The 71,360-nt window shown below is 42.0% G+C and overlaps 3 protein-coding genes and 1 long non-coding RNA gene across 6 annotated transcripts in view; 2 read left to right on the forward strand and 2 right to left on the reverse strand.

Moving 5' to 3' along the window:
* Nucleotides 1-1,006, forward strand: part of NT5DC4 (5'-nucleotidase domain containing 4) — an 11,799-nt gene extending 10,793 nt beyond the window's left edge. Inside the window, 1 exon segment of the mRNA XM_045162419.1 lies at nt 935-1,006. Within this exon segment, the coding sequence (XP_045018354.1) occupies nt 935-1,006 (72 nt within the window).
* Nucleotides 1,007-6,018: 5,012 nt separating this feature from the next.
* Nucleotides 6,019-29,086, reverse strand: CKAP2L (cytoskeleton associated protein 2 like). 2 transcript variants are annotated; one of them, XM_006055990.4, is made up of 9 exons: nt 28,915-29,053; nt 26,685-26,751; nt 24,625-24,676; nt 22,329-23,569; nt 18,916-19,123; nt 14,108-14,263; nt 10,191-10,254; nt 8,599-8,788; nt 6,019-7,164 (listed from the first exon to the last, which is right to left on the reverse strand). In XM_006055990.4, the coding sequence occupies exons 1-9, from the start codon at nt 28,943-28,945 to the stop codon at nt 6,939-6,941; spliced, it is 2,235 nt and encodes a 744-aa protein (XP_006056052.1). In that variant the 5' UTR covers nt 28,946-29,053; the 3' UTR covers nt 6,019-6,938. The 2 variants fall into 2 exon arrangements, with proteins under 2 accessions (XP_006056052.1, XP_025116913.1); XM_025261128.3 differs by lacking the exon at nt 24,625-24,676 and having other exon boundaries at nt 28,915-29,086.
* A 9,161-nt stretch (nt 29,087-38,247) lies between these two features.
* IL1A (interleukin 1 alpha) lies at nt 38,248-48,750 on the reverse strand. 2 transcript variants are annotated; one of them, XM_006055989.3, is made up of 7 exons: nt 48,645-48,750; nt 47,976-48,030; nt 46,621-46,669; nt 44,738-44,960; nt 43,027-43,200; nt 41,190-41,311; nt 38,248-39,000 (listed from the first exon to the last, which is right to left on the reverse strand). In XM_006055989.3, the coding sequence occupies exons 2-7, from the start codon at nt 48,020-48,022 to the stop codon at nt 38,809-38,811; spliced, it is 807 nt and encodes a 268-aa protein (XP_006056051.1). In that variant the 5' UTR covers nt 48,023-48,030; nt 48,645-48,750; the 3' UTR covers nt 38,248-38,808.
* A 16,663-nt stretch (nt 48,751-65,413) lies between these two features.
* LOC123328521 overlaps nt 65,414-71,360 on the forward strand; it is a 9,404-nt gene continuing 3,457 nt past the window's right edge. Inside the window, exon 1 of the long non-coding RNA XR_006543402.1 lies at nt 65,414-65,709. This is a non-coding gene — a long non-coding RNA (uncharacterized LOC123328521). The remainder of the gene's footprint in view (nt 65,710-71,360) is intronic.

Genomic DNA, 71,360 nt, shown 5'->3' on the forward strand with positions numbered 1-71,360 from the left:
TTCAGTCTTTTAAAATATTTATTTGGCTGCACCCGGTCTTAGTTGCAGCATGCAAACTCTTAGTTACGGCGTGTGGGATGGACCCTGGGCCTCCTGCACTGAGAGTGCAGTCTTAGCCACTGGGATCCCAGGGAAGTCCCTGGCCTTGTGTCTTTAAACACTAGACTCTTATTAAAGGCCTGCTGCTGCTGCTGCTAAGTCGCTTCAGTCGTGTCCGACTCTGTGCGACCCAAGAGACAGCAGCGCAGCAGGCTCCCCCATCCCTGGGATTCTCCAGGCAAGAACACTGGAGTGGGTTGTCATTTCCTTCTCCAATGCATGAAAGTGAAAAGGTCGAGAGGATAGTATTTTACCAGCAAAACTGCTCAGACCCTAGAGTGCATGCTTTTCTTTGAAATCCAGTAGCATTATAAACGGAGAAGGCAATGGCACCCCACTCCAGTACTCTTGCCTGGACAACCCCATGGATGGAGGAGCCTGGTAGGCTGCAGTCCATGGGGTCGCTAGGAGTTGGACACGACTGAGCGACTTCACCTTCACTTTTCACTTTCATGCATTGGAGAAGGAAATGGCAACCCACTCCAGTGTTCTTGCCTGGAGAATCCCAGGGACGGGGGAGCCTGCTGCGCTGCTGTCTCTGGGGTCGCACAGAGTCGGACACGACTGAAGCGACTTAGCAGCAGCAGCATTAAAAAAGGATTTTGTTAATACTACAAAAATGAACACTTAGAATTCCCTCCTAGGGCAGAGAGAATGCAGAAATGGCCTGGGGGATAAGCAGCCTGGCAGAAGATCCTTAAGGGGTCTGAGGAAGAGATGAGGCAGAGGGAGGGGAAAAGGCGTGGGGAGGGGGAGGGCAGACCCGCAGAAAGAAGAGGTGGTCAAGGCCCCTTCCTGTGCTTCTCCTTCTATCTTATCTCTGCTCCTCCCTCAGGTCTCAGGGGCCTCCCACCTCCCTGATCCTCTTTCTCAGGATCATCACACTCTGACATTTGTGATGCTCTAACATGTGTCCCCACTAGACTTGTGGCTCCATGGGGACAGGTCGTTTGGGTCACCATGGTATCTCTGGTGTCCAGTGTCCTGTTTTATTGCATGAGCCACGTAACCTGATTTATCATTACTCTGGGTCGGCATGTAGACTTGCAGGGAAAAGAATGGGGCTACAGATATATCATAAAGACAAGAGGAAGTGGGGAAAGGCTAGACAGCTTTGGATTAGAACTCTGCTCAACTCCTAGGAAGTCGTCTGTATTTCTATCTGGGGGTTGTTCATTTGATGCAGTTTGTGTGTGTGTGTTAAAACAAAAAACAAAAAACAAAAAAAAACCATTATGTCAGGACTTCCCTGGTGGTCCAGTGGTTAAGACTCCACCTTTCAATGGAGGGAGTGCAGGTTCAATCCCCGTTGGAGAACTAAGATCCCACATGTCATGTGGCAACTAAGCCCATGTGCTGAAACTAGGGTTGACATATATATGCTGCTGCTGCTGCTGCTGCTAAGTTGCTTCAGTCGTGTCCAACTCTGTGCAACCCCATAGATGGCAGCCCACCAGGCTCCTCCGTCCATGGGATTTTCCAGGCAAGAGTACTGGAGTGGGTTGCCATTGCCTTATCCCATATATATGCTATCATGTGTAAATATTAATAGATAGCTAGTGGGAACCTGCTGTATAGCAGAGGGAGCTCAGCTTGATGCTCTGTGATAACTCTGTGATGACCTAAGGGGTGGGATGGGGTGGGGAGCATGAAGGAGGGAGGTCCCAGAAGGAGGGGATATATGTATATATATAGCTGATTCATGTTTTTGTACAGCAGAAACTAACAATATTGTAAAGCAGATATCAGTTCAGTTCAGTTTAGTTCAGTTGCTCAGTTGTGTCCCACTCTTTGAGACCCCATGAACTGCAGCACGCCAGGCCTCCCTGTCCATCACCAACTCTCCAAGTTCACCCAAACTCACGTCCATTGAGTTGGTGATGTCATCCAGCCATCTCATCCTGTGTCATTCTCTTCTCCTCCTGCCCTCAATCTTTCCCAGCATCAGGGTTTTTCAAATATGTCAGCTCTTCGCATCAGGTGGCCAAAGTATTGGAGTTTCAGCTTCAACATCAGTCCTTCCAATGAACACTCAGGACTGATCTCCTTTAGAATGGACTGGTTGGATCTCCTTGCAGTCCAAGGGACTCTCAAGAGTCTTCTCCAACACCACAGTTCAAAAGCATCAATTCTTCAGTGCTCAGCTTTCTTTATAATCCAACTCGCACATCCATACATGACTACTGGAAAAACCAAAGCTTTGACTAGACAGACCTTTGTTGACAAAGTAATGTCTCTGCTTTTTAATATGCTGTCTAGGTTGGTCAGAACTTTCCTTCCAAGGAGTAAGCATCTTTTAATTTCATGGCTGCAATCACCACCTGCAGTGATTTTGGAGCCCCAAAAAATAAAGTCAGCCACTGTTTCCCCATCTATTTGCCATGAAGTGATGGGATCGGATGCCATGATCTTAGTTTTCTGAATGTTGAGCTTTAAGCCAACTTTTTCACTCTCTTCTTTCACTTTTATCAAGAGGCTCTTTAGTTCTTCACTTTCTGCCATAAGGGTGGTGTCATCTGCATACCTAAGGTTATTGATATTTCTCCCAGCAATCTTGATTCCAGCTTGTGCTTCATCCAGCCCAGCGTTTCTCATGATGTACTCTGCATATAAGTTAAATAAACAAGGTGACAATATACAGCCTTGAAGTACCCCCTTTCCTATTTGGAACCAGTCTGTTATTCCATGTCCAGTTTTAACTGTTGCTTCCTGACCTGCATACAGGTTTCTCAAGAGGCAGGTCGGGTGGTCTGGTATTTCCATCTCTTTCAGAATTTTCCACAGTTTATTGTGATCCTCACAGTCAAAGGGTTTGGCATAGTCAATAAAGCAGAAATAGATGTTTTTCTGGAACTCTCTTGCTTTTTTGATGATCCAGCAGATGTTGGCAATTTGATCTCTGGTTCCTGTGCCTTTTCTAAAACCAGCTTGAACATCTTTAAGTTCATGGTTCACATATTGCTGAAGCCTGGCTTGGAGAATTGTGTGAGATGACTGCAATTGTATGGTAGTTTGAGCCTTCTTTGTCATTGCCTTTCTTTGGGATTGGAATGAAAACTGACCTTTTCCAGTCCTGTGGCCACTGCTGAGTTTTCCAAATTTGCTGACATATTGAGCACAGCACTTTCATAACATGATGTTTTAGGATTTAAAAGAGCTCAACTGGAATTCCATCACCTCCACTAGCTTTGTTTGTAGTGATGCTTCCTAAGGCCCACTTGACTTCACATTCCAGGATGTCTGGCTAGAGGTGAGTGATCACACCGTCATGATTATCTGGGTCATGATCTTTTTTGTATAGTTCTTCTGTGTAGTCTTGCCACCTCTTCTTAATATTTTCTGCTTCTGTTAGGTCCATACCATTTCTGTCCTTTATTGAGCCCATCTTTGCATGAAATATTCCCTTTGTATCTCTAATTTTCTTGAAGAGATCTCTAGTCTTTCCTGTTCTATTGTTTTCCTCTATTTCTTTGCATTGATCACTGAGGAAGGCTCTCTTATCTCTCCTTGCTATTCTTTGGAACTCTGCATTCAAATGGGTATGTCTTTCCTTTTCTCCTTTGCTTTTGGCTTCTCTTCTTTTCTCAGCTATTTGTAAGGCCTCCTCAGACAGCCATTTTCCTTTTTTGCATTTCTTTTTCTTGGGGATGGTCTTGATCCCTGTCTCCTGTACAATGTCACAAACCTCTGTCCACAGTTCATCAGGTACTCTATCAGATCTAGTCCCTTAAATCTATTTCTCACTTCCACTGTATAATCATAAGGGATTTGATTTAGGTCATAACTGAATGGTCTAGTGGTTTTCCCCACTTTCTTCAATTTAAGTTTGAATTTGGCAGTAAGGAGTTCATGATCTGAGCCATGGTCAGCTCCCGGTCTTATTTTTGCTAACTGTATAGAGCTTCTCCATCTTTGGCTGCAAAGAATATAATCAATCTGATTTCAGTGTTGGCCATCTGGTGATGTCCATGTGTAGAGTCTTCTCTTTTGTTGTTGGAATAGGGTGTTTGCTATGACCAGTGCATTCTCTTGGCAAAACTCTATTAGCTTTTGCCTACTATACCCCAATTAAAAAAACAAAAAAAGAGAATCGGTTGTCTCATATTGGAAAGTACAGGACTTGGCTGGCTCCGGGCTTTAGCCCGGGGATCAAATGATGTCACTGGATGTCACCACACTTTCTCCAGCTCTCACGCTTATTCCATTTTGGTGCCATTCTCAGGTAGGTTCTTTTTCTCCATGGGTATAAGTAGATTTACAGATCCCCATCCTATTTCTTTGGCAACTCTACCAGGAAAAGTCTCACTGGTTTTGTGTGAGCCACAACCCCATCGTCCAATCAATGTCATTAGCCAAGAGGTACTGGGTGCTGGTCGTCCTGACCTGGGTCATATGCTCTGGTGGGTAGAGTCCATTCCTCTTAAGCTACAGACTGTGAGCAGGAAACAGGTGGTCCTCAGGAAATTAGGGTGCTGTTTTTTAAAGATAGTTATCTATTTTTATTTATTTGGTTGCTCCAGGTCTTAGTTGTGGTATGTAGGATCTAATTCCCTGACCAGGGATTGAACCCACGACCTCTGTATTGGGAGTGTGGAGTCTTAACTGCTGGACCACCAGGGAAATCCCTAGGGTGTTCTTATTAGAAGGACTGCATGCCCGGCAGGCACGATGGATGTCTTTTATAGCAGGAGTAACCGGTAGCTAGTAAACAGTAATAACTGTCATACCTTCTCCCTTCCTTGTCTTCTGGTTCCCAGGCATTCTGCACCTGATGTCAGCACATAACCCTCCCTATTTATCTTCAGTACTCACACTCCCCTCTCCTAAGAAGCTGTCCCTACATATTAGACTTAATTCTGTTTAAAGCCTGTATCTCCGCCAATTCCCTGTGAATCTTCCTGCCAAGCGATTAAGGGCCTGCCTTCTTTCCTTCCCACCTGCTTTGGTTTCTAGGAACAGTTATTTACTGAACAAGAAGGTTACTGAGAACCTACAAAAAGCTTCAGAATCAGGGTGTAGGTTTCTGCAGCTGCTGTACCATCCACTATCATTTCCACATCCTTTTAGATCTTGAAGATGCTACTTAGTCTAATCAGGCTATTTAAAACCTCTAATTTGTCAGTTTGAAAACTACATGTTATTAGATTCCAATAATTCATCCTGCATTGTCAGAACCCAGAATGGTACCGAGACATCCTGCTAAGAACTGGTAACGGTGAAGTTGCTCTTTTGAGAACTAGGAGGGATGTGCTTGACTCTTGTTGTCTGCTGATTTTGAATATTTGATTTCTCCCAGTCCCATTTTCAGCTTCTGTGCCTTCTAAGCATTATTTGGCCTCACAGATCAAGTGAGTCTATCTATGAGGGGAGGAAAGGGCTGGCTGCAGGGATTCCTGCATTTTCGTTGTGGTGATAGTCTATTTCTCATCGAGAGTTAGTCTATTAGCTGCAGGGTTTTATAGCTCAGTTTTATGAATCTTGTATTTATAAATCTTAGAGATGGCTGCTTGCCTCACAGTGGGAACATCCGCATCCTGGGTGAAGCTAGGGGTTGGATCAAGGTGAGTTCTCCAGGGTAATGGGTGTTCCTTGTGAGGCCTACTGGTGTTTCCCAGTTGATGTTGTTCAGTCACTAAGTTGTGTCTGACCATTTGGGTCCCCATGGACTGTAGCCTGCCAGGCTCTATGGTCCCTGGGATTTCCCAGGCAAGAATACTGGAGTGAGTTGCCATTTCTTCCTCCAGGGGATCTTCTTGACTCAGGGTTCAAACCCAAGTCTCCTACTTGTCAGGCAGATTCTTTACCAGTGAGCTACTTGGGAAACCAGTGTTTCCACAGACACACCCCTAATTCTCTAGGCCAAGCTACCATCACAGTTTTCTGTAATAAATAAGATAAATAAGCAGGAATGAACAAAGGTTAATTTTTTAAGATAATATAAATATTAAGAAAACACATCTAAAATACATCAACTAGGTCCTTCTGTACATTATATTTACAGTGATTCTGATTGGGGAAGGCAAATGGGGAGTCTCTGGGGCTTAGGTGGTCTTCTCAGGCCAGATGTCCCCTATAGAGCATAGAACTGAAGAGGCAAGGGTCCTCTCCCTACTGCTCTCTGCTACTCCCTTTTACTTTTATCTGAAGCATTTCTGAATAATAAATGTAAACTAGGTTTGAATATAAAAAGCTTAATGACCACCCCAATTCAGGATTGTGTATCATTATAGGAAACCAGGCACAGAGAGGATGGGAATTACCCGTCATCTCCAGGGATCTGTGAGGGAAGTCAAAGATCACACAGAAAAGTCATTTGTGATCTCTGAGCCAAGGCACGGCTAGGGTAAACTCATGAGCTAAATGAGGGCATTTGACCAGATGGTGGGTTACATTCCATCTAAGTGGGGAAGGCCAGTGTCTACGCTCAGGTCTTTCAGGCTGCGAGGACCTGCCCTTTCTGCTAGGGTGGATGCAGGAAGGAAAGTTTATCGTATTGTGGATCTGACCTCCTGATATAAAAAGTAACTATGGTGGGATTAAGGTAGGTCAATAAAATTCAAAAATTTTCTGTACTTGTGGGATAAATTAATATTCAAAAGTTGGAAATTTATGTATGCTGTAAAACTGTGGCCAACTCCAGTCTTAAATAAACCAGACTTTCCTGCAGGGATATAAAATTTGAGTAGGTCCTGATGAATTACTTTTCAAGTTCTAGGGGCCCATGGCCTGCATCCACAATGCCTCTCCATTATACAGTTTCTTCCAGGTCACCTGGGTAAGTGCATTTCTTGTCTCATGGAGGCTCTGAAATGTCTCTTAAAAAAGAAAGCACTGAGAAATTATGATTCAGAGACTGGAAACCCTAACGTTACAGGCAAAGCCTCATTTTTGCGGAATATAAAGCACTCAGTCTCTTCTACTTCTAAGAGCTCGTTGAGAGAAGCCACCACGAGGTCGTGTTCCTGCAGCATTTCCGGGTAGCGGGACACGGCTCGTTCAATCCTGGCCGAACGCCTCACGGGTGTGATCAACTTCATGTCCTGTACCTCTGGCATCCCATATATCCTAAGAGAGCAAGAGGTGCATTTAAAACCCTGTAACTCCTTTCAAAATTCTACTTATTATTTTCTTCTTATTCTCTAATAAAACATAAGAGAATTTCAACGTTGGCTGATACAAGAGATGTATCTAGGGCAGCGCTCATCCTAAGATGGATGTTCCCTGAATGTTAGAATGAACTGGGTGGACTCCACCATCTGTTCTCAGATGGTGTCAGCAGAGGGATTTCATTGAATGAAGTGCTAAGTGTGGTTTTGTTTGAAGTCAACTACTTGGCAGTTGGTGTTTGTTTATTCCATGAACTTCCACAGAGTTGACATCCTTTGGGGAAATTAGGCCTAACACCAAAAAAGGCTGGACTAAAGAATTCAAAGACACTTTCTAGCTTCGACAGTAAAATCCAAAAACATCTTTGAAGATGGTGGACCAAACCACAGATGGAGACTGGAGCAAATTGGGCATCTTCCTGGTAAAGGCTTTAATGCATTCCTATTAATAGCCTGAAAGATAAGCTGCTGATACTTTCCACAGAGTGAATCCTGGCCACAGGATACAAAATCACAGATTACATTAGTCTTATAAAACTCATAGCCAGTCTGCTGAAAATGCTCCTAAAAATTCCCGAGCCAGTGAGAAGTGGCTTTCACATCAGCAGCTTAACTTCACCCACCCATGAGCGGAGTATAGTGGGGAAATGACACAGCTGAGAGAGGTGTTTAGAGTGGAAGAAGCCCAGCTGTGCTCCCCAGGAAAGTAAGACAAAGAACTGTGGTCCTGGCGCTTTTGTTTGAAATTTTCCTTTCAAGAGCATGAACAATGACATTGATACCCTGACACAGTTCCTTAAATTATTATGGATTCTGTCTTAAACTTCCACTTGTTTTAGAACCAAACACTTGATACATGAGCAAGTGATAGATGAGCAGCCTCTAACTAGTACTGTCCTGACCGCCCTCCTTGTTCTTACAGGTTATCCACGGCCCCTTCCTTCCCATAGCTCCAGAGGTTGCCCTTGCTTAGCAATTAGTGCAGCACCCCCACTCCTGACCCCCAGGAAAGGTGGATGGGATCTGCCATTGCAGGACAAATGAGGGTGAAGGGGGAGGACTGATTTCACGAGGAAGGGGTGACTCCACTCCAATAGCCCTCCTAAATCTGGCCGCTCCTTCCTCCTAGGAAGGTCAGATCTCCTTGGAGGTGCTGTGGTCGGGGGGGTGGGGGGTGGGTGTGTGTACAAAGGACTGTCTCCCTGGCATGGGCTCTACCCCTCCCCTCCCCCTCTTTCCCTTGACACCAAAGATCGATTAGATCACCAAGTCCTCATATGAGGCAGGAAGTATTCATATCACTAATCTGCTGGTATTCCAGATCTTCGGAGGAGAAACTGACAATTGGATTTAATTTAGACCTGCGAACACAAAAGCTTTACAGTGTGCTTACCGAGGGATTGGGGCGATCTGTAATTTGATACCAGGATGACCATCCTGTTCTGACTTTGTTATTTGGGGTGTTACTGACATCTGTTCACTCTCTTTTGGGGAAAGGCAAGATGCCCCAGATTCCATCTTCTTGGCCAGCTCTTCTATTGATGTTATATTAGTTTCATCAACTAAGGAGTTAGAGGTCATTCCTATGTATATAAGGTGAAAAGGAAAGACTTAGCAATTTAATACTGAAGCTAAAAAAAATCAATACAGTGAAACAGGAATATCTCCATGACTTCTTAGTGATCCTTATGGATTCCATATGCTAAATAAAGAGTAAGTGATTTAGAGTGGGACTTACAAATAGTTTTTCCCACTAAGCTTTGTAGTAACACCCTGCTGCATTAAGCCTCTTCCTAACCAGTCCTCCACACAACTTTTGGGCCTGTGAGAATAGATCCCTGCTACCCTTTCAACATTCTGAATACATCCCCAGTCTCTTACTCACTCTTGAAGGAGCTCCTCTAGTGACTAACCATTGGCCTCTTACCCTCATTCCACACCTTGGGTCAATTCTCCTAGCTTATTAGGGTTAACCCACTTGACCTTCTGATCCCCTCCAACCCAGGGATGACCATATGGCTCTCACCTTGGACGTAGGTGTAAATGTCTTGTGTTAACACAATGTGCATCATAGCCTAACCACCACAGCAACCAAAATGAAGGGAAGGAAATTTGACTGAGACATACTGTGGCTGGAGGCTGAGACCCCAAGAGAGGCCAACATGTGGAAAAGGCATGAATTCCTGTCTCTCTCTCTCTCTCTTTTTTAATCCTTTAAAGAACACTGCCGTATATTATAAATAAATATCTGAATTGTGGCATCGTTCTCAGTAAGAGTATCATTGAGTATATATATACTACAACTTATTCCTAAAAGTAATGGGTTAGTTGGCTATAATTCCACATGGCTTGATTGAACTTTTGGTTCCCCAAAGTTCAATCTACTCTTAATGGAAAAAGATTTGTCACCTTTTAAGATTATAAAAGTAATCCATTTCATTTTCTCAAGGTGTCTTCCCCCCAACCCTGATCATATCACAAATATAATTACATATAATGTGCCACTCGCTTTATTTGGCACATTTTTCATAGAGGAGTTCTCTAAAGGTTTTGGCCAATGACAGCAATGGTGAATGAACCATGTGAAATGATTCCTGAGATGGCTATGTTTTAAAGGTAGAACATGAATTTGGATGTATCCAGGTTGGTGGGCATGTAAAAATTAAACACATTAACTTAAACTAAAGCACCTCTCTTCTCTGGCTCAGTCTCTCCTGGTAAAGAGCCTCTCGTCTTCTCTCCAGGGAAGCAAGTCACCCTGGTCTAGGATGCTCTGGTGGGAACCTTTGTTTGGTGTTGGAGCAGTATATTTACTTGTAATAACAGAAATCAATCAGCTGATGATGAAAGCTGAAAGGTCCACACCAGGGAAACCAAGAAGTGAGAGGCATTTCAGGAACTTATAATTCTTTCCCTATTTGTGTTCCTCAGTGACCTTTATGTGAGTAGCTAGAGGGAATGAATTTAAATACAAAATAGCAGTACCTTCTGTGGTTCTGTTTCGGTCTTGCAAAATATTAAGGACAACTTCCCGCAACTCTTGTATTGGCTAGAAGGAAGAAAATACATGAATGGTATATTAAAAACATTCATGGAAAAAATGATCCAAGGAATTTAGGATGTTGTTTAACATCAAATAGACTTTTTATAACAAGAATGTTTCCCTTTTTAATCTCTTGTCTAACTATAAGTAACATTTAAAAGGCTTCAGTTTTAGCTTTATAGGAAAAATAAAGGAAGAGAAAAAATACTGGTTAAATGCTGGCATGCTTGACTTTAATGAAGTGATGAATTTATGGAACGTTGTCTATAATAAAATTTCTTTAAATCAAATTAGGTTTCTTATTGACTAACATGATCCCATCAAAGATGTATTCCCATATAAAGACTCTAATCCAAAGATATATAACTAAGCTATATAGAAAATTGATATGTTTTCAGTGTTGTCTTAACTGAATTTTTGTTTTTATCATGAAAGTCATATATGTCCATACAGACAACTGAACAATAGGTCAAAGTTAAAAGGGAAAACTACCCATAATCCCATCATCTACATATAACCTTTAGTTAGCATTTTAGACAATTTCCCCCCAGCTTTTCCTTTAATTCTTTTATTTGGTAACGTAATATAAAAAACACTAAACTAAAAGCTATCACAGAAAAGTAATTTTCTGATAAAATTATCTGAGATAGTCTTACTTCCCTCCCACCCCCCCTTCCTTTTTAAAGTATGTAAACGATGCTATGAAACAGAACATCACAAATGAACTATACTTTCTCATAGGAACACAGTATTTGGAGGCTGGTCTTCCTGACCTGGGACCCTATATCAAATAAATAACAGATATAAACTGAAAATAGAGCATAAAAGCAAAGCTGTCTATACATTTTTACAAAAGCTAAAATACTTAACAGCTAAATGCTTAAGGAAATGGGAATAAATGTACAAAATACATTGCAAAGCATCTTAATTATATAAAACACTCATTAAGTGTATATTTTCACAAGCTTCTAGTTAAAGATAGATTGAGTACACAAATATGCCTAATCCCTCTTGAAACTCTTCTGAAATGATTTTAAAAAGGGGTTAAAAGGAGGCAATAGCCACAGAGAATAGAAGAAATAGCAATAAGAATGTAGAAGGAAGAGGTAGCCAGCTTGACCAATGAAAGAGTCAAATTCTATGCTGGCAGTTTGGCTGAGAAAGAATCTGATTCAACCTCAAAGCCTCTGAAAGGCTCAGGAATTGCTGGAGGGCTCTAGAGCATCTGTCAAAAAGCAGTCACACCTGGGAATTGCCTGGCAGTCCAGGGATTAGGACTTGGTGCTTTCACTGCCAGGCCTGGATTCCATCCTGGTCAGGGAAGATCCCCAAAGCTGGTGGTTTGGCCAATCAGTCAATGAAAACCATTAGACCTCCAAATCTACCCTGCATCCCTGAACTCCACGCAGACTGGTGGCTCTGTCCCGCCCACCTTCGTCCCAACACGGCACTAGGCACATATGTTCCAAGTCTCCGGATGATATCATGCAAGACTGAGGGTGGGAGTGTCTGTTGAAAAAAGGGATAAATGAAAGTTTCCATGCTGAAGGTTGAGACTCCCAGCTCCCTTTTCTCCAATAAAGGGGAATTGGTAGCCTGATTCCTGGTTCTCGGGAAGGAGGATAAATGAGCCTTCTTCAGAGAATATGACCAGCCTTAAAAGAAAGATCTCTTAGATCTTTCTTAGATCTTAGAGGGGGTTCCTCAATCAGCTGACTCAGCCAGATCACTCTATGGTAAAGCCTCATCTGTGACCAGAGTTTTTAATGTTTTTAAAACCCACTTCATACACACACAAATGGTCCAGTTTCACCAGCATCTGAGTAAAGCCTCTAATGAATAATAGAGAATACAACCTTCAAAAAAAAAAGGAGATGAGAGAAGAAAAAGATTGAAGAATCAGGCAGTGTAGGAAGAAAAGGTAACTTGATAGTTCTGGTGGAAGGAGATCCCAGAATGACAACTGATAAAGATGGCAGTGAAAAACCACCAGTTGGCCACTCACCACAACCAGAGAAAGCCCAGCAGTGCAACAGTGAAGACCTAGCATAGCACCCCCCCCGCCAAAAAAAGAAGAATAACCTGAGGAAAAGAAATCAACAGAATGTAATGTTTTGAAAGTATTGAAAAGTATAGATAATTATAGAAGAGTTTGGAAATACTAAGCAAAGGGAAAAGAAAATAATTTCAGGAAAATTAGAAAACCATACTTAAAAGGCAAAGTAACCATAGTAGGTACTACATGGATCAGTATATACTTCTCACCTATTTACATATTATAGGGAAAAGAGTTTTAAAACTATTTGATGCAATCTTTGTTAAATTATATATAGAGATAGTGGTTTTACTAGGTTTTAGAATTACAAGTTATTTCATGAAATGGCTCTGAATGATTGATCTATGGATATTGATGTGTTGGGTTTAATATATTTTTTAGGTTTTTTATGGTGAGGTATGAGTATTGGAGGAGAAGGCAATGGCACCCCACTCCAGTACTGTTGCCTGGAAAATCCCATGGACGGAGGAGCCTGGTAGGCTGCAGTCCATGGGGTCGCTAAGAGTCGGACATGACTCAGCGACTTCACTTTCACTTTTCACTTTCATGCATTGGAGAAGGAAATGGCAACCCACTCCGGTGTTCTTGCCTGGAGAATCCCAGGGACGGGGGAGCCTGGTGGGCTGCCGTCTATGGGGTCACACAGAGTTGGACATGACTGAAGTGACTTAGCATAGCATAGCATGAGTATTGGATTTCTAAGTATTGGATATTGATGTTATACTATAATTTTCTATGCTATTGCCTTCCATAAGTGCACATTTCTGCAATGAGTTTTAAGTGAGACATATTCACTTGACACCACCCTTATGGCAGAAAGTGAAGAGGAACTAAAAAGCCTCTTGATGAAAGTGAAGGAGGAGAGTGAGAAAGTTGGCTTAAAGCTCAACATTCAGAAAACTAAAATCATGGCATCTGGTCCCATCACTTCATGGGAAATAGATGGGGAAACAGTGGAAACAGTGTCAGACTTTATTTTTTTGGGCTCCAAAATCACTGCAGATGGTGATTGAGCCATGAAATTAAAAGACGCTTACTCCTTAGAAGGAAAGTTATGACCAACCTAGATAGCATATTCAAAAGCAGAGACATTACTTTGCCAACAAAGGTCCGTCTAGTCAAGGCTACGGTTTTTCTAGTGGTCATGTATGGATGTGAGAGTTGGACTGTGAAGAAAGCTGAGCTCTGAAGAATTTATGCTTTTGAACTGTGGTGTTGGAGAAGACTCTTGAGAATCCCTTGGACTGCAAGGAGATCCAACCAGTCCATCCTAAAGTAGATCAGTTCTGGGTGTTCATTGGAAGGACTGATGTTGAAGCTGAAACTCCAATACTTTGGCCACCTCATGCAAAGAGTTGACTCATTGGAAAAGACCCTAATTCTGGGAAGGATTGGGGCCAGGAGAAGAAGGGGACGACAGAGGATGAGATGGCTAGATGGCATCACCGACTCAATGGACATGGGTTTGGGTAGACTCCGGGAGTTGGTGATGGACAGGGAGGCCTGGCGTGCTATGATTCATGGGGTCACAAAGAGTCAGACATGACTGAATGACTAAACTGAACTGATTCACTTGACAAGAAAGTGACTCTATTTGTTTACATGTGACACTATTTTCTAGAAAATAAATATTTTAATTAAAATGTTCATGAAGGACATATTGTACTTCATATTTTGCATATAACTTTATGAAGTAAATTAGAACATTTAACATTACATCATATAACTGCCATTTTGCAAACAACAGAGAACTCATATGAAAGAGGAGTTTTAAGAAGTCACCCATTCAAGACAGATACTTACTGTGGCTCCATTTCTAATGGCCTCTTCGTAGAGCCCAATAACATCAAAGGTGCCTTTGCTTGCCAACAACTTTGCTTTGCAGATCCAAAATTTAGCAAATTTTTCAGCCTCAGGAATACTGGACAAAATGGCAAATACTTCATTAGAAAGTACACCCTGGAAAAAAGAAAAGTACCCAGAGGTAATTGTTACTTGCTGTTATTTTCACATCTCCTAATAGTTACCATAGCAGGTATGCAGAAATCAGTCTGATAAGTGTTTTTTTTTAAATTAAAAATATTCAATTTTACTGAAGTAGTTTATATAATAAAATGAACCTATTTAAATAGTTTTGAAGAGTTTTTGCACTGATGATTAAATTTGAAGAGTTAAGAGACCAAATAGAAAAATGTTTATCATAGCTCAAAGTAAGAAATTGTTCTACCTGTTTATGCAAAACCAAAACCTAACCAAACCCTAGAGTAATCAACCTTCCATGTACTTTTTACATAGTCATAATAAAGTGAACATTGAATAGTGACCAGAATTTCTGCTTAACTAACAGAAGCATAAGGATGCATAGGTGTGAAAGGGTCATGGATGTACATGTGTATGTGTTGGGGATCCATGCACGTATATGTGTGTGTGTGTGTGTGTGTGTGAGTCATTCAGTCATGTCCAACTCTTTGCAGGTATATATAAAGAAGGTTAAACCACATACAAAGGAACTTTATAATGGCTTCATAGGTTTGGACCCTTTCTGCCTTGTACTGAGAGCAGCGCAGTGACATGCACTAGAAGGAAGATGGGAGCTACTATGCTCAGAAATCCAGGTAGTGGCACACTGAACCAAGTAGCACCTCCTACTCTTCCTGAGATGGGAAAGACACGGGGGTAAGCTCACAGTCAAGAATCACTAATGCCTGAGGAAACCAACACTGCATGAAAGAGGCATAAAACTCAACAACCAGAAGAAAGAACACTGCTGCAAACAGCTGAGGGCGCAAAGAGGAATAAATTTTAAGAGTGTTGTAGTCAGTATCTTCAGAGTGATAAAATACTGCCATCATAAAACTAGAATCAATGTTATGAAAAAGAATCAATAGATGGGCAGAACAGTGGCACTGTTGAAGAATAATCAGTGAGCTGAAAATCCAGCTGTGGAATTCTTCCAGAACCCAGTGAAACAGAACAAAGAAATGATGTATATAAAAGAGTTCTGGAGGACACATCTATACTCTATATTGGATATATTTATAAGATACATCTATATTGGATATATTCCAATATCCATGTAATAGAATTTCTTCAAAGACACAGAGAAAGAACAAAGCTGAACATGCATTGCAGTTATAGAAGAAAATTCCTAAGGACTGAACAAAGAAACAAATGTTCAGACTGCAAGGTCCCCAGAGAGCTAAGCAAGATGGATGAAAAAAGACCCATACTTAGAAAACCAAGGATAAAAAGAAAATCTAAAATTCTTCCAGAGAGGGGGAAAAAAAAACAAGATTACCTACGGAAGAATGAGAGATTGACACAAGACTTTAATAAATCAACAATTCCAGATGCAAGAGAGAAAATCAAACAGTAACTTTCAAATCTTCCGGGAAAAACCATCTGAATTTAGACATTTCCCCCAAACTATGAATCCAACATGAGGATGAAATGATGACATTTTTATAAGCATAACAACTCAGAAAGTTTACCATTCAAAAACCATAAAGTTATTAGTGAATGAACTTTAGAATTCAACTGAAAGACTTGAAACAAAAATAGCCACAAGAAGAATATGATATATAATTGCACACCATGTTTGAACTCATACTTAGCACTTTCTTTTGTGATTCCAAATTATATGCTTTCTTTATGAAATGAAAACTGGATCAAACAAAGACATGAAGAAAAAAAACCCAAAAAATACTGCATGTAAATTGAGTTACTAAATAAAATGGCAGAAATAAAGTTAAACATATATGTAATTACAATAAATGTACATGGGCTAAATGCACTTTTTAAAAGCAGAGAGTTTTCCATATTTTGTTAGAGAAATTAAACTATATATTCATATGAGACATACCTTTAAAAATAGAGAGATAGGGAAAGATTGTAACAACACAAAGCAGGTGTGGCAAGATTAATATCAGACAAAAGAAAAATCAGAGCAAGTCATGAATCTTTATGCACTTAACAACATAACTTTGAAAAATAGAAAGTAAACATTGATAGAAAGACAAAGTGACATTATGAAATCACAGTGCCAGTAAAAGACTTTGGTATATTTTTTTCAGAGAGCAAAAAAAAGCAAGTAAACGAACAAAAAAATAATCATGCTATTTAAAATTTCTAAGTTTGATCTAATGGATATCCATGTAGAATTTTCTATTCAGCAGAGAATACATACACTTTTCAAACACTTTTGGAACATTCACCAAGGCTGATCAGACATTAAGATCAGAAAGAAAATTTCAACAAATTCCATCAAGCAGAACACACATAGGCTACATTCACCAACCATAATGCAGTATAATTAAAAACTGACAGACAGGTAGCCAGAAAAACAAAAACAAACAAAAAAACCAGATACCAACAAAACCAACTACCTATCTGGAAGTTAAAATACTCTTCTAAGGTAACTTCTGGGTTGAAGACCTCAAAATGGAAATATCAAACTAGCAACAAATAAGAATGTGTCAGTTATTGAGCTTCAGTGTCTTAGCTCTAAACCCACCTTTTTTTTTTTTAATTTAATTTTATTTTTAAATTTTACATAATTGTATTAGTTTTGCCAAATATCAAAATGAATCCGCCACAGGTATACATGTGTTCCCCATCCTGAACCCTCCTCCCTCCTCCCTCCCCATTCCATCCCTCTGGGTCGTCCCAGTGCACCAGCCCCAAGCATCCAGTATCATGTATCGAACCTGGACTGGCAACTCGTCTCATACATGATATTTTACATGTTTCAATGCCATTCTCCCAAATCTTCCCACCCTCTCCCTCTCCCACAGAGTCCATAAGACTGTTCTATACATCAGTGTCTCTTTTGCTGTCTCGTACACAGGGTTATTGTTACCATCTTTCTAAATTCCATATATATGCGTTAGTATACTGTATTGGTGTTTTTCTTTCTGGCTTACTTCACTCTGTATAATAGGCTCCAGTTTCATCCACCTCATTAGAACTGATTCAAATGTATTCTTTTTAATGGCTGAGTAATACTCCATTGTGTATATGTACCACAGCTTTCTTATCCATTCATCTGCTGATGGACATCTAGGTTGCTTCCATGTCCTGGCTATTATAAACAGTGCTGCGATGAACATTGGTAAACCCACCTTTTATCCTCTGCTTTGTGATACAGAATTCTGTAAGTCTATAAATCACTTTGTTTTGACAGCAGTTCCTTGATGGGCTCAGCCAGTGTGGGGCAGTAGAGGAAGGCTGCAGGCTGCAGAAGAGAGGGGACTTGCTCTTTTTCGTTTGCTTTCATCACCCCAGTAACGGCTCTTCACTCTGGCAGCAGCAGTTGGTTCTAGCCTCTACCTTTTTTACCCTGGCATGCACGGATCCTGCCTCACTGTGCTCCTTCAGAGGCAAAAGCCCCAACTGGGTAGTTAGCATCCTTTTCTCCAGGTCTGAATCCCAGCCCCGTAGGCCCCTCCTGCAGCTCCTGCGGCGCCAGCATCCTTAGAGCTGGAGTCCCATTAACACCAGGGTTTGTCTCTCCCCGCTTCTAGGTTCTGACGTCCCCAACCTCTCTTTGTTCCCCTAGACCCAGTGGATGCTGCTAGCTGCTTCCTATAGTTATTGCCACTGTTACCTGAGATTCATTTCTGCTGTCCGTTCTGTGTGTGGCACCCCTATCTCCTTTGATGATTCCTTTATCATTTCTGTGCACACAGGCTCACAAAGTACTTTACAGGCAGCATCTGTGCCTCTTTGTAATGTGTCCATAGAGTCAGAAGGGACTGGGCATTTTTGACCCCCAAGGGCAGCCATTAATCAATGACCATGGAATGACTAATGCCACAGTTTCCCCCCCGATCAAGACAGCTCTGAGAGATGAGACCGGCACTGTCTCTGGAGCTCCCAGGTGGTTCTGTGACGCAGCGACTCTCCATGAACTCTGCTTGAGACCATGCCTTGCCTGCCATCTTTCTCCTCCTGGTCCCACATCCCCAACTCCCCTCCCAGTTGTCCCCTGGAGCCTCTTCCTAGTAAACTACTTCCACACAAATTCTCCTTGTACGGTCTGCTTCCAGGAAACTCACATAAAACACTGTGAAAGTGATTTTCATACTACATTCTTTCTACTGAGATAGCTTGTGTTTCTGTTTTCCTGACTTGACTCTTAACTGATATGAAACATTACCTAGTCAAACCTGAAGGATAAGACCAAAGCTAAATTTGGAGGCTAGGCCTTGCCTTTTGACTATAGCTTCACCTCCAAATGTCAAATGTGAACTCTTTGGACCTTGATACACAAAGAAGGCAAAGTTCCTTTTGGATCATTCCGGATCCAGACTGCTTGGGTTAATTTCCCAACTTCTCTGGGCCTCAGCTTCATTTATAAAGTGAATATAGTAATAGTTGTTATGATAATTGTATGAGATAATATAAGTGAAGTGCTTAGAACAGTACCTGGCATACCAGGAGCCATTATTTAAGTACATATCATTATTATTATTACTATCACTCCTCCCTATTAAAAGGAGTAGCTAAATTTCTGCTTAGACAGAGGTTGTCTCCCTGAAACTATACTTAAGAAAAGTGTTTAAAAACCCTAAGACTTGGCAAAGCTTTGGAAGATTATCGTTCTCACTCACCCTTTCAATGAGCTGCAGACATTCTGTCAGAGTGTTGTTAATTTTATTGGACAGTTCAAGTTGTGCTTTCTTTTCTTCCTCTTCTTTTTCCATACTCTTCCAGAATGAAATATTCATTTCCTCTATTATTTTCCTTTTTGTTTTAAGCTCCATAGGAGGCCGTTTATAGATTTTCCCCTTAGATTTCTGCCATTCTTCCAACTGTTTCCTGTTATACAATATAAACAGGGAACAGGTTTAGGGTTTTTTTCTGGTACATGGATAAGATTCTAACATACAATGAACATAGATTAGCACTGCACACCTTCAACTGCAAAGTCAGGAGAATGTTTTGAAAACAATTTACTAATTGCTATGGAGGCACTGGTTGCTCCCACCCTTCAGAAGGTAGATGCCAGATGGATTACTAGGATTACAACATGTGGTTAGCATCTCCATCTTCAAATTCCTTAATTTCCTGATTGTTATTCAGTCGCTAAGTCATGTCTGACTCTTTGTGACCCAGACTGCAGCATGCCAGGCTTCCGTGTCCTTCACTATCTCTATAATTCCCTGATTATTCTTCAATATTATTCCCTGAAAATTTTTATTTCACCTGTATGCTACTTCTGACAGTTGCTTTCTTAAGACATCCTTCCATCTTCGCGATCACTAACTCAGCACTCCATTTCTCTTCTCATAAGCTCTGTATCTGGCACTCAACCAGATGTTCCAAACCTATATTCTGCCCTCAGTAGGGTCTTGGCCACTTAAAGCGACCCACTTGGCCCAGTTTCTTAAGCCTCTCCTCATGACACAGGACCCCTGCTTCCCCTAAGAAGGGCAATAATTTCAGGGCTCTTTTCTTAGGTAGCTAGTCTCTGATGGCACCAAGTCCTAGGCTGCACCCTCCCCACAGTTCCCACTCTGCACTCCTGCTCTGAGGCAGTCCACAGACGACTGTTGGGGGTGGCACCAAAACATGAGGACCCAAGCATCTGAGTGTAGGCTCTTCAGCTTCTCTAAATCACAACTACACTTTTATGACTCACAAATGTACATTTAAGCCCAGATCACTCCCTAGGCCCCCAAACTGTGTAAAACCCTCTGCCTAATTGATATCTGTTGTTTGATGTCTGGCAGGTATTTAGAATTTAATATCGTCCAAAACAAAGCGCTTGATTTTCATCTCTAAGTCTTTTCCCAGAGCCCTCCCTACATTGGTAAATACTATCCCAACTTACCCAGCTGCCAGGGCCTAATCTAGGAGTTGTCATGAGTAGTCCTTTCTTTCCTCGCATCTGACACGTCATCGTATAGTCAGTACTGCTTCTGTCTCCACTGCTACCATTCTTGGTCCAGTGCACCATTACCTTCTGCCTGGAATGCTGCAGCAAGCCTCCTAAGTCACCTCCTTGCTTCCACTCTAATTCTTTTCAAATTTATCCTGTGCACAGCTGCTGGTGATCTTTACAACGTAAACCAGTGTCACTGCCAAGAACTTCTCATGGTTCTTGGTATAAAATTCAAAATGTTCTCCATGGCCAGAGGCACAGAGCAATGCACCCCCTGCCTACTCCTCCAGACTCACATCTCACCACTCTCCTGCTCACTCCCTGCCATCCAGGAGCCCTGGCTTCCTTCCAGTCACCTGACCCAAGCTCATTCCCGTCTCAGGGCCTTGTAATATCAGTCTTTGGTCCTCTACTCAAATGATACCTCCTTGAAGGGGTAATTTTCTGTAATTAATCTTATTTAATCAATGTGTTGATTTTCTATTAATATCTTCTGCACTGGAATGCAAGGTCTGTGAAGATGGAAACCTTGGATGGTCTAGTGCCTAGCATGGTGTTTGGAACACATTAAGTGTTTAACTGCTGTAAAATTCACCTTTTCTGGCACACAGTTCTGTTTGTGTTGACAAATGCATGAATATCATGTCACCATGACTACAATCAAGATATAACACCCTTAAAGATTCCCTCATGTTTCTTGGTGGTCAGCCATGCCACCCACTTCCAGCTCCCAGCAATCACGGATCTGTTTGCTGTCCTTATCATTTTGCTTTTGCCAGAAAATCAGCAACTATTAACGCTCTTAGAATTTGCCTTTTCTAAAGTCAATTCATTCCCAGGACTTGAAAGCCATAGATTTATTATTCTAGTACTTTCCATATACACAACAGAAAAAAACCGTTCCCTAAGAGTAGACTGCGACTGTGTGCACACCACTGTATCTCTCAGTGCCTGACACATTGTAGGTGCTGAAGGAACACCTTAGGAATGAGTGAAGATCTATTCTCTCTACAGACTCCTCCTCTTTTGGTCATCAATGCTGGCCAATTGTAATCAGACTATCTTATGATCCACTGTAGGTTATGTGGTCTAGATTTGAGCTCCAGGGTAGGAACCCTGGCCTCCTTGTACACCAGCTCCAGGTCTTTGCATTCAGTTTTCTCTCTATTAAGACTTGTCTTTCTTCTGGTCACTGTCCTTTTTCAGCCCAGTTGTCACTGTTGAAAGTACCTCCCCCGACCCTTCTATCTAAAAGAATCATCCCGGCCTCCTTCTCTCAATCACCTCACCCTGAATCAAGTTGTTTATTTTCTGTTTCTTCAGGGGGCAGAGAGCTTATCCGTTGTATTCAGGGCTGTATTAGAAAATAGATCCTGCCCTCACTTCACTCTGCTACACCTTTTAGCTACCATCTTATTTTATGTGGTCCTTTCGCCCTTGTCAGGAATCTCCTTATTTTCTACTCCAACCAAGTGTACCGAGGTGCTTCTCCTGGGATGTTCACCGCATTGTGAGAATATATATGGTCCTGTGCAGAAAGTGTATGGAGTCCTTTGGCTCAGTTTCAAGCATCACCTATGTTAATGCCTGAGGTCCTGATTTCTACCATCTGAACTCTATGTGAACTACTTAATTCTCTCTGCTTCAGTTCACTTTCCAAAACTTGGCCTGCTCAGACTCATAGAAGTTCCCTGCTCCTTCTTCCCTGATAACCTTTCTGGCTTTACACACTAGTTGGCTTGATGAGGGATTACCATCTCTGCACTTCCTATCTATGCAAGTTCACTACTCTGGCTCCTCCCACCCTGCCTCTGTTCTGTCCCTGTGGGGCAGGCACTTCCTGCATGAATAATCTACCTCTGCAACCCCTACTTCTTGGTCAACTATTTTGCTTGAATTTCTTTAAAAAATAATTAAAATAAAACTAAAAAATAAATTATTTCAAGCATACAGAAGATTACAGAGAACAATCTCCACCCAGTTCTATCAAGTCTTAATATCAGCTTTGAATTTTTAAGAGTTATAGCTAAAATCACCCAGGAGCCATTATTTATGACCCATTTCCTGACTTTAGCACTCCTGATAGTCAATTTGCCTAGCCATCTTAATTTGCAAAAGTATGGAATTAAAATAAAGTACCTTCGATCCTCTGCTGCAATCTTCTTACATGGATTAGTTTGGGCCCCATTCAGGACTCCTCTTCCACTTATGGTTGGGCCACCAGCTTGAGTCCGGGGAGCTGTCTTGTTTAGAAAACATTTCTGGGGAGGAGCGCTTTTGAACTTGGAGTCCAGAGTCCGCGCTCTTTGTTGACAGCTGTTGTCGCATTTATTCCCAGTGGCTCCATTTGTTCTTATGCTAAGGGTGCTTGGAATGACGGAGTTAAAGCTGCCAACAGTCAAATTTGGCCTTTGGCTTATGGCTTTTGATTTCTGCAGTGCATATGATGTCTGAGGTCTACAACAAGCCTGAGTGGGTTTATGATCTTGCTTAATGTTTGGATGTCTGTGGTTACATCCTCCTTGAAGCACACTGGGGTGTGTACTGGGTTTGCTGTGTTTTACTTTCTGCTCAGTAACAGTGTATGACTGTAACTTAGCTTCATTTGGTCTTTCACACTTACTTCTATTAACCTTTATAGACTTTATGTCCTTAACCACTGTTTTCTTTGTGGCTTGAGTCCTATTAAGTGTCTGGACAAAGTGAGAAGGGAGGGTTTTGGGGGGTTTTCCCCCTGGTCTTATAAGGTCTGCTACTCTAGAGAGTTTCTGAGACTTCCCTGGTGGAACCCTGATTTGTGTTTCTTCAACAAATGGTTTAATAACTCTCTCTTTCAGAGCAGCACTGTTCACTGAGCTTTTGCCCAAGACTTCTCTAGTAGAAGCCAAACTGCTTTTGGTTTGATTAGTTTGGGGCTTATTTATGGTCCAGGATTCAGGATTTGGCTTCCTTTCCAAGTTTGGTAAGTCTTGGGGCAAGTTCTCTTTATTCATCTCTTTTAGACAGCCACCCAGGGATTCATTTTCAACATGGGTATTGTCCACAGGGTCTGTACCTTTAGCAGTTCTTGGATCTGTTACCTGCTGCTTTGTAGTTTTCAGTTTCTGTATATTAAGTGATCCCATGGTTTTTCTTGGCTGTTTTCCATCAGTGGATGATCCAAATCCATGCAGCTGTTGACTATTGCCAGGAGGCTTACCGTTTGGGTTAGAAGAAACACTTTCTGAAGTGAGCCTTTTGCCTAGTTTTGGTGGCTCCAACTTTGGCCTCTGGGACCTGGTGATACTGGCAGGTCTGGACTGCAGTTTAATGCTGATGGATCTTGTAGTTTTGACAGGCAAGGCAACATGGTTGGTAACATCCTTTTTGGGTCCAATAGTCTAAAAAGACAAATAAATTAAAGATAAAAACATTAGTCCATTGTTTTTAAAGTAAAAAAAAAACCAACTAGTTATTTTGTTGATAACTTAAGAAAATTGATCCTGACTAAACAAAGATTCACTAACAGATGACTTTTATAACTTGAGTTCCTATTAGAAATATATTAGAATTAATAGAATTCTAACAGAATTCTGCAGATCTGCAGTGAACACACAAAAATTGCTATTTAACAAAATAAACAAGTACTTGCTGAGTGCTCACTGTGTCCCAATGATGTATCCTTCCTGGAATTCCAGAAAGATACAAACATACTAAACTTATGTTAGGGTACCTCCTGAGTTCCTCCTCATACTTTCGTTTGTTTTTTTTGTTTTGGTTGTATTGAGAGGCAAGTGGGATCTTAGTTACCTGACTAGGGATCGAACTCGTGTACCCAGCAGTGGAAGTGCTGAGTCTTAACCACTGGATCACCAGGGAAGTCCCTTCCTTGTACTTTCTATTGCTACACTAATTCTCTTAAAACAACACTGCCTTTGAAAGGTCAGAGTGTCACTCAAGGAACACTGTCTCATCCTGGAGATTAGTGGTATGGAGTGGTGGGAGATGCTGGCAGGCCTGAGATACTGTGCGACAGCTCTGAATAAGCATCAAATCTCAGTAGAAAGTGAGTCATATCTGTGAAGTTAGGACAGGGTTTTAAGGTTAGATTCTACATTATTCATAAGTAAATACTTCAGTCATGTGACTTAATTTTGGGTAAGAAAGGGAGGACTAGGTAGCAGAAAAGTGAAAACTAGGGAGGGGTGTTTAGAATTAATAAGGATAAAAACAGAAACAGGCCACTGAGGATTCTACAGCATCCACACTGAAAGTGATTACTTAGAAGGGAGAATTTGTCAGAGATTTATTGACTATCTAGGGAAGGATATGTCAGTGCTAGAGCTACGACTTTCTGTTTTTGGTTTGGTTAAATGATGAATAATTACTATGTAAGTTTCGTGAATGTGTAACCAGACCCACTTGGCATTAAAGGCAAAGGCTAATTTCTACTTACAGATTTAGAAGGTGGAGGATTTGGGCAATTATTCTTGGCTTTTAGGTAAGGCCTAAAAAAGATGAAATAAGATTAATTCTTAGTACAGAAGAATCAGCAAGGCTTGGGAGTACAGTGATTAAAAATATTAAAAAATATTATGGTTATAATTTTAAATCATTAGAATTTCCATGTGGTAAAAAATTCAAAAATTATAATTAATAAAAAGTCTCCTTATCAACCTTTCCTTAGTCCTATTATTCCACTCCTTGGTGACCAGGACCACTCTTACCTATTTTTTTTTCTGTGATCCTTTCATAGATGTCCTATACATAGAGACAACATTCTAACAATATTAATAAAATATGTTTTTCTTCATATCTGCATAGTCTTACTCATTTAAACATCATTCTCTGAACAATGCAATGTGCCAGTCACTAGAGATTCAATGCCAAATAAGTGCTTCTTTAAAACACATGTTTGTTTTCTATGAGTCTGTTTTGCAAATAAATTCATTTGTATTAAATCAGCTACACTTCAACTTAAAAAAATTTGCTTGTTTTTTAAGTGTCTTCAACTAGTTAATTTTTAGGTGAGGAAAGCGATATAAATAAAAGAACATAGAGGCACACATGAAAACTAGCTAGTGAGACAGAAAAATTAAAAAAAAAAAAAAAAAAAGAAAAGTAGAGGAGAATTTAGATTCAAACTTCACGGATCATAAACTGCCAAACAGGAACTTTGATCAAGACTTGATGTTTGTTTCTCTGGTCTTGGATGCACATCCCAGGAGGGCAGGGACTGCTTTGTTTTGGTAAGCACCTTATCTCTAGAACCAAGAGGGATTGATACATTATAGGTATTAAGTAAATTGTTGAATAAATGAATTAAGTTTATTTATTTAATCAAGGAAATCAAGTCAAGTAAAAACTCAAAGTAAAAGAAGGCAAGAATATACAATGGAGAAAAAGACAGCCTCTTTATTAAGTGGTACCGGGAAAACTGGACAACTACATGTAAAAGAATGAAATTAGAACACTTCCTAACACTACACACAAAAATAAACTCAAAGGGACTTCCTCGGCAGTCCATTGGTTAAAACTCTGCGCTTCCAATGCAGGGGGCATGACTACGATTCTTGGTTGGGGGAACTAAGATCCCATATGCCATATGGCTCAGCCAAAAAAAGAAAAAAACTCAAATTGGATTAAAGATCTAAATTTAAGGCCAGAAACTAATAAACTTAGAGGAAAACACAGGCAGAATACTCTTTTACATAAATTTCAACAAGATCCTTTTTGACCCACCTCCTGAAGTAATGGAAATAAAAATAAACAAATGGGACCTAACTAAACTTAAAAGCTCTGGCACTGCAAGGGAAACTATAAACAAGATGAAAAACTCAAAGTAAAAAGAAGCTAAAACAAAGGCTGAAAGCTAACTTTGTGAAAATTTGTTTTCACAAGGGAAACTATAAACAAGATGAAAAACTCAAAGTAAAAAGAAGCTAAAACAAAGGCTGAAAGCTAACTTTGTAAAAATTTGTTTTCAACTAAAAATTTAGCAACACGTTGGGGAAAAAAACATATCAGTGCTAAGGTAAGCATGGTGACACCATTGAGATGACAAGATGTCAACAAGAGAGAAAAGTGAGGCCGTCATATTCTGTTCACCTCCAGTCAGTGCTAAGAGGAATACCCAAGCACACTCTCAGGCTAGAGGATGGGGATGTGCAGTTTACAGTGGATGGATTATATAACTGGTTTTCATTTTAGAAAGCAGCACCAGGACCAGGACCATCCCTCTTCCAGCAAACAAAGCAGAGATGGGAGAAGCTTCCAGCATTGTAGGTGCTACTGTAGACCCTTCTCTCTCACCTTGGGAGACTCACAATAATAATGCTTTTAATCTTTGCCAACATTTTTATCACACCTGCACCAAAATACCCTTTTTGAATAATCCTAGGATCCTAATGCAGTCTGAGCAGACTGCAAACAAAAGGGCTATGTTTTGGCAGAGCTTTAAATTGCCATTAGCAACCAGGGCAACAGAGCTTGCATAACTGTGGGAAATAGACTCACTTGGTGTTTTGGCACTTCAGTTTTCCCTTCGCTGCTAGGTACTCCTGCAGCTTTCTCTGCCGCTCTTCTGCAAAACAGGCAAGCAAACAACAGAATTTTAGCTCAAGATTTTAACAAGCTCACTTATATTCTAAAAGAAGGCACTTTTCTGTATGGACTTTGGTGTTGGACCATAATGTTTTAAAGTCCCTAGCCTTACAGACTTGCCTCCAGGTTCACATCAACATTGACAATAAAATTTATATGTCCCATTCTATGCTAAGCTCTTTACACTTACATTACTTCCTTTAATCTGGACAAAAATCCTATAAGGTATTTTATAGTCTGAAATTTAAACATGGATAAATGCTATACAGGGAATTTCCTGGTGGCTCAAGCAGTAAAGAATCTGCCTGCCAATGCAGGAGATCCTGGTTTGATCCCTGGGTCAGGAGGATCCCCTAGAGAAGGAAATGGCAACCCACTCCAGTATTCTTGCCTGGGAAATCCTATGGGCAGAGGAGCCTGGCGGGCTACAGTCCATGGGGTTGCAAGAGTCCGACATGACTTAGCAGTTAAACAACAACAACAAAATGGTATACAAAGCCAGATTTTGAAACCAGGTTTTTTCAACCCAGAGCCCTTGCTCATATCCACTGTTCTCAGCTACAACCTATCAAGCTTCGCATGAAGAAATGCTATTACTGGCCCACCTGAGCTGGTGAGCTCAGGGCTTGTTTTATTAATCCCTTCTGACAGGAATGATGATTTTTGCCCACAAACCCTTTCTTTTGGAACTAAGGACAAAATAGGCTAGGCTGGAGGTTCATCGCAAACATCTATCCTGTGAGGGGATGAAAAGTTAGTATTTCTCTCTTTGAGAAGTTTTATCCTGGTAGTGGTGATAAAAGCAGGTCAAAGAAAGAACTATGGGAGTCCAGAGGCAGGAAATGAGTGAGGGGAGCGGGTGATTAGAAAAGGCTAAAATTAAGATGGTTGTGGTGTTGAAAAAGACCCTTGGGAGTCTCTTGGACATCAAGGAGGTCAAACCAGTCAATTTTAAGGGGAATCAACTCTGAATAATCACTGGAAGGACTGATGCTGAAGCTGAAGCTCCAATACTCTGGTCACCTGTTGCAAAGAACCAACTCATTGGAAAAGACCCTGATGCTGGGAAAGATTAAAGGCAGGAGGAGAACGGGATGACAGAGGACGAGATGGCTGGATGGCAACATCGACTCAAGAGACTTGAGTTTGAGCCAAGTCCAGGAGACAGTGAAGGACAGGGAAGCTTGGCGTGCTGCAGTCCATGGGGTCTCAAAGGGTCAGACATGCTTTATCGGCCACACAAAAACAACAGCTATAGGGGGTGCAAAACAACTCAACCTCATTCAAACTGAGTTGCCCTGTGTTTTGATATCTGGTTCTGATCCTTCCCCAGGAGACAGCTGTGTTGAGAGGGCTGATGGAGCTGAGAGATGTGGCTGGAATCCCAGTTCTATGATGTCTAGCCAGTTAGCAAACCTTGCTGTTGCTGAGCAGGTAAAATGGGGCAGAAATGCCCATTTTTAAGGGCTGTTCTGTAAAATGCCTAGGACAGTGCTTGGGCCCTGGGAAACAGTCAACAGGTATTATTGCAGAAATTAACAAAACACTGTTCATTTTGGAGCAGGTGACAGGTATCTGAGCAGGAATATTTAAAAAGTCAACAAAGGGCTCCAGACACATTTAGGAAAGTCAGGGAGCCCAGGACCCTCTGCATCGATGCAGATTTAACCCATCAGCCTCCAGGGCGCGTGTGTTGCAAGAAGACCTCCGTGTCTGGGTGAGACCCGCCTTGACAGCTGTCACAGCCCGCTCGGGCGGGCGGCGTTACCCAGAGGGCCACACCCCGGCTCCGCCTGAAGCCAAACCTGGGCCGCGAGAGCGCTCGGCTTTCCACTGGTTGTGCGATCTCGGGCAAGGACCCTCGGTTCTTTACCCAAACGAGGTGACAATGACAGCTTTTTGCAGTGCTGCTGCGGGACTCTTTGGGAAGGTGCCTGGAGGCGTGGCCTCGCGCACAGCCTCCCAGCCCCCTAGCCCCGTTTTCTCACCGAGGCCTGGAGCGTGGGCTTGGGTCAGCCCCCGCAGAACCAAAAACGCCCATGGGGAGACAGAGGCAGGCAGGCAAGCGATCGGGTCACTTCCGCTCACTCGGGGTCCTCCCTTCGTCCCCGCCAGTAAAACAGCTGCTGGAGGTCATACTCACCCGCGGCGGCGGAGAGTCCAGGCCGCACCATGATTCTCAAACGACAGTTTTTCTTCAAAGGCCGCGCCTAGAGAGAAAGCCGGAGCGCCGCGCTTGCGTCCGCTCTCATTGGCTCCCGTGGGTTTGAAACCTCCAATCGGAAGTAGGGGAGGGTGGGCCCAAAGGAAATAGACGCGTTTCGGTTGGCTCTACCCTTCAAGCCCCACCCTGGGGCCATTTGATTGGAAGAATATACAAAGGGCCGTTGGCATTGAAGACGGCTGGTTGGGCGGGAGGCGGAACCCTCCCCACCCCCTTTAAGGATGAGGTGTCTGGGTTGCTGCGGTTTCAGTTACGAGAAAGGTGGCCAGGACAGGGGGCTGCACCCGGACCCCACAGACAAAGCTCCTCCTCCGCCGTTTCAGATCCTAAGGTTCATATAAAAATAGTATAAAACCAAAAAGATTAATTTGGCAGCTCCTCACGAGTATACTTCCTACTTTTTATGGATCTCTGAAGTTAAATGATCTTAGTTCTTAGTACAGCAGTTCCTGGGTGCTCAGTCGCTTAAGTCGTGTCTGACTCTTTGCGACCCTATGGGCTGTAGCCCGCCAAGCTTCACTGTCCATGAGATTCTGTAGGCAAGAATACTGGAGTGGGTTGCCATTTCCTCATTCAGGGGATCGTCCCCACCCAGAGATCAAACCCGCGTCTCTTAGGTCTCCTGTTTGGCAGGATTCTTTGCTATTAGCGCCTTCTCTGGTGGCTCAGAGGTTAAAGCGTCTGCCTGCAATGCGGGAGACCAGGGTTCAATCCCTGGGTCGGGAAGATCCCCTGGAGAAGGAAATAGCAACCCACTCCAGTAGGCTTGCCTGGAGAATCCCATGGGGCTACAGACCCCACCCACTCCAGTATTCTTGCCTGGAGAATCCCATGGACGGAGGAGCCTGGTGGGCTACAGTCCACGGGGTCCCAAAGAAGGGAAGTTATGACCAACCTAGATAGCATATTCAAAAGCAGAGACATTACTTTGCCAACAAAGGTTACAAAGGTCCATCTAGTCAAGACTATGGTTTTTCCAGTAGTCATGTATGAATGTGAGAGTTGGACTGTAAAGAAAGCTGAGCGCCAAAGAATTGATGCTTTTGAACTGTGGTGTTGGAGAAGACTCTTCAGAGTCCCTTGGACTGCAACGAGATCCAGCCAGTCCATTCTAAAGGAGATCAGACTGATGCTAAAGCTGAACTCCAATACTTTGGCCACCTCATGCGAAGAGTTGACTCATTGGAAAAGACCCTGATGCTGGGAGGGATTGGGGGCAGGAGGAGAAGGGGATGACAGAGGATGAGATGGCTGGATGGCATCATCGACTCGATGGACATGAGTTTGAGTAAACTCCGGGAGATGGTGATGGACAGGGAGGCCTGGCGTGCTGCAATTCATGGGGTCTCAAAGAGTCGGACATGACTAAGTGACTGAACTGAAGTGAAAAATTAATAAATAGGAACCCCAGTAGATTAGGGAGACCAGCAGGGGGAGATGTCATATCCTGTGACCATAAGTAAATAAGTGAAAGTTGCTCAGTTAGTCTGACTCTTTGCGACTCCATGAACTGTAGCCTGCCAAGCTCCTCTGTCCATGGAATTCTCCAGGCAAGAATACTGTGAACATAGCAAGCCCCATAATAAGAAGAAAGACTCCTTTTCCCTAACAAAGACTTGCCAATGAAAAGCCAGGGACTCAGTTTATTACAATCCCCTTCCCCCAACTTTCTTTCTCCCCTCTTTATAGAGCATTTTTCTTCACTTGACTTGAATGCGGAGGCTTGCTGTGGTTGCAGACCTCAAACTGCAATTTATGTAATTCTTTATACTGAAGTTGTTTCAAAGTTTAATGAACAAATTATCAACTGCAGGCAGTATTTTCCTTGCATTAGTTTCTACAATTAAAAAAAATTGTGTTAAAACTTCTCTTTATAAAAAAAGAGACATATTTCCTTCTGAATGAAGTTAGCATCCTGTCAGTAAGGAAGAAGGGGAGATGGTGATTGTGTGGACTACTAACAGTGTTCATCATATTCTTCTCTCTCTGATGTCACTTTTAAGATTTTACCTACTATAAACCTACTGACATCTTCCAAATCTGTATCTAGTTCTAACTTCTCTTGAGTTCCAGACACATCATCATCTGCTCATTTTACCTGGGTGTCCTGCCATTAGCTAAAATCATGTATCTAAAATGGTACTCATTATGTTTTATCCTGGAGCTTAGCACTCCATGCGTGCTCAGTTGTTCACTGGTGTCCAACCCTTATGACCCCATGAATTGCAGCCTGCCAGGCTCCTCTGTCCATGGGATTCTCCAGGCAAGAATGCTGGAGTGGGTTTCTATTTCTTCCTCCTGGGGATCTTCCCCATCCAGGGATTGAATTCATGTGTCCTGCATCTCCCAGATTGGCAGGTGGATTCTTTACCACTAAGCCACCTGCGAAGTATTTCCACCAAAAATACTGATTAAGACACCACTGCTCACCCACTACACTCAGTGCTCACAACCCTGCATCAGGCCACCGCCGACCCATGCCTCTGTAAGAGACTCCTGAATACACATGGGCAAGTCTGGGTCAGTCTCTTTTGGGTCACAGCTCCTTTCTCCTGGGTCCTGGTGCACACAAGGTTCTGTTTGTGCCCTCTAAGAATCTTCTCCAGTCCTGTGTAAGTTCTGGTGTCTCTATTGTGGGGTTAATGGCAACCTATTCCAAGAGGGCTTATGCCATACCCAGGTCTGCTTTACCCAGAGCCCCTGCCCTGTTGTAGTCCACTGCTGACCCGTACCTCTGCAGGAGACACTCAAACACAGTTCTATCTCAGTCTCTGTGGGGTCTCTGGGTCCTGGTGTGCACAAGGTTTTTTTGAGCCCTCTGAGCATCTCTTGGACATGGGGTAGTTCCTCTCGGCCACGCTTCTGCGAGGTCCGTCGCAGCTGGTGTGCTTCTGCCGCATGGTCCATCACAGCCAGTGTCAGTTTTCATTCCAATCCCAAAGAAAGGCAATGCCAAAGAACGGTCAAACTACCACACAACTGCACTCATCTCACACGCTAGTAAAGTAATGCTCAAAATTCTCCAAGCCAGGCTTCAGCAATACGTGAACTGTGAACTTCCAGATGTTCAAGCTGGTTTTAGAAAAGGCAGAGGAACCAGAGATCAAATTGCCAACATCTGCTGGATCATCGAAAACGCAAGAGAGTTCCAGAAAAACATGTATTTCTGCTTTATAGACTATGCCAAAGCCTTTGACTGTGTGGATCACAATAAACTGTGGAAAATGCTGAATGAGATGGGAATACCAGACCACCTGAGGGCCTCTTGAGAAACCTATATGCAGGTCAGGAAGCAACAATTAGAAATGGGCATGGAACAACAGACTGGTTCCAAAGAGGAAAAGGAGTACGTCAAGGCTGTATATTGTCACCCTGCTTATTTAACTTATACACAGAGTACATCATGAGAAACGCTGGGCTGGATGAAGCACAAGCTGGAATCCAGATTGCTGGGAGAAATATCAATAACCTCAGATATGCAGATGACACCACCCTTATGGCAGATAGTGAAGAGGAACTAAAAAGCCTCTTGATGAAAGTGAAAGTGGATGGGGGAACACATGTATACCTGTGGCCGATTCATTTTGATATTTGGCAAAACTAATACAATTATGTAAAGTTTAAAAATAAAATTAAAAAAAAAAAGAAAGTGAAAGTGGAGACTGAAAAAGTTGGCTTAAAGCTGAACATTCAGAAAACTAAGATCATGGCATCTGGTCCCATCACTTCATGGCAAATAGATAGGGAAACAGTGGAAACAGTGTCAGACTTTATTTTTGGGGGCTCCAAAATCACTGCAGATGGTGATTGCAGCCATGAAATTAAAAGACACTTACTCCTTGGAAGGAAAGTTATGACCAACCTAGATAGCATATTGAAAAGCAGAGACATTACTTTGCCAACAAAGGTCTGTCTAGTCAAGGCTATGGTTTTTCCAGTGGTCATGTATGGATGTGAGAGTTGGACTGTAAAGAAAGCTGAGCTCTGAAGAATTGATGATTTTGAACTGTGGTATTGGAGAAGACTCTTGAGAGTCCCTTGGACTGCAAGGAGATCCAACCAGTCCATTCTAAAGGAGATCAGTCCTGGGTGTTCATTGGAAGGAATGATGCTAAAGCTGAAACTCCAGTACTTTGGCCACCTCATGTGACGAGTTGACTCATTGGAAAAGTCTGATGCTGGGAGAGATTGGGGACAGGAGGAGAAGGGGATGACAGAGAATGAAATGGCTGGATGGCATCACTGACTCGATGGACATGAATTTGGGTGAACTCTGGGAGTTGATGATGGACAGGGAGGCCTGGGGTGCTGCAATTCATCGGGTCGCAAAGAGTTGGACACGACTGAGCAACTGAACTGAACTAAGCATCTCTGGTGGGTGTGAGATTTGATTCTAAATGTGACTTTGCCCTTCCTACAGTCTTGCTGGAGCTTCTTTGTGCTTGGACATGGGATATTTCCTCAAAGTCGCTCCAGCGCCCTGCAGCCACTGCTCCGGTGCTGCTCAGCTGCCACTCCAGTGTAGCAATGTGTGCATGGGACCTTTTGAAGGAGGTCACCATTATCTTCATTACCTCCACCATAGTTTGGCCCCAGGTGGATAAAAGGAAGGGAACACAGCCCCAGCCATCAACAGAAAATTGGATTAGAGATTTACTGAGCATGGCCCTCCCCATCAGGACAAAACCCAGTTTCCCCCTCAGTAAGTCTCCACCATCAGCAAGCTTCCATAAGCCTTTTATCCTTCTCCATCAGATGGAAGACAGACTGAAAACCACAGTCACAGAAAACTAACCAATCTAATCACATGGACCATATCCTTGTCTAACTCAATGAAACTATTAGCCATGCTGTGTAGGGCCACCCAAGATGGACGGCTCATGGTGGAGAGCTCTGACAAAATGTGGTTCACTGGAGAAGGGAATGGCAAATCACTTCAGTATTCTTGCCTTGAGAACCCCATGAACTGTATGAAAAGGCAAAAAGATAGGACACTGAAAGATAAACTCCCCAGGTCGGTAGGTGCCCAATATGCTACTGGAGATCAGTGGAGAAACAACCCCAGAAAGAATGAAGAGATGGAGCCAAAGCAACAACAACACCCAGCTGTGGATGTGACTGGTGATGGAAGTAAAGTCTGATGGTATAAAGAGCAATATTGCATAGGAACCTGGAATGTTAGGTCCATGAATCAAGGCAAATTGGAAGTGGTCAAATAGGATATGGCAAGAGTGAATGTTGACATTTTAGGAATCAGCGAGCTAAAATGGAGTGGACTGTGTGACTTTAACTCAGATGCCCATTATATACTACTGTGTGCAAGAATCTCTTAGAAGAAATGGAGTAGCCATCATAGTCAACAAAAGGGTCTGAAATGCAGTACTTGGATGCAATCTCAAAAACAACAGAATGATCTCTGTTTGTTTCCAAGGCAAACCATTCAATATCACAGTAATCCAAGTCTATTCCCTGACCAGTAATGCTGAAGAACCTGAAATTGAATGCTTCTATGAAGACCTATAAGACTTTCTAGAACTAACACCCAAAAAAGATGTCCTTTTCATTGTAGGGGACTGGAATGCAAAAGTAGGAAGTCAAGAGATACCTGGAGTAAAGGCAAATTTGGCCTTGGAGTACAGAATGAAGCAGGGAAAGGCTAATAGAGTTTTGCTAAGAGAATGCACTGGTCATAGCAAACACTCTCTTCCAACAACACAAGAAAAGACTCTACTCATGGACATCATCAGATGCTCAGTACTGAAATCAGATTTATTATATTCTTTGCAGCCAAAGATGGAGAAGCTCTATACAGTCAGCAAAAACAAGACCGGGAGCTGACTGTGGCTCAGATCATGAACTCCTTATTGCCAAATTCAGATTTAAATTGAAAAAAGTAGGGAAAACCACCAGATTATTCAGGTATGACCTAAATCAAATCCCTTATGATTAAACAGTGGAAGTGAGAAATAGATTTAAGGGATTAGATCTGATAGACAGAGTGCCTGAAGAACTATGGACAGAGGTTCGTGACACTGTACAGAAAGCAGTGAGTGATTAAGACCATCCGCAAGAAAAAGAAATGCAAAAAGGAAAAAATGGTTGTCTGAGGAGGCCTTACAAATAGCTGAGAAAAGAAGAGAAGCCAAAAGCAAAGGAGAAAAGGAAAGATATACCCATTTGAGTGCAGAGTTCCAAAGAATAGCAAGGAGAGATAAGAAAGCCTTCCTCAGTGATCAATGCAAAGAAATAGAGGAAAACAATAGAATGGGAAAGACTAGAGATCTCTTCAAGAAAATTAGAGATACCAAGGGAATATTTCATGCAAAGATGGGCACAATAAAGGACAGAAATGGTATGGACCTAACAGAAGCAGAAGATATTAAGAAGAGGTGGCAAGAATACACAAAAGAACCATACAAAAAAGATAATCAGGATGGTGTGATCACTTACCTAGAGCCAGACATCCTGTAATGAGAAGTCAAGTGGGCCTTAGGAAGCATCACTACGAACAAAGCTAGTGAAGGTGATGAAATTCCAGTTGAGCTCGTTCAAATCCTAAAAGATGATGCTGTGAAAGTGCTGCAATCAATATGTCAGTAAATTTGGAAAACTCAGCAGTGGCCACAGGACTGGAAAAGGTCAGTTTTCATTCCAATCCCAAAGAAAGGCAGTGCCAAAGAATGCTCAAACTACTGCACAATTGCACTCATCTCACATGCTAGCAAAGTAGTGCTCAAAATTCTCCACGCCAGGCTTCAACAGTATGTAAACTGTGAACTTCCAGATGTTCAAGCTGGATTTAGAAAAGGCAGAGGAACCAGAGATCAAATTGCCAACATCTCTTGGATCATTGAAAAAGCAAGAGTGTTCCAGAAAAACATCTACTTCTGCTTTATTGACTATGCCAAAACCTTTGACTGTGTGGATCACAACAAACTGTGGAAAATTCTTAAAGAGATGGGAATACCAGACTACCTGACCTGTCTCCTGAGAAATCTGTATGCAGGTCAGGAAGCAACAGTTAGAACTGGACGTGGAACAGACTGTTCCAAATCAGGAAAGGAGTATGTCAAGCCTGTATATTGTCACCCTGCTTATTTAACTTATATGCAGAGTACATCATGAGAAATGCTGGGCTGGATGAAGCACAAGCTGGAATCAAGATCGCTGGGAGAAATATCAATAACCTCAGATATGCAGATGACACCACCCTTATGGCAGAAAGTGAAGAACTAAGAGCCTCTTGACGAAAGTGAAAGACGAGAATGAAAAAGTTGGCTTAAAGCTCAACACTCAGAAGACTAAGATCATTGCATCTGGTCCCATCACTTCATGGCAAATAGATGGGGAAACAGTGGAAACAGTGAGAGACTTTATTTTTTTGGGCTCCAAAATCACTGCAGATGGTGACTGCAGCCATGAAATTAAAAGACGCTTGCTCCTTGGAAGAAAAGTTCTGACCAACCTAGACAGCATATTATAAAGCAGAGACATTACTTTGCCAACAAAGTTCCATCTAGTCAAAGCTTTGGTTTTTCCAGTTGTCATATATGGATGTGAGAGTTGGACTGTGAAGAAAGCTGAGTGCTGAAGAATTGATGCTTTTGAACTGCGGTATTGGAGAAGACTCTTGAGAGTCCCTTGGACTGCAAGGAGATCCAACCAGTCCATCCTAAAGGAAATCAGTCCTGAATATTCACTGGAAGGACTGATGTTGAAGCTGAAACTCCAATACTTTGGCCACCTGATGCGAAGAGGTGACTCATCTGAAAAGACCCTGATGCTGAGAAAGATTGAAGGCAGGAGGAGAAGGGGACGATAGAGGATGAGATGGTTGGATGGCATCACCAACTCAATGGACATGAGTTTAAGTAAACTCCGGGAGTTAGTGATGGACAGGGAAGCCTGGTGTGCTGCAGTCCATGGGGTTGCAAAGAGTCGGACATGACTGAGCAACTGAACTGAACTGAGCTCATCCACTCTCCAATAGCGGGAAACTGCGAATCATCTTGAACTACTCCTTCCCCATTAATTCCCACATCTAATTCCAAGATCTCTTGGTGTCAACTTTTTCCAACTCAACATACTTTGTATGCATGCTTTTCAAAAGGATTCATTAGTCTTTAATATGGTTCTTAATGTGTGAATTTGTATAAACACATGAACACACATGCTGTGTTTAATACAAGTTTTAAATGAACCAGGGAATATTATCATTCCTAATGCTATTTATGCATACTGACAAGCTAACAAAGAGGAGAGAAAAAGCATAAAATCTGGGTTTAGTTTTGTAAAGTAATACTAATTATAGTTATTTTTATGAATTCTTATCATCTGTTCCTAATTATACCATGAAGTAAACTAATGGTTAAAATGTGCCAGATTTATTTTTTTTAAGCTTTATTCAATTATGATTGATAATGTGTCAGTTCTCATTATTGATGGTAAAGTAACACTATGATTGGATCATAACTTTTAGAACCTAGACGGAACATTGCTTATGTTCCAGAAACAAAAGTTTAGATAATGCTTGTTTCATGGTTGCCAAAGTTAAGTTTATCCCATTTTAGCTAGTAGGATTTGATAGCAGATGAAATTGAATAACACAAGAATGCCAAATCAAGTTTAAAGGCAGAGGAGTGAAAGATTTTGGCCAATTACCATCTCAGACAAACAAGGCAATTAATATAAATTTATTATCATAATCACATAACACAGAAGTTCATGACAATGGAAAAGGCACTTTGAACCAAAGTGCGTTAGTACCTCGGACTCACTCAGCCTGGAAAACACTGACTACTATTATTGAAGATACCTGTTCATACTCAGAGATTGCAAGGAATTGCCATAAATATAATAATATGTTATAAATAATAATATCTTAGAAATAATGCTTATAAATATATATGCATATAAATAATAACTTAAAATAACATTTCATGCTTTGCATTCTTCTTGAGGCTCAGCTTCAAGAAAAATTTTACTTAAATGAACTCATTGGCATAAAATACTGTTGAGGTAGGAGGGCTATAGTCATCATTACCTTGATTTTGAAGATGGTCAAACTGAGACCCCAGAGAAGGCAATGGCACCCCACTCCAGTACTCTTGCCTGGAAAATCCCACGGACAGAGGAGCCTGGTAGGCTGCAGTCCATGGGGTCGTTAAAAGTCGGACACGACTGAGCGACTTCCCTTTCACTTTTCACTTCATGCATTGGAGAAGGAAATGGCAACCCACTCCAGTGTTCTTGCCTGGAGAATCCCAGGGACGGGGGAGCCTGCTGCGCTGCCGTCTCTGGGGTCGCACAGAGTCGGACACGACTGAAGTGACTTAGCAGCAGCAGCAGCAGCAAACTGAGACCCCAGAAACTTATAGTATTTGATAAAGGGTCCATCAGTGGCTTAAAAGTAGAAGCTGAGCAGTTGGAATGAAATTGTGTGTCCACGGCTTATTCCAACTGCTGTCATGGGTATTAGTATTCTTATGCCTTAGTTTACTCATCTATAATATGGAAAGAACCTTTTGTAGCCACAGATAGTAGCCTCAGTCCTCCCAAGATTATTGTGCAGAATAATAATTAAATTGATTGGTAGTTTGCAAAGTATAGGGTGTTCTTTAAATGACAAGCAACATTATATGTTAGTGTTGGACTTTGTGTTCTCTCTTACAAAGAGAGTAAACATTCATTTAGAATTACAAAGGCTCAGCACATGCTCAGCGAGTGACTAACAGTGAAGGGCTCGACTCCTTCATGTACATAGTACATACGGATGGTCGCCACTTTACAAGTAAGTAGAGTGCACAGTCAAGGCTATTTTTCCAATATCTGAAAGTCAGTGACCGAGGGCGGCCCACTTGCCATGTGCACCAATTTTTCTTGCTTTGTGGCAATAAACAACTTTGGATGGGCAACTGATTTGAAGTAGTCCATAGAGCCATGCTTTTCCCAGAAGAAGAGGAGGTTGGTCTCATCTTTGATGATTTTGGGTGTCTCGGGCATCTCCTAGGATACAGAGAACAAAGATCTGTTAGAGAACAAGAAGATGCTAAAAAAAGAAGTGACCTCAATCCTTTGGCATTTGGCCTTCGTGAGAAACACAGCACTTTAGGACTATGACTATGTAACATGATGATACAAGTTCTTCATTTGTTCATTCCCAAAGTGTTCATTACATGCCTATTAGATGTATGGCCCCATCTATTCATAATAATTAATTTCCTTAGTTAAGTGGAGAGAAATCCAATTTCATCATGAAGATTGCCAAGTACACTAGTGTCTCGTTGTATCCTGGCAGGTAGGGTGAAACATCGCCTCTAACACGGGCATAAAGCATTATCAAATTAGTGCTCAAATCTGAGCACTGATGACTCTAAGCCCTGAAAACCTTTTGACCTCTAAATGTCCAAAGCATACTTTGGGAAAATAATTTAGAATTCAGGTGTGTTTATCTCTGTATTTAAGTCAACAATTGAAAGTAAAAAAAAAACAAAAACCCACCTCAACACACAACTTCCCAGGCATATCAGCAGTCCTTTGATATGCAATCCTTTGAAAGGCAATCCTTTCAAGACAATTTTTTGACAGTTGTAATCTCTTTAGATCATACGCCTCTTGTGAGTATGAGAAAAGTCTAAAAGTGCTTTCATGGAAAAACAAAATTCAAATTCTAACTTGAGATGCTTCTCTGTTCTTTTAATCTAAAAGAACTAAACATCCTTTTGAGGTTTCCCTGGGGTTTTCAATGTCAACAAGGATTTTATTTTCCAAACCTATTTTTCTCCTGTTTTTTCCCCCCTATCTCAGTAAATGGAATCTCCCCTCTTCCTTCTGTTGGTTCAATTTCCAAAATATAACCAGATTCTGTCTCCTTCTTTTCACTTGTCTCACAATTCTCCTCACTCACCCCAACTGTTATTACAGCATCCTAATTGGACTCTATTGCCTCCTTCCTATTCTATTCTCCAAGTTAGAAAAAATATACAAAAACAGGACACTTCTCAGTTTGAATTCCTTTCCTCTACTTATCGTTCCTCTTTCGCAGGGTACCCTAGCTTCCAGATCCTTGGGTGTTCCTTCTGATCTTTAAAACTCGCCTGTAACCTCTTGAAGGTCTAGGGCTAGGTACACTCAGACCCCTCTATTTGGAATGCTCGCCCCATCACCCCTTTGATGGCATACTCCTTTCTATTGACAGCTCTCATCTCACAGGGAGCTCTGTCTAAACAGTACAGTCCTATTTTCTCTATCTCAGCACACTGGTCATTGGCTTTACAGCATCTTGCCCTTTTTTTGCTGGTCATTTGGCTCATCTACTGTCTGTGTCCCTTGGAAGATTGAGTTCTATAAGACTTTGGCTCTCTACTGTCTACTGAGCTGTTTGACACTCTGCTTGAAAACCAGAAGGCTCTCAATAAACAACGTTTGTTGAATGAATTCACGATTGAAGCTACTGCCCTACTCTGTAGACATCACTTTCATCTCACTTGATCCAGGAAAGAAACACATGCACCCACATAAATCCTAGTTAGGGAGGGACTGGGTGGTGAATTATACATTTAGTAAATAAGAGTCATCTACTAGTCAGTGGAGAAACATTTGGCTGTAGTGGGCATGTGTTTATGTCTTTATGTTCGGACGGGAAGGTGGTAGTGGAGATGAGGCTGATGACACAGAAAGCTGGCACCAATGAAGAGAGGGAGGAGGTGGAGTCAGAAGGCCAGGGTTTGGGGCTTGGCTCACAGCTTTTTGCTTTGTACCCTTCGACAGGTGATTCATCCTCCCTAATCTCAGTGGCTTACTGAGTTTCTTAGAGGCAGTCTCCATCGTCCTAACGCCTACTGTCACGTACGTCAGATAAGTGTCAGTAAAGCTCAAAGAGGGATGGAATAAATAGATGCCCAGGAATGGGAGGTGAATAAGGATCAGGCAGGGAAAAGAGCAAGAAGAAGGCAATTTCCCTTTTATGAACTTTGCCACTGCCATCTTGCTCCATCTTGCTGTCTCACAGATCCTGCCTAGAACTGACTCTGGGGATAGTGGGTCAGAAGTAGGATGGGAAGGTAGATAGGCAGGTGAAACTGTGGTAGGAAGGAAAGAACTGGGTCATCCTGCTATGGGTGTCTGCCTCTTGGGATCATCTACAAATGCATGGGCTGTAAATGAAGGTAAATTGGAGACTGGGAACAACTGACCTTTAGCAAGACAGGTTCGTCTTCATTTTGAGCACTCACAAACAGTTGAGTTTTTGAGATTCTTAGAGTCACAGGAAGCTGAGAATCCTCTTCTGATACATAAGCAACCATGTCAAATTTCACTGGCAAAGAGAAAAGCCAAAAAAGAAAGTAAATCCATTGTATTTGTATAAAATCAAGTGTTCATGAAGATGCTGTGTGTGTGTGTGTGTGTGTGTAGTTATGTCCCCAACTATGATGTAAGTACCTGAAGCTCAGAAATGGAATTTATATTGATATATCTTTGTATCCCTCACAATGTCTGCCATATTTACTAGGCAAGTAAATACCTAATGACTTCAGAATTTTCTATGTTGAACAAATGCTTGCGGGTGGAGTATTATTGAATCTCTTATAATTATGTTAATGGGATAAGACCCTGGAATTTGTAAAGTCATGAGTAAAATGGGGAGATTTAGGGAAGCTGATCCATTCATATGTTGCTAAGAATAGTGAAAAGCAGTTCAGCTTTCCTTAGAGAACAATGCTTAATAAGAGCTGTAAAATTATTTATGCCTAGAAATCCAGCATTTGGAATATGCTCCAAAGAAATACCCTCATAGGAAAAGAAATAATTTATACAAAGACATGTGCAACTGAATTATTTAGAGGAAACCCTGGACACCTGCATAGCAACATGACTGAATATCCTAGCGCCATTAAAAATGGCAAATAACATATACTCTGTCCATATATGGGAAAATTATGTGAAATAATATCAAGTAGGAAAACAATTTATTTTGTAGAACACAAGATAATTTGTGAATGTCATAGAGTAGAAAGCATGTTAGCTGAAATATATCCAATCAGAAACAGCCCTGCTTGTTAGTACAGAGTTACCTCTTTTGATCTCTGGAAATCATTTTGTTTACTGATGACATGTCCTTAAGCTAAAAATATGTGCAACATGGAAGCTGGCTCGGCGTAACAAAATTTCTTGGATCCTAAATTTCATTCTTCAGAACACATGCAAATCTTCCTGTTTTTTTGTTGTTTTTTTTTTCCCTTTAAAATTATTGGGTGCTTTGCCTCACAATTATGTTATCAAAGATAAGGATTCTTTCTAGTGTGGTGTTATTAGGAAGTTTGATCAGCAGGCTTCTCATTGGCTTCTGAGTAAATTTGGGTAAGTCATTATATATTTCTGAGACTCAGTTTCCTTACCTTTAAAATCTGAGGATAAGAGTGTCTCAGAGAACCAAGGGAGATAATACCTCAGAAAGCTTTTTACTGCACTTAGTGCTTTCAGAGCTAGGACACTGTTAAAGCTTTCAGATTTGGCTGAAGTTTCTGGCTTAACCCAGAAGTTTTTTTAAACCAGGGGTGATGTGCTTCATGCGCAAAGCCAGGAATCTAGAAAGGTTTATTCTTTAAAAGCAGAAAGCTTAAAAGAAATGTAGAAATAAAAAGGTGAGAAGAGGGCTTCCCTGGTGGCTCAATGGTAAAAGAATCTGCCTGTGAATGCGAGAGACAAGGGTTCGATCCCTGGTCCGGGAAGATCTCACATGTGGTGGACAACTATTTAGCCACTGCTTGAGAGCCCAGGAACCACAACTATTGAGCCCTTGTGCTGCGACTGCTGAAGGCTGAGTCACCTATAACCCCATGCTCTCCAACAAGAGAAGCTACCATAATGAGAAGCCAGAGCACTGCAACTAGAGAGTAGGCCCTGCTCCCCACAACTAGAGAAAAGCTCTTGCAGCAATGAAGACCCAGCACAGCCAAAAATAAATAAATTAAAAAAAAAAAATCATTTTTTTTTTTTAAAGATGGGGAGATGAAAGAATTGTCCATTTACCTGCCTCCTCCAGATTATTTAATGTAGCAGCCGTCAGGTATGGACCTGACATATCTCGAATTATACTTTGATTGAGGGCGTCGTTCAGGATGCATTCCTGGTGGATGACTCTCATAAAGTTGTATTTCACGTTACTCTGGAAGCTGTAATGTGCTGATCTGGGCTTGATGATTTCTAAAACCATTATTACAAGCTTAGATTAATGTCCAAGTACAAACACAGATGATGTATCTGCTCTAATACAAGCATACAAAGTAGTTATTGAAGGCACCTGAAGAATATCCCAAGGGAGGTGAGGAAATTGACACAGAAGTGAAATCACCCTACCAGTGGAATTGATTCCAGGATTACCCCTGTGGTTGCTGCTGCTGCTGCTGCTAAGTCACTTCAGTCGTGTCCGACTCTGTGTGACCCCAGAGATGGAAGCCCACCAGGCTCCCCTGTGGTTACTTATCTCTAAAAACTTTGATTCTTCAGGCAATGGAGGTTTTTTTTTTTTAAGAGATCACATGTACAACTTTTTTGGTTGTTTGAAGGTTTGGAAGTAACTGGGAAGACTCCTTGTATTCTTCAACTACATTTTCAAATGAATGCACCCTGAGAAAAGAATCCACTAAAAATTTTATATGTCACTGAGGTGCCAGTATAAATGTCTGCCATCTTTTTGCTTTAAAAAAGTTTTTAAAAGTTTTTTTTTTTTTCTATCTACCACCTTTCTGAACGGTGGTATGTTTCAAAGCTTTACAAATCTTCATGGCTCTGAATAATTTTACTTCCAGGAATCTTTTATCACTGAGGAAATATATGATGGCAGAAATCAAGATTTATTACAGAAAAGACTGTAAGGAAAGTAATGTAGTGCTAGCAGTGGTAAACTCTGTGGGGTGGTGTGAGTAATTTTAATTTTTTTTCTTGTATTTTCTAATTTTCTAGGTGAACACGTGTGATCAACTGTTGCTTTAAAAATATTAGATTTATAATTCACGAAGAGGCTTGTACAGAAAAAGCATGGGATAAAACTCATGACATCATCTATAGTCAGGTAGAAGTGATATGATTTGATGCTCTACCCTTACACACTGTGAGATTTTGGGCAAGTCGCTATCTCACTGAGCTTAGTTTCCTCACATATAAAATGAGAATGCAGGGTTGTTTGAAGGTTAGAGACAATGCAATCATTAATAAGTTAGTAGTGTTTGTAGTATTAGCAAAAGTAATAATAACAATAATAGCGAACATTTATTAGGTATTTTCTATGTGCCAGGCATTATTTTAGTTCAGAAGCTAGCAAGTGTTGACTCATGTAATCTTCACAACAAGTAGGGGCTTAGATTAACTCCATTTACAGTAGAGGAGACCGAAGCACAGAAAGGTTAAGTAACTTGCCCAAGACATAACTAGTATGTGGAATAGCATAACTTTAAGAGGTCACTCACTAACGGTATATAATTACTTTCTGCCAATAGGCTAGAAGTCACATGACTTAATCATATGGCCACCAAGTAAGCCTGGAGCACATATGCAAAGCTCAAGCACCTACTGCTCTCTGCCCTTTGCAGGATAAAAATTAATTTTATTTCTTATAATTATCAGACAAATGGGTGGTTGCTCTCTTGTTACTCTGATTTTAGGTTTTATTTTCCCCTGTACTCTGCTGTCTGCATTTTCTTGAAAACAGAAAACAAGGATATTATTGTGTTTGACCCCTTACCTTCTTCTGTATTATTGGCAATGGCTTCTAGGTCGTCATCGGTGATGAACTGATTTAAACTCAACCGTCTCTTCTTCAGAATCTTCCCACTGGCTGCCACCATCACCACATTCTCCTTGAAGCTAAGCCTGGATGTCTTAGAGGTTTCCGAGGTATCCAGGGACATAAACTTATCCATCTGGTTCTCACGAAGTGGCTCATAGCTTGCATCATAGAAGGACTTCTGCGATGAAGGAAAATAGAAACAGAGAGGCCAGTGAACAAGACTCCTTTACAGTAGGAGTTTTATTCAACAGTCTTAGAGAGAAGAGTGGCCATTTTGGCCTTGGCGATCCACGTTTTATTGGACTTTCCCTCCCCCCCTCTCCTTCCCCCTTTCCTCTGTATCCCTCCCCTTTCCCCCTTTCCTCCCACCTCTCCTTTTAGGATTTCCCTCAAAGGATGTGATCTTGGCAAGGTTTTTTGTCATCCCTCTTCAGACTCAAAAATGAGACCTTGTTATACTTAGTGAAGTAAGTCAGAGAAAGACAAATACTGTATGATATCACTTACATGTAGAATCTAAAAAATAATACATGGCTTCCCTGGTGGCTCAGTGGTAAAGAATCCCCCTAACAAGGCTCACTTCCACAGGAAGCTCTGTGGAGCAATTAAGCCCCTACACCACAACTGTTGAGCCTGTGCTCTAGCGCCCGGGAACCACAACTACTGAGCTCACACGCCACGGCTATTGAAGCCCTTGCGCTCTAGGGCCCATGCTCTGCAGCAAGAGAAGCCACCCCATGGAGAAGCCCGAGCACCGCAACAAAGAGTCGCCACTGCTCGCCGCAACTAGAAAAAAGCCTGCGCAGCAGTGACCCAGAACAGTCAAACATAAATAAATAAAATTATTTAAAAAATAACTTGAAAATACAAATGAACCCATATACAGATCAGCAATAGACTCACAGACATAGAAAACAAACTTAATGGTTACCAAAGGGGAGAGGGAAGGTGAGGAGGGATGAATTAGGGATATGAGATTAGTAAATTCAAACTACTACGCGTAAAATAGATAAGCAACAAAGATTTACTATATAACACAGGAAATTATATTCAGTATCTTGTAATAACCTATATTAGAAAACCATCAGAAAAAAATGTTATCACTGTGCTCTACTCCTGCAGCTAACATGGAATTGTAAATCAACTACACTTCAGTAAAAAAAAAAAAAGAGAGATGTTGTGATGAGACAGGTCTTCAAGTGATGCTAGTGAGTGACTTAGCCTTCCTGTTAGTTCTTCCCAGAAGGTTAAACGTCTACTTGACAAGGCTCAAATATTTTAGGAATACTCCTTTAGATACAGATACAACTTTTAGAGTCACTATCAAAGACACACAAAGCAGGACCTATACTGTTTTGTGGTCTCTTAGCGAAATAACACAGCATCTGAATGACTGCAGATTTTTTACTTTCAGTTGGCCTGCTTCCTCCACCTCAGCTTCACGGACTATTAGATCTAGAAAGCGATCTCTAATCTCTGGAGCGGATGTTAGAGAGGATATCCACAACATATCATTTAAGACCCCTGGGGAAGTAGCCCAAGGGGGCTGGCCCGGGAGGGCATAAGCAACTTTCTGAGGGAAGGCTGACCCAGGAGATTTCATTCTTGGAGTTTCAGGTTCGTTCTGCTCTGTTCTGGGAAAATCCACTGAGATGAAGGGTGCCATCAGCTGTTAGTCTAGAGAAGGAGCTGGCCTCACTTATCATGAAGAAATGAATCTCTCTGGACTTCTAGTGAAGGCAAAACAAACGCATCTAAGATTCAAGCTGTTGCTGTTCTAGTAGAGAAAATACTGTGTAAGGATAGCAATCTCCTAAGAATTACAGTGATTTGCTTACCTGATTGAGAGAGAGGTGGTCAATTTCAGAACTGTAGTCTTCATTTTCACTGTTAAACAAGATGATGAGAATTTAATTCTGTTTGTTATATCACTACATTCACTGGGCAACATATTTTAATAACCAAACTAGCTTTGGGTAACACACATATATAGCCATTATTGTCATCTTTGAAAATTAAGGACTTCTATGCATACACATCCATACAGTAATTTGTACCTGATAATCTGAAATTAGTAATCATCAGGCCAGGCCTTGAACTTTACTTGTAAAAATGAGGCTTGGCCAATTTACTGTATAGCACAGGTACTGTAACCTATAATGGAATATAATCTGAAATACATATATACATATATAACTGAATCACTTTGCTGTACACCTGAAACTAACACAACTTTGTAAGCCAGCTATACTTCAATTAAAAATTTTTTAAAATTAGCTCCCCCTTAACCAAAACAAACAAATAAATGAGGCTTGGCTAACGGATTGAAGAGTGGTAATTGAATTTCAGGGAAAAAATTTAAACTTAAGAGAGAAATCCTTTTGAAGCACTTCATCTGAATTTGAATCAAATAGGTTATTTGTTACACTTTGCTTTCATGTATTCACTAAAACAGATTTAATCATTTATACTTTGCAAAACATGCAGGCAACATTTCCATTGTCTACTTTGTGTTAGTGTGTAGGTAATGTGGAACACTGCATCTGTTTAAGGTATTCTACAAGTTAAACTTTTTATTTATTATCTTTCTTTTGCATCTGAATGAGACTGACTGCATAGGTTTCACATGCTCAAATTGCTGTGAAGCCATTTCCCATTCCAGATTGAGAACAAGAAGTTTTCCTAAGAAAGGTTTCTCTTTCTGACAATCTATTACTGTAGCAGGGCATGTGAATTTGAATGAAGCTGGGTCTAAGTAGATGTTGAGAACTGCTAGGAGTCAGGAGACCTTAAAAGTAATGTTTCTAAAATGGCCATCTCCCTGTCAACAATTTCACCTTAGTTTACCTACTAGATGCTTAATTTCCCTGAGTCTTCTCTGAATCTGCCCTGACTTCAGAGATAGAACACATCTCTACAGCCTCTGCTGGTCTTGCCCCATTGATAGTTACTGTAATCCTAGCTGAATTCTTTCTTTCTTTTTAAAAAATATTTATTTTATTTACTTGGCTCAGCCAGGTCTTAATTGCAGCATGTGGGATCTAGTTCCCTGACCAGGGGATGGAATCCTGGGTCCCCTGCATTGGGAGCACACAGTCTTAGCCACTGGACTCCCTGGCAAATCCCTCCTAGCTGGATTCTAATGTGCCTTGCTTCCCTCATTAAGTCACAAGAGACAGAATCTCTTTCCTACCTGTAACAGTTCTTCAGGTCTTCAAAGAGGTCAGGGACTTTGGCCATCTTCACTTCTGCAACAGAAAACACCAGTAGCTGTCAGTCTGGCCATTGTGTGAATAAGACACCTGCAAGGGGAACCACCTCCCTTCTAAGACACTTAATGACTGAGCTCACACCCAGCATTCTTCTTTTCACTCCCTTTGAATGATCTGCATTTGTATTTGCCTCCTCTGCTAGACTGTAAACTTCTGTTAGAATCTCAGTATCTCTTAGGCATCCAACCGAATGCATTGCATTTGGTAGGCATTTGATGAAAATTTGAATAAGTAAAAAACCTCAACAAGCATGAAATATTTAATTTATACAGTTGCAAGAGAGAGAAAGAGTTAGAAATTCCCAGTTTTCTCTGAATAGTTTTTGATAGCAGAGAGTACCCCCAAAGGAAGGCTTGGCTGTAATCTCCTGCTCTCACAGGAAACCAGTTCCTCTGTTGCTCAATTTCCCTCCAGCAGAGAGAGAATTATTTTCTGAAATCTGACTATGATTCTAATTCACCCGCCAAACCAGAGAGGGACGGCAAAGGAAGGAAGAGGCTTAAACTTCAGGGAGGGCAATTTGAGAGATCACAGCCAAGGAGGAAAAGCAAAAAATACTATAAGAGCCAAACATGTGATAAGGACGATACCTTTGCTGAACCGAGCTAGCAACAATGAGATGACTGGCTCCCTCGTCTTCGCGTGGAGGCTTGAACTGAGTCAGGCTACTTCGCCTTTTGTCTGCTCCGGAGTGGGCGTGGCCACGATTGCGATTGCGTCACTCAGAATTTACAAGAATTCTGTTTTGTATGTAAGTTCATTCAACCTATACCGGTCCAAATAATGACAAATTATATACTTGAATATAGTGTTTCCAGGAAAAATTCCTAGAGATTCCAGGAGTTTCTGACTTGATTCATTTATTTATTGCTTTTGCTGTTAACAATTTTAAACGTGTGGTCTTAGAAAAAGGGGGAAAGAGCAAGATATTTAAATTTCTAAAAGTATTTGGTGGGGGAGGGAGGGAAAAGTCCTCAAAGCAGAATTGTAGATGGTTAGAGTTGGAGGGGTGCTTAGAAGCTTGTGTTTCGGCTTAATTCGTTTATTGCACCCAGGGGCTGAGTATGAATTGATGGAATACTTGACAGCCCCTGGTAGCTAAGGAGTGGGTCTTGAGGGAAGCCTATCCATCTTTTCTAAAGAGGGACGTTTGCTTGAGTAGCCATAAATCACTCGAATGAGTGTGGGAAGACAAGCTCCCTTAGGACAGGGTAGAAGACGGAAAATCGACAGTCAACCACAAAAGTCAATCCTTTTACTCCTCTGAATACTGTCAGTCTGTTTCAGACAGAAGTGACAGAGCTTTATGAGAAAACTCTATGCCCTGGCTCATGTTACAGCAAAGTTACCTTCTACCGGAGCCCAAGGAGAAGTCTAGTTTCTCTAGGTTAAACCCAAGGTATATTAGGATAGCTGGAGACTCAGGGAGTACCTGGATTCAAGGAAGATTGGGTGAACTTCCCTGGTGGTCCAGTGGTTAAGACTCCACAGTTCCACAGCAGGGGGCATGGGTTTGATCCCTGGTTGGGGAACTAAGATCACGCATGCCATATGGCATGCCCCCCCCCCCCCCAAAAAAAATGATTGGGAGAAAGGAAGGAGGAATTCTTATGCATGAAACTGATTCAGTGTTGCCTGGCTGTTATCATCAAAGACTTTTTAAGTATCCTGAAGATGGCCCAATTCAGGTGGCAGAACACCAGACTCAGCAGATAAATGTTTCCGTTTTCCTGGTTGGAGTTTAAGCCACATAATTTTAAATAAAAGAAATGGATGGGGAGAGTCAAGGAGGAATTTTAAAAAAAAGGTAAAGAAAGAAAGGCAAGGCACCAAAGTGCAACATGTTATTGAAAAGCAAAAAAGCTCAGAACCAGAAGTAAAGTGTGAGTAAGGTATGCTGTTTGGTTTTGTTACTTGTAAATGATAAGGCTGATTTTGTGATCATTAAGGTCTGTCCTAGGTGCAAAGTCTCTGGTTCTGATTCTGTAGCCCAGTTCAGTTCCTCCTGGTCATAGACCTGGTGTTATAATAGTTATGAACAAGAGCCACAGAAATAAATGGTATCCTGGATGCTGTGCTGTGCTTAGTCGCTCGGTTGTGTCTGACTCTTTGTGACCCCATGGAATGTAGCCCACCAGGCTCCTCTGTCCCTGAGGATTCTCCAGGCAAAAATACTGGAGTGGGTTGCCACGCCCTCCTCCAGGGGAACTTTCCAGCCCAGGGATTGAACCCAGGTCTTCCGAGTTGCAGGTAGATTCTTTACTATCTGAGTCACCAGGGAAGCCAATCCTGGATGCAGGCAATGTAAATGTAGGACCAGGCTGGGGTCCAGCTTGGGGATCTCAGAATGGATCCTTTTGTGGACAGTGATGGCAGCCAATTCTCTACATCTGTGCTTCCCTTTGGGCTCCCCTGGTGGCTCAATGGTAAAGAAGAAGTGGCCTTGATCCCTGGTCGGAAAGATCCCCTGGAGAAGGAAATTGCAATCCACTTCAGTATTCTTGCCTGGGAAGTCTCATGGACAGAACAGCCTGGCAGGCTATAGTCCATGGGGTCGCTGAGAGTTGGACATGACTGAGCACACATACATGCACGTGCTTCCCTTCAGGCAACACAGAAATATTAACCCCGATCACCCCCTCTTGCCTCCTACAGATCTTGTGAGAACTATTACTAAGAAACAATTGCAAAGCACATTGTAAATGTGGGCTGCTATGGAGATGCGACTAAACAAAAATAATAACAGTGCTAATGATGGATTCTGTTTCTTGGGAACCTACAGGTTCATCACTGTAACACTTTAGTTCACTGGAGAAAATATCGTTCATATGAAAATAGTAATTGGAAACTTCGATAGGGAGGACATTTTCAGGCAAAGGCCTCCACTGAAACCCTGAAGATACCCAGTTTCTGGGAGGGATACATACCACCTCTTTGGTAATCCAGGAAAATACCCTTGGTTGTACTGGCAGTGGCAACGCCCATCCTGGCCGATGTCACATCTCAGTTGTAGAAAATTCCTCAAAGGTGGTTGTTGAATTCTTCAAGGAGGGTTTGAACGTTTTTTTCTAGTCAGCCAATTCTGGTTGGAGTCTTTTTCAAGGACGTGACTTTCCTCGAAACCAGTTTTCAAAGAAAGAACAAAAATGTGGGTGAGGTTTAGAGAGTGAGAGGTCCTTGCTTTGTTTTGGGGAACCTGCTTTTCTGTGAATGTGAACAAAACTTGACTTGTGAATAAGTCTCAGCATCAGAGCCCCTCTTTCTCAGAAACAGAGAGAGAAACCTATGGAACCCCAAGGGTGTTTGGAGGTTGTCCTGCGACTGGGACTTTGGGTGGTTTCATGTTATACCCACTTCTTAATTCTGAGGAGACCTCAACAATCCTTCTTTAGTCCTATTTACCTACATCATTAAAAAATTTTATGGCTCACTTCTTCTGTGGCAGGTATTTTGCTGGGCATCGGTATATTTTCTTTCATGATTCACAAAATTAGGTATGTGGGATAGATGATGTAGTATTTTGGTTGGTGAGTAGATACATTTTACGAGCTTGAAGGCTGTGGGTCCAAAAAGTCACAGTGATACTTTTCATTTGGAAACTGCTTTACGTAGTTCACAAAGAGCTCTCACACAGGCAGTCTCGCTGACTCCCTGCTTTACCTATGAGAGATATGGATCACCACGCCCTTTTACAGCTGAGGACTCTTGAAGAGGTTAAGTGACCAGCCTACAGTCACAAAACCAGCAGAAGCAGCACTCGAACTCAGGTTTCTGATTCCAAGCCCAGGCTTCTCTTCCCACTGCATATAGAAGGATGCTTATCTCTTATCACCACCAATGCCAAGTGACAGGGCTGAAATGGATTGTTCTTAAAGATCTTTCCTGCTTTAAACAGTCTATCATTCAGTGATTCTGGGGTTCTTTGTAAAAAAAAAAAAAAAAAGATAAACAAGGAAATGTTTGAAATAGCTTCCCTCTCTTCGTCTCCAATGAAATCTCACTTTTTTCTCTGAAATACAAGAAAGGGGTGAAGGTGATGGGTGTACTCGAGTACATAGTCCTGGTAGAGTCTGGCCGAGGACTTTAGTGATGCTCTTGCTTTTGTACCTTGAAGATGGGAAACATCTATATGCATCATGGGGACCAACTTTAAAATCATTGCAAATAGCGGGATGTAACAGGGTGTCTGAACAAAGAGAGAAATGTAACTCCTCTCTGTGAATTATCGGGGAATGCAGTGATTTCTTTTTAAGAGGTGAAAAGTCTATTCAGAGAAATAAAGTGTGCAGAAACCATCACATGCAGAGATTTTTGTTTTAACTGATGCCCTACGTAGTTGTAATCTGCTTTTTTAAAATTTAAATTTATTTTTAATTGGAGGATAATAGCTTCACAGAATTGTGTTGGTTTCTGCCATATATCAACATGAATCAGCCCTAAGTATACGTATATTCCCTCCCACTTCCCACTCCTATAATATGCTTTTAAATTCCAGTTAGTGGGAAAGAGGAAAGGATCTAACAGGTAACCTTGTCTTAGATGTTCTGGGTGTTATACTACATTATCTCCTTTAATCCTCTAATCACACCTGTGATATGAGGTCAGTACTCTTATCACATTTACAGAAGAGGAAGTCAAGATCCAGAGACTTGAAGCAGTCTATCCAAGGCTTCGAGGTTACCAAATTGCTGAAACAGGATTCAGAGTCCAGAGTTTCCAGAGTTTCACTCAACCACGAGGGACTCTCTTTCTCTTAGTGTGACCTCTTCCTTTCTTTTGCCCTTGTTGATGTCTACTTTTTTCTGCTTTGTCTTGTTAGTCTGTCAAAGGACCTAGAAAGATATGTTGGAGAAGGATGCACTGCAGACACTCTAAATTAAACTCTTACTTGATCAAAGACAAAGTCACTCAGAGGGAAAGTAAAAAGTCCCAAGGTCACACAGAGACCTCATTATGAGAGTGGGAAGGAAAAATGAAAACTGTTTCTTGATTTCAAAATACCCTACTATCTAGTGCTACTGACTCTTTTTAATTTTATTTTTGGTTGCAATGGGTCTTTGTTGCCACTTGGATGTGAGCTTTCTCTAGTTGCAGGGAGCGGGGACTTTTCTTGTGGAGCACAGGCGCTAGGCATTCGGGTTTCAGTAGCTGTGGCATGGGCGCTCATTAGTTGCGACTTGCTGGCTCTAGAGTGCGGGCTCAGTAGTTGTTGCACACAGGCTTAGTTGCTCTGAGGCATGTGGAATCTTTCCTGACTAGAGATCCAACCCATGTCCCCTGCATTGGCAGGTGGACTCTTATCCACTGTGCCGCTAGGGAAATCTGACCCTGGCTCTATGATAAAGAAAGGTTAGGTTAAGAAAAAAATCTTTTTATGGTGTCTCACCAGTATGTGAAAAAGGAATTAACAAAATGAGATTCCATTCAGCGAGCAAAACTATCTGTATTTTCTACTCTTCTGGAAGCTGACAGTAAAGGCATTCATCGATAATTCCCTCAGATCAGTTCAGTTCAGTCGCTCAGTCGTGTCTGACTCTTTGTGACCGCATGAATCGCAGCATGCCAGGCCTCCCTGTCCATCACCAACTCCCGGAGTTCACCCAAACTCATGTCCATCGAGTCAGTGATGCCATCCAGCCATCTCATCCTCTGTTGTCCCCTTCTCCTCCTGCCCCCAATCCCTCCCAGCATCAGGGTCTTTTCCAATGAGTCAACTCTTCGCATGAGGTGGCCAAAGTACTGGAGTTTCAGCTTTAGCATCATTCCTTCCAAAGAACACCCAGGCCTGATCTCCTTTAGGATGGACTGATTGGATCTCCTTGCAGTCCAAGGATTCTCAAGAGTCTTCTCCAACACCACAGTTCAAAAGCATCAATTCTTCGGCGCTCAGCTTTATACAAACTGAGTAAAAGTGTTGTGAGAGCATCGAACAGAAGAGCTAGTCTGAGATTGGGAGTGGGTAGTTCAATGGGAGAGGGAAGAGGGAATATTCCAGGCAGCACAAAGGCTGTGGGGGTCAAATGATGAAATGAAAGTAGGGCATTGAGGCTGGAGCCTAGAGTTGATGGTGGGAAGGGACCTAAGAAGGTGGTGAGATTAGAGGGAAAGGAAAGCAAGAACCTGTCAGACAGGGCCTTGTGTTGGCCCCACTAAGCTCTTTACCCATTTAATTTTGGGCAAACTTTGAGCAAAAAACTAAGATCATGGCATCCAATCCCATCACTTCATGGTACATAGATGAGAAAACAATGGAAACAGTGACAGACTTTATTTTCTTGGGCTCCAAAATCACTGCAGATGGTGACTGCAGCCATGAAATTAAAAGACGCTTACTTTTTGGAAGCAAAGTTATGACCAACTTAGACAGCATATTAAAAAGCAGAAACATTACTTTGTCAACAAAGGTCTGTATCTTCAAAGCTATGGTTTTTCCAGTAGTCATGTATGGATCTGAGAGTTGGGCCATAAAGAAAGCTGAGCGCTGAAGAACTGATGCTTTTGAGCTATGGTGTTGGAGAAGACTCTTGAGAGTCCCTTGGACTGCAAGGAGATCCAACCAGTCCATTCTAAAGGAGATCAGTCCTGGGTGTTCATTGGAAGGACTGATGCTGAAGGTGAAACTCTAATACTTTGGCCACCTGATGAGAAGACCCTGATTCAGGGAAAGATTGAAGACAGGAGGAGAAGGGGGCAACAGAGGATGAAATGGTTGGATGGTATCACCGACTCGATGGACATGAGTTTGAGCAAGCTCTGGGAGTTGGTGAAGGACAGGGAAGCCTGGTGGGTTGCAGTCCATGGGATCGGACACAACTGAGCGGCTGAACTGAACTGAACTGAAACTTTGGGCAGGTGCTCTGAGAACTCAGAGAGCAGAGAGGTGGCTGTGACTTTCTCCAGATGGAGAAATTCAAGTTGGCAGAGTCAGGAAGGGACAGTTTCATGATTGGTTAGCAAATCCTTATTTAGCTGTGATCTCCTCGCTTTGCATAAAGCTTATTTGTTCCCTAATGTATGTGCTTTCTTGTTTCTAAATTCCCTTTCATTCTTCTCTTGGGGTGGTGGTAAATAGGGCTGTGTCCCCTCCTTGCCTTCTCTCTTGACTCTGTGTCCCTTTTTCTGTCTTTCACAGACAAGCTATAGAAACCAGAGCTCATCAGAAAGCTTCCTGTGTGGCAACAGACATGTTTGGGCCTGTTTCTCATTTTCTTCTTTCTGGCTAATTGTGACTGCTTAGTTAGAACTGCATTTTTAAGTAATTTCATTTTCTTTTGAGTCATTTTTTCATAGGAGTCATGTTTATCTCTGGTCTGAACTTGTTTCTCAGTTAAAAAAAGCTTGTATTACTTTTATGGGTTCTAAAACATGCAGATTAAATATTGCCAGGGAAATTTTTAAAAAATGAAGAAAATACACCCCCTTTTAAATTGAATAACTAGAAATATTCATTATTACTATTTTGGTGCATTTCCTTTCAGTCTCTCTTTTTTTCAAGCCATGAATCTATTTGTTTCATACAAATGAGATACTCCAAGTACTTTCATATTTGCTTTCCTGGGATTTAGGGAGTATATATTTGGTAGACCATGTTCATCAAATATTTGTCTCATTTCTGGGGTGAATTAATAAGTGTCTGTCTTTATTTCCTGGTCTCCCTTGCAGTTAGATTAGATACACAGTTTTTCCAGCTAGTGCCCTGTGAGCCGGAAGTGAGACAGGACTTGTCACATCTCTAGGGTGATGCAATCAAGGGCCAGTGTTTGCCACCATCATTGCCAAGTTCCCCTGATGCAGCAACTTCAGAGGTCATGTGTTCCAGAGAGTGTGGTCACAAATGCATGAGGTGTGGGTGGAAAAAGCCTGTGATTAGAACAATCTGCATTAGTGTTAACCGTACTGAGATTTTAGGACTTATTTGTTACCCAGGTATAACTTAACCTATTCTGACTACTACTATGTATGACCATCCTTCCTTTCTCTATCACAAACTCTAAGATGACATATACTTTTCCTCCAAACTCCTCTTTCATACAGTCGATTCCTCCTTGGACAAAAGTGTGTCTTAGAATTCTTCTGGTTACATTCTTCAACCTCTGGGAGATGACTATTCCACTAAGGTCAATCAAGAATATAATCAGATGTTTTCATTTTGGCTGAATTTCAATTTCAGATATAAAGATCAATTAACTGTGAAAGCAAAATAGCCAATGATAAAGTTGAATTAACCTCCCGGAATAGAAACACATAATAATTACATTAAAACTCTAACCTGTATACGATACTTTACAGTTTTTCAAAGCATTTTTTCATCAACAAAACTTTTGAGTTGGCCCAAAAGTTTGTTTGTGTGTTTCTGTATAATGCTATGGAAAAACTTGAACAAACTTTTGGGCCAACTCAGTATAAGCACTGAATACAGCTTATTATGCATGCAAATGTTAAATCGCAAAGGTTCCATGCCCAGCACATGATTCTCTCCTCCCTCCCTTTGGCATGAACTCCTGGAAGCTGGAGAGAATGCTCCCTTGATAAGAGCAATTGTGGCCCAGGGAGTGGAGTCGCAGGTGTGGCAGACAGGGCAGTGGGAGAGGCAAGAGATCTTGGATCTGACTCTGACCCTAACCAGTTGGTGACCTTTGACAATTACCACACATTCCCCAGGCTTTCCTTATCTATAAAAGGAGGAAGTTTTACTGAATGACTATATGGACTTCTAGCCCAGATTGTCTATTCCACATTTCTTGAGTACCCTGAACATGACCGTGGCACCTCTGTGCCCTTGAAATGTTATGTTCCATTGTGTAGAGCCTACACAGGACTCATTCCACACTATGCTTTGGTCAAATCTTTCTCAGTCACACATACAGTTGAATCACAAAGACATATATATATTTTTCATGATTCCAATGGCAAATTTGATTTGTCACTCTGAATATAAATAGAAGTAATTTCCTTTTCTAGGACAGAAGTACATAACAGTTGCTGATAAATTGGAAGGAAATGGCAGTTGTACTCTATCTGTTAAGTGATGATGACTCAGGCTTGTTTTCTAGAAAGCTTGGTATACATAGAGGACCATCTGAGTCCTTATTACCCTCAAGAAAAGGAAGTTTAGGTTTCTGAGCCTGAAAGGCTGGACAATTGTTGGAGTATTTTGAAAAAAGATAAAAGAACATCTAAGAAAAAAATATGATCTTAATTTCCTCCTTCCATCCAGGGCTGTCCTCAGTAGACCACCATATTCTCTGCAGGGTTGCTCAAAGCACTGTGACTCCCTTGGGAGAGAAGGGGTAGCCTAAGAGAGCCTGGACTCAGCAGGGGGACCTGGAGGCAGAGGGGAGCAGGTGATTCTATAGAGCACACTTCCATGAAACCTTCCTGGAGCCCTCTTGACAACCTGCTTCACAGATCCATCCCGTGTAAAGCATTGTATTGAACCACATGAAAGAGGTGAAAAAGACCTCCATTGGGCCTTAATAGGCTTGGAACTTGTGGGCAAGACCTGTGCAGATGCTGACAGGACAAGTAGAATAAAAAAAGTGCTGTAATAAGACAGAAGCAGATAGATGGGAAAGGAGTTACTGAAGCTCAGTTGGTAAAGAAGTGAAATGAAGTTGCTCAGTCATGCCCGACTCTTTGTGACCCCATGGATAGTACCCTGCACCAAGCTCCTCCGTCCATGGGATTTTCAAGACAAGAAGTACTGGAGTGGGTTGCCATTTCCTTCTCCAGGGAATCTCCCCAACCCAGGGATTGAACCCAGGTCTCTCACATTGTAGACAGACGCTTTACCGTCTGAGCCACCAGGGAAGTCCAGGTTCCAGTGACCCAGGTTCGATTCCTGGGTTGGGAAGATCTGCTGGAGAAGGGACAGGCTGTCCACACCAGTATTCTTGGGCTTCCCTTGTGAATCAGCTGGTAAATAATCTGCCTGCAATGCAGGATACCTGGGTTCGATCCCTGGGTTGGGAAGATCCCCTGGAGAAGGGGAAGGTTACCCACTCCAGTATTCTGGCCTGGAGAATTCCATGGACTATATAGTCCATGGGGTCACAAAGAGTCGGACACAACTGAGTGACTTTCACTTTCAGGACCTCTGAGGGCTGGATTTTAGCTGTGTCTCAAAGAATTACATCCAGATAGTGGAGAATGGACAGTACAGGCTGAGGAAATAATGTAAGTAAAAGCATAAGACATTTCATATCTGTCTCCCCTGCTCTGTGTGTGCTCAATTGTGTCTGACTCTTTGTGACCCTATGGACTGTAGCCACCAGGTTCCTCTGTCCATGGGATTCTTTTGGCAAGAATACTGGAGTGGTTGCCATTTCCTCCTCCAGGGGATCTTCCCAACCTGGGGATCAAACCTACAAGTTTGATCCTGTTTGTCTCCTGCATTGGCAGGCAGGTTCTTAACCGCTAGTGCCACTTGGCAAGCCCACTGTGCCCTGGGCAAATTCCTTAACTTTTACAGCTTTAGTTGCCTTATCTGTAAAACTGGACTAGTAATTCTTTAGGAATTTTGGAAAGGTTAAATGAGGTTGTAAGAGTGTTCAGTTTATTTATTTATTTAACTCTTATCTTGAGATTTTTATTATTCAGTTAGCACATTAGCTTAAGGTATAGTTCTGCTACTAAAAGGAGGAATACTGAGTCATTTATTAGATACAGAACTTGAAACCACTCATTCTCCCCAGTGAACTTCAAATTTCTAGTGCATCTGCAGTCAGGAAATGCCAATCAGTTTTTAAAATTAATTTTTAATGGAGTGTAGTTGCTTTACAATGTTGTGTCAGTTTTTTACCATACAGCAAAGTGAATCAGCTGTACTTACACATATATCCCCTCCCCTTTGGACTTCCTTCCTATTTGGGTCACCATAGTGCATTAAGTAGACTTCCCTGGTGGCTCAGATGGTAAAGCATCTGTCTACAATGCAGGAGACCCGGGTTCGAGCCCTGGTTTGGGAAGATCCCCTGGAGAAGGAAATGGCAATCCACTCCAGTACTATTGCCAAGTAGAGTTCCTTGTGCTATACAGTAGGTTCCTCCCACTCCCAGAGCGTTCAGTTTACTACTAGTTTCCTTTTCCTTCTCCCCAAATGTCCCACATTCTCCCATCTTTCCACCCCTCCTCAAGCTATTCCCGCTTTGGGATTTATTCCGCCTCTTCCATCCATGGAATTAGGACCTTTCTTTTCTAGCCCTGTTCCCTCCTGGACACAGAATGGAAAGCATAGATTTGCTGCAGGGAATGTCAAACGTGGCTGGTAAGAGATCAGGTTACAGTCAAAGGAATTCTAAGTTGAATGCAAGCTTGTCTAGAGTGGGTATAGTAGGCTGGAGTAATTATTAAAGGTTATCAGTTCATTCATTCATAGAGGATGGGGATCTTTGATCTGGGAACCTGTTTGAAGCCAGAGAGTGATTAGGAGAAACATGGTTCTGGGAATTCCCGGGCGATCCTGTGGTTAGGACTCTGAACTTTAGCTGCTAATGGTGTATGTTCAATCCCTGGTCAGGTAACTGAGATGCTACAAGCTGCATGGCACAGCCAAACCCCTCCCTTCCCCCTGCCCCGCCCCCCAAAAACAACCTCATGGATCATTTCTGCTAGCCAGAAACCATATCTTGCACACGGATCACAATTGTGGGTGGTTATTAAGAAAGCTGTCAGGTGGGATGCTATGGAGATGTATATGGGGTAGGGGAGGGGAGAACTGAATCTATTCTTAAAGGGAAACAATGTAATGCATAGAAAGAGGAGGATTTATCCCGATGAATGTGCAAGTAGATGTAGGGAAAGCGATTCACATCTTGAGCAACGAGAACAGCATGCATGTTGGCCCCCAATCCAGAAGGACTATGGTGTATTAGAGAAACTGAAAAAAGGGCCAACTTGGCAGAAGCCAAAAGAGTGAGGGGACTTTAAGTGGCTTGACGTGAGGGTGAAGGGGTTGGCAGGGCTAGGTCATGACTGGCAGCCTTGTAAACACATTAAGGACATCGGATTTACCCTGAAGGCAGTATCGAGATGTTTTGAGCAGGTAAAATCAGGTTTGTATTTTTAAAAGATCTGTATTGTGTTTAAACTGGAGAAATCAAATGAGGGGAGAAAGCTACTGAATCCTCCCAGTAGGAGATGAGGATGGCTCTGACATGGGTCCTGGCAGTGGAGGTAGAGAGAAAGGGTGTATTTGGGTTATTAGAAGGTAGAACCTACAAAACTTGATGATTAGACAAGGGATGTGAGGAATATAGATGGCTCCAAGAAAACTATCCTCTCGGATGGCTGATGTATTTTATTAACAGTTATCCCTATTGTGGAAGGAGCAGTGAGGGGAATAATGACAGCACTATATTCTAAGATAAATGGTAATGGACTTGCAGAAGAGGCTATGGAGTGGGAGGAGCCTGTGACTGAAGCCAGTGGGAGTTGGGGCCATATGTTTACAGCTCAGAAAGCCAATGGGCTGGAGATGGGGTTGTGGAATCCTTAGCAGTGCAAGTCTTGAGAAAGGGTGAGAGGCTCTGAGAGGTGCAGCTGGCGGTCAGAGGGCAGGTGCCTGGGAAAAGGTGGAAAGAGTAAATGGGAAGCCAAGGAAGTAGGGAAAGCATAGAGAGTGTGAGTCCCTGGGAGTCAAAGAAGCTGCCAGCTCTGGTCCATCCACAGGGCACAGTGCAGCTGAAGCCATTGGCTCACCTGTGGTGTTTCATTGCTCCTTCTAGCTTGTTCTGACCTATTCCAGCCCTTTCATTTTAGTCACCCCATGGCCTATTGTGCCCCCAGCCTTTTCGTGGCTTAGAGGAAAGTGATATATAAAATCTTCCATGCAAAATTTCCAGGACCAAATATAGTGCACCTTGCAGATATTGATGTCTCTTGAAAGAAGAGCTTGGAGAAAGCAAGGTCTTAGGCTGGGCCTGAGAACTGTGCTTTGTGAGGGCTACTGACCCACTGCTGTGCAGTGCTGTGCTCAGTCATGTCTGACTCTTTGTGACCTGGTGGACTGTAGCTTGCCAGGCTCCTCTGTCCATGAAATTTTTCAGGCAAGAATACCAAAGAGGGTTACCATATTCTCCTCCAGGGGATCTTCCCTACCAAGAATGGAATTTGCATCTCCTGCATTGGCAGGTGGATTCTTTACCACTTTGTCAACTAGGAAGCCTTACTAACCCACTGAGAAAAGTAAATACATGAGAATTAAGGTACAATGTAATTTAAAATGTTAGAAATTAACATTGGGCACCGTCATGCTTTATTAATACTTGGATAAATAATCCTTAAATCCAGCTGAGACTGAAGGTGAAAGAGGAGAGAAATAACGAAATGTTGAAGAGATCAACTGAGAGCTTGTGTCAGAGGAAGGAGAAAAGATTGAAGAGGTGGGTGGGGTTCCCAAGTTGTGGTGGGCATCACTAAGTATAATATCTGAACTTCCATTTATGTCCAAGAAGGAACCCCTGGAGTGTTTGGAGCACAGCAATGCTGCATTGGGGAAATTTCTGACAGTGATTAGCACAGGAAGTGAGTGGGGGTGGAAGCTCAGTCTGCTCCTTCAGGTGAAAAGTGACAGAAGGCTGGGCAGAGGGAAGTCGTGGTGGGACTGGATGGAGAAAATGGATCAGAGAGGCCCAAGTGGGGAAGGAGGAATGGACCCTGATGGGTCCTGGGTGTTTGAGAGAGAACGAGGACTCTACTGTGACATCAGTCTGGACAATAGAATTGGAGAAGTCTGGAGGAGGAAATGGTTTGGGGAGGAAAATAATGATTTATGCTCTAGACAGTTTGAGTCACATGGGGTGGGCTTCACCCATAGAAAGCATTTCCCATATTTCCCCATTTTATTTAGTTCTGCTTTGTCTGTGGTCCTGAGAATTTCTACAAAACATAACCAGTGGCCTTTCCTTGCAGAGTTTGGAAAGAAGAAATTCATAGAAACAAAGTGAAAAAAAAGGAAGTGACGTATTCTCTGTCTCATAGGCTTGAGGGAGGAGACAGGATCTTCTGAATCTCAGTCTAAAATTTCCTGAAATGTAGCCTGAAAGGTGGTGGACTCCATGTCAAAGCCAAACTTCCAGTATTTAAAAGCAGTGGGGGAATACTTAAGTTAATGAATGAATGCTGTTCAGGAAGGAATCATCCATTGAAAAAATGAAAAGGTTACCTTCTCCATGCCAAAAAGTGCTGGTCTCTCAATCATGTCAAACTATGTGACCCCATGGACCATAACCCACCAGGCTCCTCTGTCCATGAGATTCTCCAGGCAAGAATGCTGGAGTGGGTTGCCATTCTTTTCTTCAAGGGATCTTCCTGACCCAGGGATTGAATCCGGGTCTCCTGCATTGGCAGGCACATTCTTTACTGTCTTAGCCACCAGGAAAGCCTCCAAATTCAAATTCAATTCCAAATAAATGAAAGGCATAGACATAAAAAAAAAAAAAATCATAAAATTATGAGAAGAAAGTAAAGGCAGATATTTACATACTTCTCGGTCTTGGTTGTGGCATGTAGGGTCTTTAGATGGCCTGGAGAATCCCGGGGACGGCGGAGCCTGGTGTCCGACTCGTGACTTAGCAGCAGCAGCAGCAGTGAACTCTTAGCTGTGGTATGTGGGGTCTAGTTCCCTCACTAGGGATCAAACCCAGGTTCCCTACACTGTAAGCACAGTGTCTTCGCCACTGGACCACCAGGGAAGTCCCTATTATTACTTTTTAAAACTTCTTTATAAAATAATAATGTAAACTCATTGACTCCATTGAAGCAAATATGTTTTTTCCCTTTTGGTCTGCATTTCAGTTCCTGAACAGTGTTTATGATCCCATGTTATAAAAACAAATAAGACTGGTTGGATATATACCAGTATGTCACAAACAGAAATATTTTGAATTTTGGATTACAGATATTTAAAATTTTCTTCTTTGTGCTTTTCTTTATTTAAAGTATTTCAACCACAAACATATATTACTTTTGTTATACTAAGAAAAACATTTAAAACTGTTTAAAAGCATTTAAAACATTAAAAAAAAGTCTTTCCCAATTGCTTATGAAAATTTTACAAGAGCTCTTCCTCTGGCCTTCAGCTTTTGGGGTTTTTCTCTTCTGGGCTTCTGAAGGGGGTGGGTATGCCTCTTTTCATTGGATATGTTGATAGTTTTTTGGGTAGCAGATCATTGTATAAAAGTCCCTCCAGAGTATTCCTCTCCAGTTGGCCTGGGCCCATGTTTAGCTTTACTTAATATTCTGGGAAATCTTCTTTTTCAGCCCTCTTCACTATAATTGAGCCAGGCCCTAGAACCCATTATTTCATTTCCATCCACTTGCGTTGTCTTAATGCAATCTCTTAATGTCTAATTTGGCATTTCCTGTCTCAGTTCTTGAGTTTCATTAAACAGAGACCTTACAGAACTCCTAGTATGTGATCAACCATACCTTACTTCTTAGAATTTTGGAACTGTTTTCCTAGTCCAACACTTCCTCATGGTAGAAGTAAGTACCTTCATCTGCATTTCTTGCAAAGACTAGGGTGATTTGAGAGATGGGGGTACTTGTAGCTTTGTGAAGCATGCTTCCCTGATGGCTCAGTGGTAAAGGATCTGCCTGCAAATGCAGGAGATGTGGGTTCAATCCCTGGGTTGGGAAGATCCCCTGGAGGAGGAAATGGCAACCCACTCCAGTATTCTTGTCTGGGAAATCCTATGGACAGAGGAGCCTGGAGGGCTACAGTCCATGGGGTCGCAAAAGAATCAGACAGGACTTAGCAACTAAAACAACAAACAACGACAAACTTTGTGAAGCAGCCCACTCTGCAAGTGGACAGCTCTGCTAGTAGAATGTTCTCCCTTTTGGTGAATGAACCGAAGCCTGTAAGTACCTCTGTGATTCCCAGCTGTTGATCCAAGATATATCCGAAAAGATGCACGGAAGTTATGACACCACAGCAGAGCTCTTGAGGAAGGTGATGACATTGATCATATGCATCGCCCCAACCCCCGCCCCCGCCGAGTTTTCTCTGAGTTCTTTTCACATAGCTTGTCTCTCAGACCCCTCACTGAGCTGGTTTCTCTCCTCAGTGAAGACTCAGCTTGTCTGTGGCCCTCCTGAAATATGTGGACTCCTGAGTTCTCCAGGTGTGAAGAACAGTATGGGCTGGCCTTTCTGCTGCTCATGCTCTGCTCTGCCTAATGGAGCTAAGGTGAACCACATTCTTCTTTTATTTTAATTACAATTTAAAAATTTTTATTTTTAATTTTTATTGAAGTATAGTTAATCTACAATTTTGTGTTAGTTTCAAGTGTACAGCAAAGTTGTTCAGTTAAACATCTGTCTATCCTTTTTCAGATTCTTTTCCCTTATAGATTATTAAAAGTATTGCATATATAGCCAGTAAAAACAATGAAATAATGCCGTTTGCGGCAGTATGGATGGACTAGAGATTGTTGTACAGAGTGAAGTAAGTCAAACAGAGAAGGAGAAATATCATATGACATCCCTTATATGTGGAACCTAAAAAGAAACGATACAAATGAACTGACTTACAAAACAGAAAGAGACTCACAGACTTAGAGAATGAACTCACGGTTGCTCGTGGGTTGGGGTGGGTTTGGGGGAGGGATAGTTAGGGATTTTGGTATGGACATGTACACACTGCTATACTTAAAGTGGATAACCACCAACAAAGACCTACTCTATAGTACAGGGAACTCTGCTCAATGTTATCTGGCAGCCTGGATGGGAGGAGAGTTTGGGGGAGAATGGATACATGTGTATGTATGGTTGAGTCTCTTCACTGTTCACCTGAAGCTATCACAATATTGTTAATGGGCTATACCCCAAGACAAAATAAAAAAATATTGAGTATAATTCCCTGTGCTTTACAGTAGATCCTTATTTTGTATAAGCTATGCTGTGCTTAGTTGCTCAGTTGTGTCTGACTCTTTTCCACCCCATAGATTGCAGCATGCCAGGCTCCTCTATGTGGGGATTCTTCAGGCAAGAATATTGGAGAGGGTTGCCCTGCCCTCTTCCAAGGGATCTTCCCAACCCAGGGATCGAACCCAGGTATCCTGCATTGCAGGCAGATTCCTTACTGTCTGAGCCACCAGGGAAACCCAAGAATACTGGAGTGGGTAGCCTACCCCTTCTCCAGGGAATCTTCCCTACCCAGGAATTGAACCAGTGTCTTCTTCATCGCAGATGAATTTTTTACCAGCTGAGATACCAGGGGAGCCCCTATTTTATATATGGTAGTGTGTATATGTTAATCCCAAACTTCTGGTTTATTTCTCTTTCCCCCATTCCCTTTGGGTAACCATCAGTTTATTTTCTATGTCTGGGGTTCTATTTCTGTGTTGCATATAAATTCATTTGTAACACATTCTTTTTTTTTTTTTTTAAATCCTCAACAACTTTGTCTCTAGGCCTGGCGAAACTATTTGTGTTAAGGATTGGGTTGAGAATGATGAGGAGATTATTGGGAAACTACAACTCCATTCAGCTTTGGCGGACAGGTTTCACATAGGCAGGGGTCCTGCATGGTTAATGCATCTGTGGAGAACTAGTTCCTTCACTTCTTGCTGCAGGAAGGAGAACCTGGGCTTTGGAGTCTGACAGACTGATGTTTTCTAGCATCTGAAATGGGGTACCTCTCCTTATAAAGTAGTTGTGGAAATCAAACAAAAGGTGAGTTTCCTGGTAAAAAAAATAAATACTCAAAAATATTCAAATTCTCTGCTTTTGCATCTGATGCAGTCCTTAAAATATTTGGAAATTTGCATCTCTCATAGAAATGAAATTTCTGTAATATGATAGAGGAAAACTTTATTCACTGATAAAATTTTGACCAACCATGCTGCCAAGTCGCTTCAGTTGTGTCCAACTCTGTGTGACCCCATGGACTGCAGCCTACCAGGCTTCTCCGTCCATGGGATTCTCCAGGCAAGAACACTGGAGTGGGTTGCCATTTCCTTCTCCAATGCATGAAAGTGGAAAGTGAAAGTGAAGTCGCTCAGTCGTGTCTGACTCTTAGTGACCCCATGGACTGCAGCCTACCAGGCTCCTCCATCCATGGGGTTTTCCAGGCAAGAGTACTGGAGTGGGGTACCATTGCCTTCTCCCTGACCAACCATAAACTTACGCAAATCAATTGCCCTAAAGTTTCCCATTTTACAGATAAGAAAATGGAGCCCCTGGGAAGTTGAGTGAGTTGTCCATGGCTACTTAACTAATATTTTACTAGATGTTCTGTCTTCTGTGCATCATTGTCTCTGTGTCTGTGCCTTTGGTTAGGCACAGTTTAACCCATAGGACTACCAGTTAGTAACTGATTCCATTTACTGGAAGAAGATTGATCAATCAAGCAACAAGTATTTCCCCTAGGCCTGGCATTTTTCTTGGTGCCAAAGAAGATACCGGTGTACTCTAGATTCTTTAGACCTCACATCACACCTACAAGAATGTCTGCTATGAAAAAGACTGACCATACCAAGTGTTGATGAATATGTAGAGGAATAGAACTTTCATACTGTACTGGTGAGAATGAAAATGATACAACCACTTTGGGAAACAAGGTGACAGTTTATTCATTTAAACATTTATTTACCATATGACTCAGACCTTCCACTTAGGTTTTTATTTATCTAAGGGAAATGAAAACATATGTTTATACAAAAGCATATACAAGAGTATTTATAGTAACTTTGTCATTATTTGAAAATTGCAAGGACTTCCCTGGTGATCCAGTAGCTAAGACTCCACACTCCCAGTGCTGGGCACCCGGTTCAGTATGTGATTGGGGAATTAGATCCCACATCCTGCAACTAAGACTTGATATGCTGCAACTAAAAATCCCTCGTGCCACAAATAAAACATGAAGCAAGCAAGTAAGTAAATAAAGATAAATATTTTAAAAGTGGCAACAACCCAATGTCATCAATAAATGAATGGATCAACAAACTATGGTACATCCACACACAGTGGAAAACTGCTCAGCTACCAAAAGGAATAAACTGATGACATACACATCAATCTGGATGAATCTCAGAATAGTTATGCTGAAAGAAGCCAAATGTGGAAGAGTACATGTTGTATGATTTCATTTATAGAAGGTTCTAGAAAATACAAACTGACTTATGGGGCAGTAAGCATCAGTAGTTGTCTGGTGTTGGGGGCTGGTCAGGGGAGGGGGGATTACACAGGGGCATGAAGAAACTTTGGGGGTTAATGGAAATGTTCATTATCTTGATTGTGGGGATAGTTTCATGGGTATATACCTTTGTCAAAATGATCAGACTGTACTCTTTCAGTGTGTGCATTTTTTTAAACTGGTCAGTCGCATCTCATTAAAGCTGTCAAAAGACAAAACAAAGGTACTCTGGGTCTCACAATTGTGTGGGTGTAAAGAAACTGCAAAAACAAATAAGGACCTACCGTATAGCACAGGGAACTCTATTCAATACTCTGTAGTAAAAATGGGACTTCCCTGGCAGTCCAGTTGTTAAGACTCTGTGCTTCCCATGCAGGGGGCATGGGTTTGATCACAGGTCAGGGAACTAAGGTTCTGCATGCCACATGGTGTGGCCAAAAAACAAAATAAATATGGAAAGGAATCTAAAAAATAAGTGCATGCATGCATGCTCAGTCGTGTCCAGCTCTTTGTGACCCCATGGACTGTAGCCTGCCAGGTTCCTCTGTCCATGGAATTTTCCAGGCAAGAATATTGGAGTGGATTGCCATGTATATGTATAAATGATTCACTATTCAATAAATCTGAAACTAACACAACATTGTAAATCAACTACATGCCAATAAAAATTAAAAAAAAAAAAGAAGAAACTACAAAAGCATAATTCCAGTTTCCCTGACTGCTGTTTCCTTCTGGCCAAGAACTCAGAGTCTGCTCCTGTGTCTCACCCGGCTTATCTTAGAGGCAGAGATAGCTTTGACACTATCTCATATGTAAATTGGCCTGGGAATTACAGTCTCCACAGTGGCACTGACGCTGCTCTTGTTGGGAGTGGCTTGTGATGCTTCTTGAGGGCATGGTGCTGGCCCTGCTGCTGGGTATCAGCAGAGAAAGCTGATGTACAGGCCAGAGGCATGGTCCCTCCAGGAGGGGCTGCCCTCTGAGGACCTGCCTGTGGACAAGCATCAAGGCTATTCTGCATCAGGACAGAAGAGAGCAGATCACGTCCCTACCACCTGCCTCTGTGTCTTGGGTACTTTTTTACCCCCACGTCTCTTGGAGTCTCTGATGAGATAACTCTCCCAAGCCGCTTCTCGTGATTTCCGTGCCTGAACAGAGGCACCTACTAAAGAAGAATGCCACAATGTTTCCTCACCGCAGATTCCTGGGCAGATTCTCCTGCCCCCGCATTCAAATCAGCTCATGCCAATGAGGGACTTCCTGCTGCTTGCCCCACCTGCTCATCTGACCTGCCTGGACCAGCTGTCTCCAAGTACTGGCTTGACCTAGGTTTCCACCCGGCCCTCCCATCACTCAGGGCAGGCTCGGTCTGGTTGGCAAACCCCAGACATGAAAGACTTTCCCTACTCCCCACTGCTTCTTCCTAGGCTCCAAATCAGAGAGGAAGGTAGGACAGAGGAAGAAGCGCAAGGAGGAAAAAGTGAAGGAATCGACGCCTCTTTGTCCCAGAGCCATGGGCCAGGCTGAGTAGGACCCATGAGAAACTTTGAATTAGATGTGAGATTGGTATTTTTGCTTCCTCTCCTCCCCTGCCAGTTTTCACCATGAAAATCCTTAAACATCCAGACAAGTTTGAAAAGTAGCACAGGTTCTTCCTGTAGCGCAGGTGGTCCAGTGGTTAAGAATCTGCTTGCCAATGCAGGGGACAGAGGTTCCATCCCTGGTTCGGGATGAGTCCACATGCTGTGACTACTAAGACCGTGTGCCACAGCTGCTGAGCCCGGACACCCTGGAGCCCATGCTCTGCAACAAGAGAAGCCACCACAGTGACAAGCCCCAGCACTGCAGGGAAGCAACTAAACCCACTTGCTGCAGCTAGAGAAAGCCCACCTGCAGCAACGAAGACCCAGTGGAACCAAAAATAAAAATAGATAAATAAATTTAAGCAATTACTGTTTATAATACTTCTCCCACCTCTCCCTAGTTCAAAGACACTTTATTTTACAGCCTTTACAGAATCAGTTTGTTGTCTTGTATTAGCATGGGAAAAATGATCTGTAGATCTACTTATTAATTTTTTCCCCTGTTAATGTCATTTTAATTATTGTTTGTTGTTGTTGTTTAGTCACTAAGTCATGTCTGACTCCTTGCTTCCCCATGGACTGTAGCCCACCAGGCTCCTCTGTCCATGGGATTTCCCAGGCAAGAATACTAGAGTGGGTTGCCATTTCCTTCTCCACTTTATTATCCAGATGTTAAATGACTATCATATTGCTGTTCAAAAACACTGAGCCAGGCAGCAACAAATGAGAATTCCCTCACAGCCCTGTCAATACTTCTAAAAAAAAAAACAACTTTACTGAGGTAAAACCAGCATATGATAAATTGCACATGTTTAAATTGTGCAATTCATATGTTTTGATGTACCCATGCAAAACCATCACGACAATCAAGATAGTGAAGGCATTCCTCACTTCATAAGTTCCTGCAGGCCTCTTGATAATTCCTCTCCCCTCTTTCATTTCCAGCAAACACTGATCTGTTTTCTGTCACTGTGACTTAGTTTACATTTTCTAGAGTTTTATGAAAATAGAATTGCACAAGATGTACTGTTTTTTGGTCTGTTTATCAGCTTTTAAGCAACTTTCCATATTTTAACCTCTACTCCCTTTTCCAGAGATACTAGATGTTGACTGGTTCTCAGTTTTCCCTCTGTTCACTTAAGGTCAGCTTCCACTTGTCCAACTACTGCTTTCCAGCTTTCAATTTTTTTTTTTTTTCTCCCTTGAAGAACTCCTGTGTGAGTCTGGGAACTCTTGCATCTCTATTGTGAATGTGAACTCAGCACAGGGCATGCCAGGGAGCTGTCTGGTCTTCACCAGACAGCTCCCTGGCATGCCCTGTGCTGAGTTGTTGCTGTCTCCTTTCCTGTTCTTTTCGTCCTTGTGGGTTTGTGCCTTTAAAGACCCCTTTAATGCTATTGTAGTGGGTTTGGAAACAGAAATAACAGTAGTGAATGAGTCCATATCTGCCATCTTTATCTGGAATCTGAGACTGTTCAAAAATGAAGATTATTCAAGAGAAAGCTCTGCAATGACTGGAGGCATCAGCGGGCTCTGACAGCATGTTTGAAGCAGTTGCTGCAGGAAAACAGATGAAAAGATATACTGCATTCTTGGTTTAGAAGAATCAATATTGTTAAGATGACCCTATCACCCGAGGCACTGTACATATTTACTGCAATTCCTATCAAATTACCAATGGCATTTGTCATAGAACTAGAACAAATCATTTTAAAATTTGTATGGAAACCAAAAGATCCCAAATAACCAAAACAATCTTGAGAAAGAGCAGAATTGGAAGAATCACTTTGCCTGACAATACCACAAAGCTACAGTAATCAAAACAGTATGGTACTGGCACAAAACCAGACATGTAGATCAATGAAACAGGATAGAAAACCCAGAAAACAAAAACAAAAACAAAAACACCCACGCACTTATGTCAGCTAATCTATGACAAGGCTCCCCAAGTGGCTTAGTGTTAAAGAATCTATCTGCCTATGCAAGAGACACAGAAGATGCAGGTTTGATCCCTGAGTTGGAAGGATCCCCTGGAGGAAAAAATGGCAACCCACTCCAGTATTATTGCCTGGAGAATCCCATGGACTAAGGAGCCTGGTGGAGAAGGCAATGGCACCCGACTCCAGTACTCTTGCCTAGAAAATCCCATGGACGGAGGAGCCTGGAAGGCTGCAGTCCATGGGGTCGCTGAGGGTTGGACACAACTGAGCAACTTCACTTTCACTTTTCACTTTCATGCATTGGAGAAGGAAATGGCAACCCACTCCAGTGTTCTTGCCTGGAGAATCCCAGGGACAGGGGAGCCTGGTGGGCTGCCGTCTATGGGGTCGCACAGAGTCGGACACAACTGAAGTGACTTAGCAGTAGCAGCAAGGAGCCTGGTGGGCTACAGTCCATGGGGCTACAGAGTCGGACATGACTGAGCGCAACAACACACACACAACAATCTATGACAAAGGAGGCAAGAATATATAATGGAGAAGATAGTCTCTTCAATAAGTGGTGCTGGAAAAACTGGGCAATTACATGTAAAGGAGTGAAATTTGAATATTCTCTAACACCGTACACAAAAACAAGCTGAG

Source organism: Bubalus bubalis, chromosome 12 (assembly GCF_019923935.1).
Source record: "Bubalus bubalis isolate 160015118507 breed Murrah chromosome 12, NDDB_SH_1, whole genome shotgun sequence".
Taxonomy (NCBI): Eukaryota; Metazoa; Chordata; class Mammalia; order Artiodactyla; family Bovidae; genus Bubalus; species Bubalus bubalis.

What these genes read in the sequence shown, in the direction of transcription:
- CKAP2L (XM_006055990.4), bottom strand. Translation starts at nt 28,945, where the DNA reads ATGGTGCGGCCTGGACTCTCCGCCGCCGCGG. An exon ending in ATTGCAGCAGAGGATCGAAG is followed by an intron (nt 19,124 to 22,328) that starts GTACTTTATTTT and finishes ATTGTATAACAG; the next exon opens with GAAACAGTTGGAAGAATGGC. An exon ending in CCATTAGAAATGGAGCCACA is followed by an intron (nt 10,255 to 14,107) that starts GTAAGTATCTGT and finishes TCTTCCTTCTAG; the next exon opens with CCAATACAAGAGTTGCGGGA.
- IL1A (XM_006055989.3), bottom strand. Translation starts at nt 48,022, where the DNA reads ATGGCCAAAGTCCCTGACCTCTTTGAAGACCTGAAGAACTGTTACAG. An exon ending in ACCACCTCTCTCTCAATCAG is followed by an intron (nt 44,961 to 46,620) that starts GTAAGCAAATCA and finishes CCTTCATCGCAG; the next exon opens with AAGTCCTTCTATGATGCAAG. An exon ending in ACGAACCTGTCTTGCTAAAG is followed by an intron (nt 39,001 to 41,189) that starts GTCAGTTGTTCC and finishes TCTGTATCCTAG; the next exon opens with GAGATGCCCGAGACACCCAA.